The sequence below is a fragment of the Procambarus clarkii genome, chromosome 82 (assembly GCF_040958095.1).
Source record: "Procambarus clarkii isolate CNS0578487 chromosome 82, FALCON_Pclarkii_2.0, whole genome shotgun sequence".
NCBI classification, from domain to species: Eukaryota; Metazoa; Arthropoda; class Malacostraca; order Decapoda; family Cambaridae; genus Procambarus; species Procambarus clarkii.
This window is the reverse complement of record NC_091231.1, coordinates 4,409,297-4,481,385: the sequence shown is the minus strand read 5'-3', so window position 1 is coordinate 4,481,385 and position 72,089 is coordinate 4,409,297. Positions and strand designations below refer to the sequence as shown.

General features: G+C 46.5%; 3 protein-coding genes across 5 annotated transcripts in view; 1 reads left to right on the top strand and 2 right to left on the bottom strand.

The window, feature by feature from the left end:
* Positions 1-7,094, bottom strand: part of LOC138349590 (ciliary microtubule associated protein 1A-like) — a 56,345-nt gene extending 49,251 nt beyond the window's left edge. The window contains exon 1 of the mRNA XM_069315921.1: positions 6,954-7,094. Coding sequence (XP_069172022.1) covers positions 6,954-6,965 — 12 coding nt within the window. The 5' untranslated portion in view covers positions 6,966-7,094. The remainder of the gene's footprint in view (positions 1-6,953) is intronic.
* A 14,922-nt stretch (positions 7,095-22,016) lies between these two features.
* LOC123764396 (uncharacterized) lies at positions 22,017-30,603 on the top strand. Of its 3 annotated transcripts, none has more exons than XM_045752192.2 (4): positions 24,111-24,326; positions 24,808-24,905; positions 28,437-28,944; positions 29,040-30,603. In XM_045752192.2, exons 1-4 carry the CDS (start codon positions 24,317-24,319, stop codon positions 29,078-29,080), a joined length of 657 nt encoding a protein of 218 aa, XP_045608148.2. In that variant the 5' UTR covers positions 24,111-24,316; the 3' UTR covers positions 29,081-30,603. The 3 variants fall into 3 exon arrangements, with proteins under 3 accessions (XP_069172023.1, XP_045608148.2, XP_045608147.2); XM_045752191.2 differs by having other exon boundaries at positions 24,119-24,326; positions 29,060-30,603; XM_069315922.1 differs by lacking the exons at positions 24,111-24,326; positions 24,808-24,905 and adding an exon at positions 22,017-22,143 and having other exon boundaries at positions 29,060-30,603.
* Positions 30,604-36,945: 6,342 nt separating this feature from the next.
* Positions 36,946-68,497, bottom strand: LOC123764398 (uncharacterized). The gene is made up of 2 exons (XM_045752193.2): positions 68,025-68,497; positions 36,946-40,169 (listed from the first exon to the last, which is right to left on the bottom strand). Exons 1-2 carry the CDS (start codon positions 68,040-68,042, stop codon positions 38,040-38,042), a joined length of 2,148 nt encoding a protein of 715 aa, XP_045608149.2. The 5' UTR covers positions 68,043-68,497; the 3' UTR covers positions 36,946-38,039.
* Between the last annotated feature and the right edge of the window lie 3,592 nt (positions 68,498-72,089).

The window sequence follows — 72,089 nt, the reverse complement described above, 5'->3', positions numbered from 1 at the left end:
GAGGTCCTGGAGACCAAGTACTGAGCCTCCCCGGGAGGGAACCCACTCAACACTTGCCCAACACACCGGTACCTATTTACTCTTAGGTGAACAGAGGCATCAAGTGAAAGGAAAACTTTGTCCTGCCATGGGACTCAAACCAGTGATCTTACGCTTGTGAAAGGACTGCGGTGACCCCCCTTTGCACTACAGGGAGAACAAGCTCTAGCTCCTGGACTACGCCACACCGCCACAGTGTTGTTAGTGCCTGGTGTGCCAACAGGCGAGGGCGGTGCTGGATGGGGTGCCAGGGAGTGGGGGGGGGGGTAGTGATGAAGCACCAATCAACACCCAAATAGTGAACATGGAGTTACAGGAGACAAGCGCACATACTTGTCAGGCCCAGTAAGCTAGAGAGCGTGGCAAGTATACTGAAGAGAGTGTACAGGATATCAGAGCTGCCCGGCTCACTGATATTCCCAGAAGCATCAGAGTCGTATTACATGGTCAAACAGCCAGTGTTTACTGGCATGATGGTATCACAGACACACCAGAGTGTGGGGCACCACACGGGTCCCACCTCCTGACTTCAGTCACGTTGACATCTGCTCGACATTAGTCAGGACAAATACCAACAACAACTTGCACAATACATGACAAAGAGGTCTCTCTGCAGTGCTGTCATTGTAGGTATCTACACACACTTTCCACCCCTCCAAGAATCACGGATCTCGGCTTGTACTCACCTAATTGTGCTTGCGGGGGTTGAGCTTTGGCTCTTTGGTCCCGCCTCTCAACTGTCAATCAACTGGTGTACAGATTCCTGAGCCTACTGGGCTCTATCATATCTACATTTGAAACTGTGTATGGAGTCAGCCTTCAGCCTTGTGTGGGTGTGAACTATCCGATCTACGAAATGAGGAGCCATAGGTCAAAATGTGAATGGGAGGACCATTTGGCATGTTCAAAGACTTATCATAGAAGTCCGTTCTCACACTCTGAGCACCCCCGCCTGTCCGGCCTTGCTGAAATAATTGTGCAAGTGAATGAAATCCTTGTGCCTGGAGGAATGTCCCACATCCACACAAACTCTGCCTTCTTTTCTGGCATTGACTTACCATTTCTGGCCAAGTTGGAGTGGGAACTTTATTATAAAATATACTCAAGAAACGAGTGCTGAACCTAACAATGCAGCAGGTGTACGGGATACACTAGAGCTGAGCACAGAGAAACTCCCCATGTTGTTGTTGTTGTTAAAGATTCGTTACCTGGAACAAAAAGTTCCAAGTAGCACGGGCTATGGTGAGCCCGTAGAAAACTCCTCACGTAGATACTCATCATGTTCAAGAAATTACTCTTTTAACATTTAAGATTTTCGCACTTATTCAGTCCAGCCAGAATTTGAAGGATATGTAATTCATACGTCAGACTGAGGAGCTACATCCAACAACCTGGTTGACCAGACCACCAACCAGGACCAAGCGGGAATTCTGACCAAAAAAGTATATATACACAATTCTATCACAATTTACTCTAATATCAAAATGAACAGATAACGAACACTATAAAACACCCCTGAGTTAACTTGGCTAGCACACATGAGAAATAATAATCATACAAATATTTATACAAACTTTGGCTAACACAAAATAAGAGCTACACTAAAAGTGTTTACATAAAACCACTTAAAACCTGCACACGAGGAGGGAGGGAGGGAGGTGACGTGCGGGGGCTCCAGTGTTTATGACCACCTGACGAGAGGCTGCCGAGGTCACCTGTTTGTTGTTTCAGCTTCAGCCAATCAGAATAAAAAGTTCCAAGTAGCACGGGCTATGGTGAGCCCGTAACCGAGGTGACCGAGGTCACGGGTATTTATACCCATATGGTGTATGTAACATCCTCGGGAAACATCTCCAGTCACGCAGGGTGCAGTCGCACCTCCACAGATCTCCAGTATCAGCTCTTGATACTGGTAATGGCTCAAAAGGGCTACCACTTACGGGCTATTCATGCCCGTGCCACCTTTTGGGTGGCTTAATCTTCATCAATCATCAATCAATGTCACATCCTTTGTCACCGAGGCTTGGAAGGGCGAGCCGGCGGCATAACAGGTGGTTATCTAGACGTAACAAGGAACAGGCAGGTCCTGCAGCTGTCTGGGGACTCTGTAGCTGAGTGGCGGGTGTACTGGTGGTGGTGTCCAGACAGTTGTCTGGGTTCAACGCCATACTGGCCATAATACGGGGCGTGCAGAGTGATCAACAACGAAGGTGAGAAGGAAGAGGCAGTTTCCTCTACTATGTTGGGGAATTATGTGAGGAACTTGACAAGATATTTCAGGTGGGCTCTGGCGTGAAGCCAAGGTTGCGGAATGAAAGGTTAGAAGAAACAATGGATGACATTGTAGTAGTCACTGTAGAACAACCACCTGGAGGAACTAGACGTGACAAAATCAGTGTCACCTGACACACTCACTATGACAGCAGAAGTACCTTGTCATCCCATTTTCTAAAATATTTAATTAAACACTCGAGACCAGAACGCTCCCAGAATTGTGGAAAAAAAGGCGCAGCCTCAATATTAACACAAAAATGGCTAGACAGGAGGCACTAAATTAAAGACCAGTGTAATTACATACAAGAGTTTACATTGCTGTAAAGCCAGCAGCAGTTGAGAAACATTGTGTGTAAAGTGCTGGATAAAGTACTCAGCTTGAGCATGCTGGAGCACCTGGAAAGGTCCGACTATGTAACAAAAGGTCGGCATGAATTTAGAAAGTCATGCCGGACAAAATTAACCAAGTTCTATAACAGGGTTACTAAAATAAGACGGGGGAGGGGAATGAGGCGGGGTAGACCATTTTCCTAATATAGCCAAAAAGCACTTGACACTGTTCCTTACGAAAGGCAGTGTACAAGACGGAGAAAAAGAACTGGACAAAACACCGACCTGCACAGGAGTAGCACAGTCACAGTCGAGAGAGGTTGCTTCAAGCTGGCAACCCGTTCTCGCAAATTTAATAAGTCAATATTGACTTATTAAATATGTGCATAGGTGACATACTTAACATAATAGTTTCCCTTGAAAAGCTTCATAGAAAACACCGACCTTACCTAACCTACTTAGTATGTTAAGATAAGAATCTTATTGCTTCGTAATTACAATTATTACCTAACCTATACCTATATTAGGTTAAGTACCAATTGTAATTACGAAGCTATAAGATGCTTATTTTAACATACTAAGTAGGTTAGGTAAGGTCGGTGTTTTCTATGAAGCTTTTCAAGGGAAACTATTATGTTTAGTATGTCACCTATGCACGCAACTAATAAGTCAATATTGACTTATTAAATTTGCGAGAACGGGTTGAAGCTGGAGGACTGTAACAAGTAGGGGTCAGGTTATCTTGAGGTTATCTTGAGATAATTTCGGGGCTTTGTGTCCCCGCGGCCCGGTCCTCGACCAGGCCTCCACCCCCCAGGAAGCAGCCTGTGATAACTGACTAAATCCCAGGTATCTATTTACTGCTAGGTAACAGGAGCATCAGGCTGAAAGAAACGCTGCCCATTCTTTCTCTCCGGCGCCCGGGATCGAACCCGGGACCACAGGATCACGCGTCCAGTGTTCTGTCCCCTCAGCCGCCGGCTCCTCCCACAAGTCTCAGGAACAGCGGTGGTCACTGGCCCAATTTATGTGAGTGATCCATCTAAGAGAGCGGGCTCGTACTTATCAATGTTTGCAGATGACGCGAAGCTGACGAGGAATGTAAAAACACCAGGAGGATTGCAGGGAACTGCAGGAGGACCGTGGCGAACTGCAGGAGTGGACAAACAAATGGTTGCTGGAAGTCAACCCCAGCAAGTGTAAAGGAAATGATGGGAAAGGAGAACCAAGAGGCATCTATACCATAAGTGGGAAGGCAACGGTCTTCCCATTGAGATTCATTTCAAATTTTTAAAAATTCAATTTCAAATTCAAAGAATTTTAAAAATTCAATTTTGAAAATTCAAATTTCAAAGAATCTGAAAGAAGGACCTGAGTTATCTTGAGGTTATCTTGAGATGATTTCGGGGCTTTTCAGTGTCCCTTCGGCCCGGTCCTCAACCAGGCCTCCACCCCAGGAAGCAGCCCGTGACAGCTAACACCCAGGTACCTATTTTACTGCTAGGTAACAGGGGCATAGGGTGAAAGAAACTCTGCCCATTGTTTCTCGCCGGCGCCTAGCTGGGATCGAACCCAGGATCACAAGACCAGCGTGCTGTCCGCTCGGCCGACCGGCTCCCCACCGGTAGCCGGTCGTGGATACATTTCCAACCATCCCACCAAGGGCATACGAACTGGCTATCATAGAGGGCATATGGGATCCTGGCAAATATAAGAACGTTTTGATATTAAAATCAGAACTCATTCAAGGCAGTTTACACAACGTTTGTTAGACCAATACTGGAATGTGCAGCACCGGCATGGAATCCTCGCCTTATGTAGCACAAAACCAAAATTTAAAAAGTACAAAGATTGTCAAGAAGATTTGTGCCAAAGAGGGTTAGGCTATGATAACATAATGGAACTCAGTCTCAACCTTAGCATAGAGGAAATAGAGGGCATATGATCACAACATACAAGATACTGAGGGGAATAGACAAGGTAGACAATGAAATCTTCACACTGCGAAAGTAGAGAAAAACCAGGTGGCAGCTAGAAATAGTAGGCACCCATCAGTCTCAGGAGACTATGGAGTTGCGCTCTGATTGTCGGTCTGGAGTGGCCTCACCAGGGCGCAAAGCCAGGGTAGGTTGATTCGGGGAAGAAGCTGTTACCCAGGCAGCAGGTTCCCCCTCTCCACGGCGCTGAAAGTCAAAGGAAGATAAGGAAACACATGTACCATGTACGGCTGGTCAATCATAGTGGAATGCACTGGAAGAAGCAGCTTTAGAAGCTACGTCCATCCATAAATTTAAGTCCATATTCGACAACAAATGTGGATGTCAGTAGGTAAGATTGATTTATAAATATTAAGCCACTCAAGAGATGGCACGGGCATGAATAGCCCATAATCAGCAGGTAAACTGTAAGGCAACAGTTATAAGGGTAGCAGCAGGCGGGGGATGAGGAACTTGGCCTCACTTCTCCACACCGACTGAAAATGTTGGGAAGCAACAGCTATGGAGGTCTGGTCAGGAGCCGGGCCACGAGGACATTGATCCTCGGAACCACCTGAAGGTAATCTCAATACCATGAAACTAAAGCATGATAACGAGTTTAAACAAAGTAATCCCATTGTTTAGATTTACGATAATATAAACACTTAAGATTACCTCCCAGGCAAAGTACCAATACGACTGGTTAGCATCAAATCGTCCATAGACGACGGGAGCAGTTTAAGGGTTAAGCGCGTAGCTAAGAGTCCAGCCACATTCTCTCGCATTATCACTGTTAGAAAACAATTTTGCACAATCAGAACAATATGATTCAAGGCGACCCACCTCACCTATCAGGACAGAACACGCCAATATCATAGTGCTTTAATATTCAGCAACAAACAACAATTTTTTGTAAACGAATTGGTCGAATCCCTGGAAACACAAACCGAAACTGTCTCTATTTTCCGCTTGTTACAACTTGTAATAAAGTTGTTACATCTTGGCTTAACGTGTTTATGACGTATGAGAACGTTGTTACAACTTGCTATATTGGTTGTTATAACTAGTTAGGGGTTAAAACTCGTTCGAACGTTGTACCAACGTCGTAGTTTCGGTTTGTGTTTGGCGGGAATTAAGTTACGACGAGGAGAGAAGATTAGGAGAGGTCGCTGGGCAGCATCTCCTGGCTGACATACAATACCACGAGCCCGGTTAGCACCAAGCTTCCTCACCAACAGTCTGCTAAAACCAGCGTCCCTCATGAGGTGTACATGCGGCTGATCCATCATAATAAACTGTCAACATACCCGCTTACCGTCACTCCCCACCCGCCGGAGCCCTTCATGGCGCCCGCCCGTCTTGTTGGGTGCCATTCAGTTCCCGAGGGTACCCCACACCCAGAGCAGGCAGTACAGGCCAAGGTACGGGGCAGGTGGAGACAGGACGCGGAAGGGGAGACGGTACAGGGGCAGGGTACAGGGCCACGGGGAGACGGTACAGGGCCAGGGTACGGGGCAGAGGGAGACGGTACAGGGGCAGGGTACGGGGCAGTGGAGACGGTACAGGGCCAGGGTACGGGGCAAAGGGAGACGGTACAGGGGCAGGGTACGGGGCAGGGGGTGACAGGAGACCGTAGGGTCAGGGAGGCCCGGAGTGGAACTGTGTCAAGGTACCTTCACACCTGTACGGTAAACCTCCAATAATTAACAGGTTAGTCTCAGGTACTCAACATAAAGTACACCCTCGTACAGTACACCGTACAGAGTATACAATGGCCTATCTTCAATAATGTGTAATTATATATATATATTTTTTCTCGTTTTTATGTAACTTTCCTGCGTAGTGGAGGTCGTGGAAACCACCAGTCTGGGCCACACCTGGCGACTGAAGGACGAGAGCCGGGACCGAGGAGCTGAAGTTCAACCCCGCCAACGACTTACCACTACGTCAATAATGCAACTGTTTTACCTAACTCGGTACCGCTGGAAACTAAGCGACCCACATGCTGCCGGCGGCACGTACACAACGTCAGTATTGTGGCGCTTTAATACTTTAACTGATACGTTCCCCCCAAAAGGCGCAATTCCGTTAAAAATGCGACGTGTTAGAAATGAAATGTTGCGTCAAATGGCGACGTAATTAAATAAACAACTCGATTGCAGATTCCATGACACAGCAATTGCAAGGTAATCGGTGTTGGGTAGAGCGAACGATCACATGGTTCACTACGGAGTGTTATAGCCAGTGTTACGGAGACGGGAGAGGTAAGGCGGGTGAGGGGAAGCCCTTGCTGCTTCACCCGTCAGGCTGGAGGAGACGGGTGAGGGACAATACCTTTGTACGCATGGAGTGGCGGGGCGGCAGGGTGGAGCGTACGTCCTCTCGTCACGGCAGCAACTTACTGACTGACTCTCCTGCTGCCCGCTCCTGCCCTCCTCTGCCAGGGTGCCACCCCCACCCCCAGGGGGGCAGGGACCCCCCCCCAGACACACACACCATCACAACACACCTCCACCCACCACACACCTTACACACCGCCACAGCACACCACCACCCACCACACACACACACCACCACAGCACACCACCACCCACCACACACACACCACCACAGCACACCACCACCCACCACACACACACCACCACAGCACACCTAAATCCACCACACACACACCACCACAGCACACCACCACCCACCACACACACCAGCACAGCACACCTCCACCCACCCCACACACACACCACCACAGCACACCTCCACCCATCCCACACACACACCACCACAGCACACCTCCACCCACCACACACACACACCACCACAGCACACCTCCACCCACCACACACACACACACACCACCACAGCACACCTCCACCCACCCCACACACACCACCACAGCACACCTCCACCCACCACACACACCACCACAGCACACCTCCACCCACCACCACACACACCACCACAGCACACCTCCACCCACCACACACACACACCACCACAGCACACCTCCACCCACCACCACACACCACCACAGCACACCTCCACCCACCCCACACACACCACCACAGCACACCTCCACCCACCACAGCACACCTCCGCCCACCACCACACACACCACCACAGCACACCACCACCCACCACACACACCACCACAGCACACCTCCACCCACCACACACCCACCACCACAGCACACCTCCACCCACCACAGCACACCTCCACCCACCACACACACACACCACCACAGCACACCACCACCCACCACACACACCACCACAGCACACCTCCACCCACCCCACACACACCACCACAGCACACCTCCACCCACCACCACACACACCACCACAGCACACCTCCACCCACCACCACACACACCACCACAGCACACCTCCACCCACCACCACACACACCACCACAGCACACCTCCACCCACCCCACACACACCACCACAGCACACCTCCACCCACCACACACCCACCACCACAGCACACCTCCACCCACCACAGCACACCTCCGCCCACCACCACACACACCACCACAGCACACCTCCACCCACCACCACACACACCACCACAGCACACCTCCACCCACCACCACACACACCACCACAGCACACCTCCACCCACCACACACACACCACCACAGCACACCTCCACCCACCCCACACACACCACCACAGCACACCTCCACCCACCACACACACACCACCACAGCACACCTCCACCCACCACCACACACACCACCACAGCACACCTCCACCCACCACCACACACACCACCACAGCACACCTCCACCCACCACCACACACACACACCACCACAGCACACCACACACCACCACAGCACACCTCCACCCACCACACACACCACCACAGCACACCACACACCACCACACACACACCACCACAGCACACCACACACCACCACACACACCACCACACACACACCACCACAGCACACCACACACCACCACACACACCACCACACACATACCACCACACACACACCACCACAGCACACCACCCACCACACACACACCACCACACACACCACACACACCACACACACCACCACAGCACACCACCCACCACACACACACCACCACACACACCACATCACCACACACACACACCACCACACACACCACCCACCACACACACACCACCACACACACCACATCACCACACACACACCACCACACACACCACCCACCACACACACACCACACCACCACAGCACACCACCACAGCACACCACCCACCACACACACACCACCACACACACCACACCACCACAGCACACCACCACACACACCACCCACCACACACACACCACCACACACAGCACACCACCACACACACACCACCACAGCACACCACCCACCACACACACACCACCACACACACCACACCACCACAGCACACCACCCACCACACACACACCACCACACACACACACCACCACAGCACACCACCCACCACACACACACCACCACACACACCACACCACCACAGCACACCACCCACCACACACACACCACCCACCACACACCCACCACCACAACACACCACCCACCCCCACACACACCACCACACACACCACCCACCACACACACACCACCACACACACCACCCACCACAGCACACCACCACAGCACACCACCCACCACACACACACCACCACACACACACCACCATCTCAGGGAACCAATGTCCGCGTGTTCAGGTATGTTACCATTACATTATAAACGTCAATGGCGTTAATAATGGCTGGAGGACGAGGCATCGGGCATGGCGCTGTGGAGAGGGAGGGGGTCACACGCCCCCCATCTCGCCCACACCAACACGGCCCCCACACCATCCCCCTCCACCACCACCACACACACAACACCTCACAACCTATATATTAAAACACGAGTATCGTTAAGCACAGTAGTTTAGAGACCCCAATCACCGAGCTGGTTGAGAGGGGGGGGGTAGGCAAGGAGTGCCAGCGCCCCCCCCTCCATGGTCACCGCCCCCCTTCTCAACCCCCATCATGGCCGCCCGCCTCCTTCACAACTTCTGGAAAGTTCTGCTACGCTTATTAGGACAAGTACTGACGAGGAATACAGGTGGTATGGAATGTTTCCTTTTGTTGAGGGGTTCATGTGTCCAGGTGGCTCTCCCTCCCTCCCTTCTGGCCCAGGTGGGCTTAAACCACCTGCCCTCCACCACCTGCTACAACAGGTTGTTGTGGTCGTCCTCAAGCTACAGGTGTTGTAGCACAACCTTAAGGACGACCAAGGTTGAGGTGGTCCTTGAGACACTGGTGTGTCAGCTAGTCTACTATTTAATATCGTTAATCCTCGCTCGCCATCTCCTGCAGGTGGCAGAGGATAGGGAATAGTGAATAGACACCGACCTTTGTGGTGTTTGATATGTAGCCTCTCTCCTCTCTCATGTCTGCTCTCACTGTAACCCCTTTGTTTCCTTCCTGCACGGTACTCACTCACTCACTCACTAACTCACACACACACACACACACACACACTCTCTCTCTCTCTCTCTCTCTCTCTCTCTCTCTCTCTCTCTCTCTCTCTCTCTCTCTCTCTCTCTCTCTCTCTCTCTCTCTCTCTCTCTCTCTCTCTCTCTTCCAGACACACCAGCCTGCTCTTGGACCTTGAGAAGGGGTCTTTTATGCCAAACAGTATCGAACACTTTTTGACAGTCAAGGAATATGCAGGCTTCCTGTTGTTCTCTCTCTCTTGTTTGATATCTGTCAGAGTAAACTTCTAAAAGTCTGCCAAGTAGGTTTTCCTTTGCTAAATCAGTTCTAATGTTTTGAGACAAAATTGAGCTGTTCTAAGTGTTCTATTAGTAAGTTTTTAGTCTACTAGTCTGTTTTAGTGGAACTATTTGCTCTCATCATCAGCTCTCAGCTTATAAGAACTTTCTGGAAGCTTTTGTTAAGCTTATCACATATTTTCTAGTAATTTTCAGTATGGGTTACACCTCTTCCCCACACCCTCCTTCCCTTCTCTATGGTGCAGGTTGATCACCTCATCGTTCATAGTCACGTTCCTCCTCATATTGCTGTGTGATAGTTGTGTTTGACCTTAAGTCTTGGCTACTGCTATTCTCCTGCTGCTTCTCACCCACTCTCCTAATTTATGTCTTCTTGTTCCTCGTCTCTTTTTAATAGATTTTGTTTTGTTTTGGGCTTTATACTGTATACATCTTGTGTGTGTGTGTGTGTGTGTGTGTGTGTGTGTGTGTGTGTGTGTGTGTGTGTGTGTGTGTGTGTGTGTGCTCCGGTTGTGCTTGTTTTGTGTTCAGTGTTAGAAAGTTCGTGTGTGCAAGTCGAGAGGAAAATCTAACCTCTCATCAGCCATTTCTCTCCTGGACTAATATGGACAATAGGGAAATTAAACTTGCGTCGTTAAATAGACCTTTTATAGCTCACTTTTAGAGTTTCAAAATAGTGTCGAGGCTGCGCTGGCGAGGTGGTTTTGTACACAACCTTTTACGGAAGCCGCTGGTACAACCCGCGTTTTGTACCTTTAATTATTCGCGGGAAAAGTTCCACAATAGTCTGAGGTCTCGGCGTTCATCTGGAAACATCTGCTCAGTGAACGTGCTCTAAGAACGCGCCTTGACCTCAACACATGCTAACTGAAAGCTGTTTTGTTTTTTCCCTTTTATCCCTAAGGAGAACTTCTTCAGGTAATTTGTTTGTTAAAACTGCTTATATAGAGCAGGCAGAGAAGGTGAGCATCCGTGACTGAGGCGAGTGTCGAGTGATTCACTAGCAAGGTGACCTTCACCATCGAGAATTAGAGCAGATAGTGATCATGGAAAGTGGGCACGGAGACTACAGGTAAAGGAAGGCCATATGCTAAACAGTGGTGCCCGTGGCCGGGGGGTCGCAGATGAGCGACTATACCCCTGCATGGGTACTTCCTATACCTTGCCCTGCCCTGCCCATGACCCCCATGTGTGTGTGCCACGAGTGCCACGCCACCTGGTGCCTGACGACCTGCAGCGCCTCGTCAGACAACGTCGACAAATAAAGGAGCCCTGAGGGCAGTAGCGTGTGCCCACACACACACGACGGACACACATACTGCCAACACAAGAGTCCTGAGAGACGAACCAAACTCCCCGCCCACGTCACTGCCCCGCCCACGACGACCCCACGTCACAGCCCCGCCCACTCCCACACTGTCCTGTACTAGCAACTTGAGCCCCCCCCCACTTCCCCCTCCTCTCCCCCCCTCCCCCCACACACACACAACATTCTTAAGCCTTAGACCGAGAATAAAGTTACTCTCGCTGGGAAATGTGGTCCAGTAAGGGTGGTGGGGGAGGGAGTATGGGCATTGGTGCATCTTAGGGGCCAGGGAGGCCGGAAGTAGAGAGACGCTACAGTGAGGTGGTTGGTATTATACAGCTGGTCCTTCAAGTGAGTCACTTCTCCCCACCACCCCCCCTCTCTCTCTCTCCATTCTACCCTCTCCTAAAATCACACTCCTTACGTAACACTTTACACTTATTCCCCCGCCCCCCCCCCCACCTGCACACACACACACACACACACACACACACACACACACACACACACACACACACACACACACACACACACTGCCTAAGAACAAACTATACGTGAATGCGCTTGACACCTGCTGGGAGGGAATTAGTTGAGTCGATAATCAACAAATGCCATTCCAACACACCTTGCAAACACAGCTTTCATACTCACGCTCACGAACGCCATTTTAGCACATTTACTTTCATTATTTTTCAAGCAGACTTAAAACAATCGACGGCGGACAAAAATTAGAGTTGTGTACACCTTGACTTTAGCTCGAGCGGTTGTGCCTCAAGAAAGTGCTGAGTAGAGAGCTAGAGGACGGGATATCGTACAGTGACGGGATATCTTACACTGGCAAGATATGTTATCCCGAGCACGATTATCAGAAAGAAAACAGCGTCAATGTAACAAGTGCCAAGACCGGGCGGGATAAGTCACAAGCAGAGTGCCTCTGGGCCTCTCTTCTCAGATCATCAACATGACTGAAAATCGGCGGGATATAAATTCGGAAGACTTCAATTTCTTCAATTTCTTTCTTTATTATGCACCCCATACCCACCCCGTGGGCGGTGGTGTAAAGGGTTACAGAGGCACATCATCGGTAGAGGTCTTAAAATTGCTACTGGCAAATTTGGGTAGACTTCTAAAAGGAACAAACACATTTGGATATATGGTCTTGAATCTTAAGACATTATAATGACGCTAGTTGATATTAGCTGACCACTCATATGGCATCATATGCAAGCATAAACGATACCTTAGTCCCTAGGAGGGTACGATACCTTACAGTCCCTAGGAAGGTACGATACCTTACAGTCCCTAGGAAGGTGCGATACCTTACAGTCCCTAGGAAGGTACGATACCTTACAGTCCCTAGGAAGGTACGATACCTTACAGTCCCTAGGAAGGTACGATACCTTACAGTCCCTAGGAAGGTACGATACCTTACAGTCCCTAGGAAGGTACGATACCTTACAGTCCCTAGGAAGGTACGATACCTTACAGTCCCTAGGAAGGTACGATACCTTACAGTCCCTAGGAAGGTACGATACCTTACAGTCCCTAGGAAGGTACGATACCTTACAGTCCCTAGGAAGGTACGATACCTTACAGTCCCTAGGAAGGTACGATACCTTACAGTCCCTAGGAAGGTACGATACCTTACAGTCCCTAGGAAGGTACGATACCTTACAGTCCCTAGGAAGGTGCGATACCTTACAGTCCCTAGGAAGGTACGATACCTTAGTCCCTAGGAAGGTACGATACCTTAGTCCCTAGGAAGATACGATACCTTAGTCCCTAGGAAGATACGATACCTTAGTCCCTAGGAAGGTACGATACCTTAGTCCCTAGGAAGGTACGATACCTTAGTCCCTAGGAAGATACGATACCTTAGTCCCTAGGAAGGTACGATGCCTTAGTCCCTAGGAAGATACGATACCTTAGTCCCTAGGAAGGTACGATACCTTAGTCCCTAGGAAGATACGATACCTTAGTCCCTAGGAAGGTACGATGCCTTAGTCCCTAGGAAGATACGATACCTTAGTCCCTAGGAAGGTACGATACCTTAGTCCCTAGGAAGATACGATACCTTAGTCCCTAGGAAGGTACGATGCCTTAGTCCCTAGGAAGATACGATACCTTAGTCCCTAGGAAGGTACGATACCTTAGTCCCTAGGAAGATACGATACCTTAGTCCCTAGGAAGGTACGATGCCTTAGTCCCTAGGAAGATACGATACCTTAGTCCCTAGGAAGGTACGATACCTTAGTCCCTAGGAAGATACGATACCTTAGTCCCTAGGAAGGTACGATGCCTTAGTCCCTAGGAAGATATGATACCTTACAGTCCCTAGGAAGGTACGATACCTTAGTCCCTAGGAAGATATGATACCTTACAGTCCCTAGGAAGGTACGATACCTTAGTCCCTAGGAAGATATGATACCTTACAGTCCCTAGGAAGATACGATACCTTAGTCCCTAGGAAGATATGATACCTTACAGTCCCTAGGAAGGTACGATACCTTAGTCCCTAGGAAGATACGATACCTTACAGTCCCTAGAAAGACGCACAGTTGACATGACTGAAGGACAGATACACCCACACAAGAGGACACAGTGCAACTCTGGGGGGTGTTACTTCCCTACAAAATATATCCCCCAGAAAATACAGCTTCAAACAAGAGAGGCAGAGTGGATAAGATCAAGCTGAGACTCTGGCTGAGACAATACGGGTCTGGCTGTAGTGTTAAGGATTACTGAAGCAGGTTACCTGTGGTGACCAGACCACACAGCAGAAACTGGAGAAACAACGACATTATCCTCACTTTAATAAGGCTTTATCAAAATCGTCAGATTAGGCAAAATTGTAATTAATTTTGTTAATAAAGATGTTAATAAATAAGAAACGACGACGTTTCGGTCCGTTCTGGACCATTATCAAGTGGTCTAAAACGGCTCAGGGTGACTTGATAGTGGTGCAGAGGTCATGATTTATTTCGGGGTCACCCCGCCTTTTCCCCTCCAAGGTCAAACCAATGACCTTACCCAGGATGTAACACCCCCACAACAGTTGCCTAACTCCCGGGTACCTATTTACTGCTAGGTGAACAGACGCATTAGGTGATACTAAACTAATTCTGTCCTGCCCGGGATTCGAACACGGAATTACTGATTGTGAGTCGAGAACGAACCCAACTGTACTACTGGGACCTTAAGGCTTTTCGAAATAAATCCCAGCATACTATTTGCCTTATCCAGAACATTTATGCATGGATTTTTTTGTCTTTAATTTCATATTAATCACGAACTCCAAACACTTTGCTTTCAGACCATAATTTCAACACTAACCCAGATAAAAATAAACTCTTACCTAGTTTACCTAGGTAAGAGTAAAGACCTAGCCTACCTAGGTCAGAACCTAGGTAGGCTAGGTCTACCTAGCCTCACAACCTTACATTTGTTAACATTAAACTGCATCTGACAGTCTTTCGACTATTTCAAAAACCTATTTAGATCATTTTGAAGCAAGTTCGCATCTTCTGAATTTTACGTGCACAATTTTCGAATCGTCGGCAAATTTGCAAATATTGCTCCTCAATCCTGGATCTAAATTACTGATATATATGGTAAAGAACAGGGGTCCCAGGACAGAGCCTTGAGGCACTCCACTTTCAACGGTTTTTCCACTATTCCTTTCCCCCGTCCCATCCCAAAATCCTTATCCTGACCCCTTCCAAGTGCTATATAGTCGTAATGGCTTGGCGCTTTCCCGTGATAGCTCCGCTTCCCTCTTCTGACTTAACTCCATTCATACCAACTGTTTCCTCTGGAATAACCATGCCCTTACCCAACTTAAGATACCACCCTCTCCCAGTACCGTGAGCCTCTATCTGTATAATCAGTCTTTCGCGTGACACAGTATCAAAATATTTGCTGAAGTTTAGGTACACAACATCATAATTCTTTCCACTATTTTGTGGAAAGTCCCATGGCATATAGTTCTTTCCACTATTTTGTGGAAAGTCCCATGGCATATAGTTCTTTCCACTATTTTGTGGAAAGTCCCATGGCATATAGTTCTTTCCACTATTTTGTGGAAAGTCCCATGGCATATAGTTCTTTCCACTATTTTGTGGAAAGTCCCATGGCATATAGTTCTTTCCACTATTTTGTGGAAAGTCCCATGGCATATAGTTCTTTCCACTATTTTGTGGAAAGTCCCATGGCATGTAGTTCTTTCCACTATTTTGTGGAAAGTCCCATGGCATGTAGTTCTTTCCACTATTTTGTGGAAAGTCCCATGGCATATAGTTCTTTCCACTATTTTGTGGAAAGTCCCATGGCATATAGTTCTTTCCACTATTTTGTGGAAAGTCCCATGGCATATAGTTCTTTCCACTATTTTGTGGAAAGTCCCATGGCATATAGTTCTTTCCACTATTTTGTGGAAAGTCCCATGGCATATAGTTCTTTCCACTATTTTGTGATGTAGAGGAATGGCTTTTGCGATTATAGATTCAAATAATTTCCCCACGATAGACGTTAAGCTAATTGGCCGATAGTTTGAGGCTCAAGTGTTCCGTTTTCCTTGTCAAAATCGGGACCACATTAGCAACCTTCCAGGACTTCGGTACTCTACTCGACTCTAGTGATTAATTAAATGTGGAAGACAATGGTTCTTAAAGCTGTTCTTTGCATTCTTTAAGCATCCTGGCAAATATTTCGTCCTACTCTAAGGCCTTGTATGACGTTAATTGTTTTCCTTGTGTAATAACATCCTCCTCCTGGCGATCACAACTTGTCCACCTACACAGATAAGTTCAACCGTTAATTAACTTCTTCTCTAATAAATATAGACAAATTACGTCATTAAAATGCAACTTTTGTCTTTGTCATTAGCAGTCTCCGTGGTGTAGTGGTAAGACACTCGCCTGGCGTTCCGCGAGCGCTATGTCATGGGTTCGTATCCTGGCCGGGGAGGATTTACTGGGCGCAATTCCTTAACTGTAGCCTCTGTTTAACGCAACAGTAAAATGTGTACTTGGATGAAAAAACGATTCTTCGCGGCAGGGATCGTATTCCAGGGACCATAGGATTAAGGACTTGCCCGAAACGCTACGCGTACTAGTGGCTGTACAAGAATGTAACAACTCTTGTATATATCTCAAAAAAAAAAAAAAAAAAAAAAAAAAAAAGTTACTGGACCTGCCTCAGTTTTTAATGGGTCGAACTTTCCTGAATCGTTGTGGAATATCTGAAAGTAAACGTTGTGGATTTGTGTTTGTCAGTCCTGCTGTATGTACTTCACAACTTTTTGCTTTCCTTTTTTCTTCGTTTAACACTATATTGTTTTAGATTGACGTCCACATTTATAATTCTTTTGTACAAAACTTTCTTTTTATAAGATTGTTTAGTACCATGATTATTTGTGTGAGGTGATATGGACTCCGTGAACCTGGGCGTCAAGGGTTTTCATGTGCGTGAGTGAGGGAGTGAGAGTGAGGGGAGTGAGAGTGAGGGGAGTGAGAGTGAGGGGAGTGAGAGTGAGGGGAGTGAGAGTGAGGGGAGTGAGAGTGAGGGGAGTGAGAGTGAGGGGAGTGAGAGTGAGGGGAGTGAGAATGAGGGAGTGAGGAATGAGGGAGTGTGAGGGTGGTGATACTGGCCCGGGCAGGAAGGTGTATGGAGGCGGGGTGGTGGCGGACACTCTGGTCTGTGAAGGCTGGCCTGAGTCACTCTCACCCAAGGCTCACCTGGGACCACCTGTTCATATATCATACTGGTAATATTTGTGAGGGAAATAACGGTATAACTGAAGCAGAAGCGAACTGGAATATATATATATATATTTATGAAGCAAGGCAAGACAAGCACCTTTTTAACATTTTATATTTACTGAAGGTTGTCCTGCTGCTGCCAGTATATGGAAGCAATATCGCTTGCTAGCGCCCTCCCTCGCTCGGGAAAAGCAAATTAGCTAGTTAGGAAATATTTATATATTTTTTAACAATTTTTGTATAGATATTAGAGAGAGAGAGTAGCGAGAGGATAGAAGTTAGAGAGAGACGACGCCATATTAGGTGAGGGCTAAGGCTTAGCCGCCCCACTCATCTGTGTCAAGGGAGGCCCTGCCCACACCCACTGGCGCCCCCTACACTCTCCCCCCTGCCCACACCCACTGGCGCCCCCTACACTCTCCCCTCTGCCCACACCCACTGGCGCCCCCTACACTCTCCCCCCTGCCCACACCCACTGGCGCCCACTACACTCTCCCCTCTGCCGACACCCACTGGCGCCCCCTACACTCTCCCCCCTGCCCACACCCACTGGCGCCCCCTACACTCTCCCCCCTGCCCACACCCACTGGCGCCCCCTACACTCTCCCCCCTGCCCACACCCACTGGCGCCCCCTACACTCTCCCCCCTGCCCACACCCACCGGCGCCCCCTACACTCTCCCCCCTGCCCACACCCACCAGCGCCCCCTACACTCTCCCCCTGCCCACACCCACTGGCGCCCCCTACACTCTCCCCCCCTGCCCACACCCACTGGCGCCCCCTGCACTCTCCCCCCTGCCCAACTCTCCCCCCTGCCCACACCCACTGGCGCCCCCTACACTCTTCCCCCTGCCCAACTCTCCCCCCCCCCTGCAGAAGCTTTTATCTAAGAACCGAATGCGTATTGTATTTTGTTGTTTTTTCTAAATGACTAAAGCTGCCCTATAATGTAGTGACCATTTTTGAATAACAGTAGCTTCGAAATAATTTTAATTTGTTCGGTACATTTGTATTCGTGACATTAAAGGTTTATTAGCATTATGTTGTCTTCTGTAACTATCGGCAGTGTTACGGAGAGCTGTGGAGTGGACAAGAGTAGATCAACTGCAGGACTGACCAGAGTGAAATGATACAGTATGGACATGTTGAAAGAATAGACGAGTCGTAGACTGACGAAGAGAGAGCCTTCCAGTGAACATGAGGGTAGGGAAGGTGATGGGGCGTGAAGGTGAGAGTGTCAGAGAGCAAGGCAGGGCCACAGGACTAACAACACTACAACCCAGACATAACACTGATGATATAATCGACACCTTTAAAGTACTGAACAAACTAATCCAGACCACTTCTTTCAAAGGTCCAATGGCTCTCATACACGGGGGCAACCGTTTCAAGCTCAACAAGCCAGCCACCATGTATGACATAATGCTGCTTTAGGGTAATAAACCCATGGAATCCCGTACACGCCGGAGCCGAAAACCCCAAGACATTACTTAAACATTCAGCTGGAAGAACCCCAGCTGAGTTGACAAAGCCGGTGTCCTATTCGACTAAGGCCACTAGAGTTTATGGCCGTCAGGTAAATTTAGGTCATCACTAATGCACAACTCTTGCTCCATCTCTTCGTATTTATCAATATACTTCTATGCAACGCATGGACTTACGGCAGTACTACAGTTTGTAATAATATTAAAGGATGAAGATCAGCGGTGACTGAGTGAGAATACCTGGTAATACGCTTCCCATTCCAGAAACATGACGACACGATTATCTCATAGAAAACGAAGGAGCCTTGTGAATGGATAACTATGTTGGGATTAGCGATTGTCTGCTCCTCAGTGTGTGGGAGTGTGGCCATTTTGGGACGGACGGTGGTGTGTGTGTGTGTGTGTGTGTGTGTGTGTGTGTGTGTGTGTGTGTGTGTGTGTGTGTGTGTGTGTGTGGGCATATTAGACAATACGGTGGTGTGTGGGAGTGTGGCCATTTTAGGACAGACTGTGGTGTGAGTTTGAGTGTGGGCATAGACAATACTGTGTGTGTGTGTGTGTGTGGGGGGGGGGTGCAGCCATGTTAGAGCAGGTAGTGGTGTGTGGGAGAGTTGCTATACCAAACCACTGTTGTGTGTGTGTGTGTGTGTATTCACCTAATTGTATTCATCTAATTGTGCTTGCAGGGGCTGAGCTTTGGTTCTTTGGTCCTGCCTCTCAACTGTCAATCAACTAATGTACAGGTTCTTGAGCCTACTGGGCTCTATTCATATCTACACTTGAAGCTGTGTATGGATCCAGCCTCCACCATATCATTGCCTAATGCATTCCATTTGTCTACTACTTTGACACTGAAAAAATACTTTCTAACGTCTCTATGGCTCATTTGGGCACTCAATTTCCACCTGTGTCCCCTAATGCGTGTGCCCCTTGTGGTAAATAGTCTGTCTTTATCTACCCTATCAATTTCTGAGAAATTTTTTGTATGTGGTGATCATGTCCCCTCTAACTCTAACCCTCTAACGTGTGTGTGTGTGTGTGTGTGTGTGTGTGTGTGTGTGTGTGTGCGTGTGCGTGCGTGCGTGCGCATAAGAGAGTAGGTACTTCCACTCCCCTCCCACACTCCAGCAGGTCCCAAGGCAAGACCCGTCAGGTGAGGGCTGAGCCCACAGGGCGGGTCCCCTCCGAGGTGGCCGGCCCAACACCCACACGCTATAGAAGGCGCTCGTCCTGCCGGTCAGGAAGCACAGTAAACCACACGGTACCCAGTCACCTAGTAGGGTCCAAGACCTGACGAAGGTATACGCCCTTCTTCGTCATCGCTGCCGAATAAACTAGCCTAATCTAATCCAACTTGGCCTCTTCTAACCAAAAGAAAATGAGACAAATGTTGTTTTATATATATGGTGTGTGGACGAGGTGTGTGACGTCACTATGATGCCATAATGTTTTTGCCAGTACAGGTTTTGGACTCTACTCCATACATCTCTGTGACGCGTTCATGGCCACAGTCCTTGCTGTGTGGTGTGCTTTTTATTATCACAGTTATGTGTGTCCATAAGCGAGCGACCCTAGACTATGTGAAGGCTTGCGTAGTGTCAAAAGCTAGCTACGGGATGCTAAAAATCACCATTACGCGGGATGGTTAGTCATCAACCCGTCCTCTTGGAAATAACGTCACTTTTCGCTGGTATGCGCACTATGGCCAAATTTGGACGTATTTGAAATGAAATCGACTCACAAAAGTGACGTACTGTCCCGTTTTCTGTTTGAGTCGTCCGGCTTACTCGGCAAGCTTAGAAGAGGAACTTTTCATTAACGTTTTTCATAACGTTTTGAAACTTTTTGAGAATTTCCTGCCCACCTAACCTACCAGAGGACCCTTAACTTACTGTTGTTGAAAAAAAAAATCCCAAATTTTTTTTTTTTTTTTTTCATTTTCAAATTACTGTACGTCCATATTCGGCCATACTGGTAAACGGCCACAAGCGACGTTCTTTTTAAGAGGACAGGTTGCGTCATAAGTTTCGGATCTAAACATAGTAGTTCGATTCCCGGTTGACGAAGAAACAAGTGGGTGGAGATAAATTCATCTGATGGCCCTGTTCACCTAGCAGTAAATAGGTAACAGAGAGTTAGACAGCTGCTACGGACTGTATATATATATATATATATAGTATGCATAGCATTTCGGGCAGATCCATAATCCTAAGTTTCACCGGAATACAACCCGTCAAATTTTTTTTTTTGAGATATATACAAGAGTTGTTACATTCTTGTACAGCCACTAGTTCGCGTAGCGTTTCGGGCAAGTCCTTAATCCTATGGTCCCTGGAATACGATCCCCTGCCGCGAAGAATCGTTTTTTCATCCAAGTACACATTTTACTGTTGCGTTAAACAGAGGCTACAGTTAAGGAATTGCGCCCAGTAAATCCTCCCCGGCCAGGATACGAACCCATGACATAGCGCTCGCGGAACGCCAGGCGAGTGTCTTACCACTACACCACGGAGACTGCTAACAACCGTTTAACAACCGTTTAAATCGTTTAACAACCAGGTACCAATTCATTGCTGGGTGAACACCGGCTACAGCTAAGGACTGGTGCCTAGTTAATCCTTCCCGGCCAGGATACGAACCTATATGAATACACAATATCAACCCGTCCTCGGACTAAGTCCATTCTATCCCAGTCCGTCCTCCAAACAAAGACCTAAAGTCCATTCCATTCACCCTCCAAACCCCCTGTTTAGGAAGGAAAAACGGTTTACACACAACCCGTCCTCGATTTGTATTCGAGGATACGAATATTAGAGTATTCGAACTCGTATTCGAATACGATACGAGTATTCGAACCAGGATACGAATACGATCTCATCGAAATGTTCAAAATACCGAACAATTTGAAGAATGTTGATCCGGACAACTTCTTCAAAAGGTCAGATGCAACACAGACAAGGAGTAAGAGTTTCAAGCTCAACAAGCCACAATGTAGGACTGAATAAAAAATATACTTTTTCACCCACAGAGTTATAAACCCATGGAACCGCCTACCCGTCGACTTCGTAAATGCCAAAACTCTGCTGAACTTTAAAACAAAGCTTGAAAAAATAATCAGCACAAATGGGGGGAGGACCTCTGACAAGCCACCGGCTTCCTGTCCTCATCGCAGCCACTAATGTTAGTGGCCCTCAGGTAAAAAATAATTATTACTTATATATAGTTACTCCTTAGGACTTTAAGAAAACGAAATTCCTTATCGTTTAACAGAATATGTTAAAGAAAACCCCAGTTATTTATAGGGCAGACTATAACAAAATGCCTCAATTTTAAACGAACAACAATAATACTACTACTAGTTACTACTAGCTTCTACTATTGCTACTACTACTACTAATAATAATAATAATATTAAATTGTCGTAGGTCCAATGTAAATTATATTGAGCCGCTAGTACACTGAGCGTTTCAGACAACTATGTAGACGAGCTCATCGGTACTGAAACTTGCAGTGTTAATAAAAATTTTAGGATTCATTTCATGAGCTTATTATAGCTTTTCCACTACCATCCACAGGATGAGTGTGGTGTTCATATTAAAGAATTGTCCTACTAACTCATCGCTTATTTGGTCATACATAAATACGCAAGAAATGATATATTTGACTTGGGATGTGTCGATTTTTCGGCCCCGTTATTGAGACCTATATGGGATGACACACTGCGGTTTTGTAAAGAAATTTCGTGCTTTTATACAATACATTGATATTAATACAGTACGTAAGTACAATTTAATATTCGTAGTGTATAATACATTAGGCAAGTGTCCTACATTTTCATAGAACCGTCATAATTGCCGTTGTCGCCGTCAGCAAGCCTCATCCCATCCTCCTGTTTGGGTAGTACTTGTAGGAAGGATGAGGACCATAATACACATACCGATATACAACGCAATTAGAAAGTAGAAATCGCTACTATTGAATTTTTGGGAAACCGGAAACGATTGTCTACTTATGTTGCAAAGATAAATTAACCTAGCCTAACCTTCCTAGGCCTAATACACGTTATCTGAGAACAAATGGAGTACATGTGTGCTAGGCTAGGCCTAGGAATATTTAAGTATGTTTTGTAGCTTCATTTTCTTCGAACTATAAAGTGAATAGTACAAAATTGTACTATCTAATTGCTTAGTAGGTCAATATTTGTACAATGGTGCATATTGTTACCAAAACTACTATCTAAACAGGAGGATGGGTTGGTTACTTTGGCTTATTGAAGTCCCACTAACAAGGCATGTTACTGGCCTTCCTCAAGAAGCAGCCCACAACAGTTGTCTAACTCCCGGTTACCTGTGTTACTGCCAGGTGAACAGCGGCATCGGGTGAAAGGAAATGTTCTCAAACAGCTTCTGTTTTGATCGGGGACTGAAGCCGGGTCCAGCGGTTGAAGAGCATATACTGATAGACTGAAGAACAGATACTGGCGGACTGAAGAACATATACTAGTAGATTCCATGCATACTGGAAGTTCTGTCTGAATCTCATTGGTTACCGTGTCCAAAAATGTGGACTGAAGAACACATATTACTGGACTGAAGAACATATATTAGGGGATTGAAGATCTTATACTAGTGAGCAGAAGAGCATACGGCAGTGAACTGAAGAACACGAATTAAATTTAGCCACACTGACCTTACCATACTGCCAGACATTGTCTGGAAACTATATAAAACACCTCACTCACTATATATGCACCATTTGGTCACCACTTGGTCCGGGAGACATCTCCCGTCACGCAGGGTGCAGTTGCGCCTCCACAGATCTCCAGTATCATCTTTTGATACTGGTAATGGCTCGAAAGGGCCACCACTTACGGGCTATTCATGCCCGTGCCACCTCTTGGGTGGCTTAATCTTCATCAATCAATCAATCTATATATGCCCATCGTCTCTCGGGCCAACTTACGTACAGGACGTGGACAACGTATGTATACTTATGTATAGGACGTGGTCCTATACAAAACCCAGCCCAGCTAGTTGTTTCGTCCTAGACGTTATCAATATGCTAAGTAAAAAAACAGAATGCCACCATAACAACATGGTGTATACAAATATTATTATCTCGTCACCGACATCCGGGAGGATAGGGCGAGTTCTAGGGAAGGGCGGGGGGATACAAGAATGGTTTTTAACATTATGTAGCTCCCACGTGAGTGTGTGTGGCTGAAATACTTACACACAGCTGACGAGTGTGTGTGTGTGCAGGACCCTGCTGGTGGTGTAGCAGGGGCGCTGAAGCCTCCTGCCAGGCTTGGGAGCGTTGTATTGTGGTGGTGTAGCTGGTATCAGCTCCTGCCCTGCCCGTCCTCACCATGTGTAACGGTAAGTACGTTTCTGGCCCTCCAAAAGGGGTTCATCTCTTTCCACACACACACTGATCGAACGCACAAAAAATGGATTGTTGCAGCCCAAAAAAGTGTACGGTTTGCGCAACACACGCACATGCGTTAGTACATTTAGCAACCGACGTTTAGAAAGGCGGGGCCCCAAGAGCTAACAGCTCGATCCTGCAGACACAAATAGTAAAATACACGTATTTTGTATTTATCAGCACTTGAAATTGTAGATCAATATGTGAAGTGCTTCATGTTTGCAAGCTGCATTTTATACTCGGTTAAAACTACATTGGAATGTTGTTTCATAGTAAGTCCGCCCATAGTGTTTTATTCTTAAATATAATAATGGAAATGATAACAGTTGTTTGATATAGAGGCGGTAATACTCACTTTGTTATACTGGTGTGTGTGGGAGACGGTATATGTGTGTGTGTGATGACAATGGGGAATATGGCGTGTGTCACCAGAGACGGACTTCACCCTGGTGGCGGCGACGCTGGCTGTTGTCTCCTGCGTGGCCGTCGTCTTCCTCCTCCTCTACTGCCAGGCTGCCCGCGACGTCAAGGTAACTCTCCACATGAACCCACCCACTCACTGCCTGTCAACACAGCACACTGCCTGTCAACACAGCACACTGCCTGTCAACACAGCACACTGCCTGTCAACACAGCACACTGTCAAAACACCACCACCAACCAACACAACACTACCAGTCAACGCAAGCTTTATCAGCTAATACAACAAAAGTCTCCATTCTTTTCCAGTTAGTTTACATAGTATACATCTTGCATAAATTTCCCCGTATTCTTTTTTATGGAAAAGTGCCTCGTCTGACCCAGGGAGTGCCTGATCCTGGCCTGAATTTAGGGGTAGGGTCTAAAATTTGAGAAAAGTATGTACATTTTTACGTCATCGCTTCGCTATAAACAAACACCTAAATCTAACATAACCCAACCTAACTTTACCTATCACAACCTAACCCAACCCAACCTAACATACTACAACCTAACCATACAAAAATTAGAGATAAAATGCTGTATTTTATATTTGAGTCAGGATGTAACGTCACTATGACGTCATTGATGTTCATGCCAGTACAAGTTTTAGACCCTCACGGAATTTAGCGTCATCAAATAAGGGCTTCATGGCTGATGTCATTTAATGCCATATTGAAATTGCAGCCACATGAGTGTCAAGTATTATTTGTATGCAAAATAGGCCTCTTCGGGATGACTTAATGGGCATGAATATTATATATATATATATATATATATATATATATATATATATATATATATATATATATATATATATATATATATAATATTGTCTAACAAGCCTAATATTTAGATTGTTATTTTAAGCACACGTTAAAGTCCTTTTCGCAGTGATAATTTTTCAGTCATAATATTATGAATATGACAAATTACAGAACAAAAACGAATGTATAAATAGAAGATGGAGATACAATAATGTAAGTTGTATATGGTTCGAATAATTGCCCAAATTCTCAGGCAAAGCGACAAACTGCCACATGTAAGTGCACAAATACATATTTGACATTTGTTTGACCGATTATATATCTGTATTGTGTCCCAACCCGTCAAGTCACATAGTACGTCACGGAATCAAGGAATCGACATATCCGGTAGAAAAGCGACGTATTAGTACACTTTAAATCACCATAATATTGACTTTTTCTCTACATCGGCCTCGATATGTTAGGTGGGTTGCCTGGGTTCGCACGTTTCTGGTTAGCTAAAACATTTTTCTTTTTGTTTACGAAGTGGCAAATGGAGTGAACGGGTAAGTTGGATCGAACTTGGGTCCCTGGACTCTCCAGCAACACCCGCTCCCCATTCCCATAATAATTTCCCTTAGATTCACCAAGCTATAGTAAGTACATTGTGTATATTTGTTGTCATAAGTTGATTTAAAACACTGACCATTCCACTATAGAGCCACGAAGAGGCTTCAGCATCAATGTTAGTTCCTGGAGGAAGTGCAGCTGTCCGGAGTATGTACGACTATATACATATATAGACCAGTGTGCCTATATAGCACTTAAAGGTATATCAGGACAAGGTGGAGAAAGTGGCAGGTAACTAAAGCGAAGTGTCCCGAGCACTTTAGTTAGTTAGGACATGTTGGTTGATATATTTGCAACTTTTTCCGGAGAGTAATTGAAGTGTCGTCTGCTTGTGACTCGTTGTAAATAACTACCTCCCACATATCGAATGAAAACGACGATGTTTGTCCCTCCTGGACCCTTACCAAGGCCAGGATGGACAGCACCGTCCTCACTGTCAATTCCTTTTATTTACCTAAATTTATCCGTAGGCCACCGTCTCTCTAGTGTGGGTTGGGTATAATTTTCTTTTACATTGCTGCAATTTTATTATCTGAATATGTATTCATGGCAAACCTACGGATTAGAGGTTGCTTTATGCAGCTTTACGCTTAATGTAGGCTCTTGAGGTACAGTATAACAAGAATTAATGAAAAACAATTATTTCGTACTCGGTACGAAAAGCTCTGTTTGTACAATGTTTGTGATTTTTACCGTAATCTGTGATCCACATATCACAAAGCTAGAATATTCTGTATCCAGAATATATGGTCTCTTAGGGATGTAGTTAACATAGCAATAATCTTATCCTAGGCTATGAAACGGGTTCATTATCCAGAAAGTTCTCAAGTTACTCCTAAAAAAGCACTACATTTACCATTTAGTATATAATAACGGGCTAAATGATTTAGTGTGTGTGTGTTCCTGTCTTTACCCACATATTTACACATCATGTCGTCTAAGACTCTACATAGATCCCCATACAAGCCGGACTGCAAGAGATGCTTGTAGTCAAGTCGTATTCGCCACATAATTTGGCAATTTACTGATTTTGCTAACTGACCCATACAAGTGTTTTGTTTGATACATTTCATTTGCCATAAGCAACGACTATGAGTTTATCTTAGTTCCGGACTATATAAAATAAACTGGCTGGATGGTCAGAATAAATACTACCACCCACTGTTGTTGTTGTTGTTTAAGATTCAGCTACTCGGGACAAAAAGTTCCAAGTAGCACGGGCTATGGTGAGCCCGTAGTGGACTTACCTGGCACAGGAGCGGGCTACAACTTGTCACCCACTGTAGATTGATTGATTGATAAAGATTAAGCCACCCAAAAAGTGGCACGGGCATGAATAGCCCGTAAATGGAGGCATATTGGAGCCATTACCAGTATCAATAGCTGATACTGGAGATCTGTGGATGGTACCCACTGTAGGTTCGGGCAATTTAGTACATCAGTTTAGTGAGGTGAACGCTCGAGAGGACGCCTGTGAGAGGTGGTCTTAATAACCCTCCAGAGGTTGTGTGGCCTGAAGCCTATTATTATTAACCAAAAAATCGTTTCATCTTGTGTTTAATTTTGGCTTTATTTACATAATTATATGTAACTTCGTGTTGGTTTGCTTTGTTTTGAGGGTGGTTTGGGTAATTCCTTAACTTCAACATTGGCCTAATGAGTTAGAGACAAGTGGCTGGCCGGGAAGACCAACAAGAGGACACTATTGCCAGTCATGCTTACGTCGTGTACTCATACTTTTACATATATCAGTTATTTATTATTTTAAAAATATATAGCAATAAATGCATCATTTAAATGAGCGAAAAACATAATGATTTAACTTCTGGGATTAAAATAAGTATTTAAATAGTTTCTTTAAAGTGTTCTAAACGTTAGTTTACGCACCACTGGCGCTATAAGATAGAAATTAAATTATTAATATTAAGAGCTAAAATTTAAATTTAATAACCGGCAAATAACGTCAGCTAATTAGTCAGTGTTGACAAGTGGGTGCGATTCGTCTGTTTAAGGGTTCTATAGTAATATAATGCAGCATAACTGGCTGTTAAGAACATAACATGGGAATAACGGAAACTACAAAAGGTCTGTTGGCCCATACGAGGCATCTCCTGTTTCGAACCCCAAAAATGTTTAAATTTATGCGTAATTTATGCTCTGAACAATCCAGGTATCCTACGTGTATCATGTTACCCGGTAATTTGTTCCATATGCTTCTTTCTGCAGCAATTGCTAGCGGATCGGAACCTGCCTGTCCCCAAGGCCCTAAAGTCAACTGTTGCACCGACCAATACCATCCAAGTCCACCAAACTCTGTCCTCCGCACACGACCCAGGCGCCCAACTGCCGCCCACTGCAGACTCCCAAATGAAGTCCAACCTACACATCGGCGATGCCAACAAGTTCTTTACCTCCCACACCTTCGGCAGCCACCTGTTGCCCAAGACTCACGTTCATGATCACCGCTCGCTAGTTACCATCCCAAACGATGATATATTCATGCTGCCCACCAGCCAAGTCCCTGAGGGCCACCTGCAGCCCTCCAGTAGGTGGCTGCCACCCTACCAGATAGTGGACGGCAGGGAACCCGTGGCCTGCAGTCCGCCTTCCCGTCGTCGCCACTTGGCCTCCACAAAGCTTCTAATGTACCAAACATTCCCGATGCGAAGGGTACCAGAGAACACCTATGATGAGATGTATCTGAACGATCTGCCTCCACCACCCAAGTCCTTCAGTGAGTTACATGTCTTCCAAGAAGTGAATACTGATCATAATAATTGCTAGTTAGTGTAATATTTACAATGATGCATGTTAGTATTAATGAATTAGGTTTATTGTTTCACCCTCAGAAGTGTGGGAAGATGCTGTGAAGAGAGTGAGTGGGGGTGAAGCAGCAGCCAGGGTGGGGTGTGTCACGCTTGCGTCCCAAACCTGCCCACCACCACACCTCCGCACCAATAACCCACATCTACATGGGCACTCGTCCAACTCCTGTCTCACCCTCATGCCTCAGGTGCTTCCCGACCCCACTACAGGACCCACATCACTGGACACCATCAACGACATGTACAAGAGCGCTGGGCCTTAACGTCCTGTATCTATATTCACTAAACGCCATCTATTTCTTCCTTAATGGTTATGTCACAAAAGTTCTTAAGGAACCCTGTAGGTATTCTCCTTCACATGATTCAGGAGAGAATTCGCACAAACATTTTAAGAATTTTGTACTAGTTCATTTGCCACTAGTACTTTTGCGTTTGACCAATCACCATGAAGTCAAACGCAACACGTTTGACTTCACTTCTCATCCAGGCTTGACTAATCACATTTCCGGCTCGGCTGAAGAACTGACTAATAATAAGTTTTATGCCAGCTAATTTTCATCAATCAAATTAATTCCACGTTTTCACGGAGAGGTTCACTTCGCTTTATATATATATATATATATATATATATATATATATATATATATATATATATATATATATATATATATATATATATTAGTCTATTTTACCTATACTCTATAAATATTTGATTTTACAATTTGTTTTAATCAATATTTAATCAATATTAATCAATACTAATCAATATCCCCTGAATTAATCCAAAAACTTTATTCATAGAATGTTGTACAATTATAAGTAACTGTTTTTTACAAAATTAAGTCAATTTCGTATTATAAAGAAGAAAAAATAAAGTAATACATAATATTGCCTATTATAATTATGCATTATATAAAGTATTCCAATTTAACAATGACATGATAAAAATAAATGAAAAAGACAATATAAAGAACAACTTCTGTTAAAATTCTAATGCCAATAGCAGATATATTAGAAAATATACTCAACAATTTATAGTCCTCTACCTTTAACCTGAAACTTTTTTAGGAAGCCTAAATTTATTATCAGTGCTTGAAATAGGATATATGTTTTGACAAATGTACGTATCATTAAGATACATAAGATTTAAAAGATGAGGCTTCTATACTACTAAAATAATAACAATAATTCCTTAATAATGTCAAATACCCAACTAAGAGCATTTATGTAGTTTTTTGTTATATGAAACATTGACAGAATTGAACCTAATCTATCATATTTATAAATATACACACTGAATGATTATGCTTTAGAGGATTTATACGTTAAGATGCGATGTACTATTTGCGAGGACGGGTTGGGGTATGGACCTCCCTCCTTGTCAGTTACTACTTTAAAATGATGTCTGGTGACTCCAGTACCTGAGCCACCCCCATCTAACAGTCTCTGGCATACAGGACCGCATATTAACTTGCTTCTTGGATATCTTATGAAGCAAAATGTGTTAGCCTATGGTACAATTTTTATAAACCAATAACAATACTTATCACCACTCATAATTACTATGGTATCGGAGTTTCAATCTTTACCTGCTAGTTTAATTCCACGATGAGGCTTTGTGTCAATTTTTGTAAGCCTCGAACGCCAATTATATTCGGATTTTGATCGACAATAACAAGCTTAAATACTTTGTAGCAAGTATATTATGTCAATAATATACATGCTGCAAATTATCATTAGCTTATATGCAGATAATGAGATGGGTCTTGTGAGAGTAGGTCTCTCAAGATTCTCCCACAGCTGACTTGAATGGTTCATTGCAGTGCACAGTGCACCGATCTTCGTGCACCAGCCCTGTCTCTGTTAACCCTGGATAGTGAACTGGCATGTTGGGTATCTACAGAATGCCCACTTAACCAGGAACATGTTTATAATACAGAGGCCACCGTATGTCCAGGCAGGAAGTAGATACAGGGAAGTTAAGCATACTTGCCACAAAGGGTCAGTGAGTACATAGGAGGTGCGAAGCGTGAGAGAGGAGAGGGAACGCCTGCGAGGCAACAGTCTGACCCTGAGGTCAGCCTCAACGGTGCGTTGGAGAATAACAACTGTGACGTGTTTGTGACGTCACCTCTGCTACTGATCAGGGAACGATCAATATGATTGGTTCCCGCTCATTTGCTGCAATGCTATTGGTCAAATTGTAACCCCTTGTGTTGTGCCCCACGAGATGCCCTGAGCTCCAGGCAAAAGCATTCATGTGAGGGAGCCCTTACACAGAGGACGTGTCCTGTTCTGTCTACCCCCGGCCTCACTCGGCTCTCTGCCATGCTCCAGGTTTCGTCTCGACTCCTTCGACACTTCACTACACTGCCAACAAGCTGACTGCTGTAACCAAGACTACTAAGCAAATATGAAAAAACACTAAACTCTGTGTATCTAATGAACCAAATACGTACATGTAATAGTACGTTACAACTTTGACTTTACTACCCGTTGTTTTGAATGGATCGGCAACATTATTGTTAGTTGTTATCTTCTTCCTGAGAATCGAAACAGCAGTCTCATTCTTGTCAAGCCCATATGGCTTTCGAGACGGTGTCCTTCAAGACTTTGTGGATTTCAAGACTTTGAGGTTTTCAAGACCTTGACTGTCAAGCCTTTATGGGTTTCAAGACCGTGCCTGTAAAGACCATATCCCAAAACCATCTTGTTCATGATGACACTTGGGTTAGGGTTTGTGTATGTATATTACCCACTGGATGGGTCTACAGATAATTATAGTGTATGGTGATTAATGTTAAGAACACATTTATACTACTAGTGAGTATGGTGCTCTGCATCTTCAGCATTATGAATGTATGTATGTCTGTAACTGAATTTTTGCAGGAATTCCATTAGACGTTGTAAGGGTTGATGAAATGTAGTTCTTCGACATGTAGCCCAGATAACTGGACACCAGGCTTTGGAAGGATCCGATCTGTGGTATGTATGGTGTGGTTTTTGCAGTTCAATTACAATTATTATGAAATGAAATCAGTAATCAATTAGAATTGCTTAATTAGGTTTAATTCAATTAGTTTATGACAATTTATAGTTTTATGACTATTACCTGATTAGTCACTGTTTATATATAAGCTAAAGTTATTCTGTAATTTAGCAACACAGCACCACTCCTGTGCCAGTTAAGTCAACTACGGGCTCACCATAGCCCGTGCTACTTGCTCCGCTCCTGTGCCAGGTAAGTTACGGGCTCACCATAGCCCGTGCTACTTGGAACTTGTTCCGAGTAGCTGAATCTATAACAACAACAACAACAACTGTAATTTAGGCTACGGGCTCACCATAGCCCGTGCTACATGAACACTTCATTCTGAGTAGCTAAATCTAAAACAACTACTGTAATTTAGGCTTATTCATAAAGGAGTTAATAAGTATTTGTGGCTGGCTGATAATTTTTATGTGTCAGAAGTGTTGTCTAGTTTCTTAAATTAAATAACTGGCTTAAGTATCATTAACTCATTAATTTGATGTCAAAATAATTTTATATGTGCTGATAATGGATTATATGTTAAATTAAAATTAAAAATGTAATATACAAATTTTAATCATTTGTATTCTGATTATAGGTAATGTTTAACCTCTATATTAAACTGATCTGCTGCATGTAATTATTATTTAAAGGCGAAACATTTTGTCCAGGATTATCCGGTTCGAAGGACCAAATGTGGCAAATATTATTTCAACATGCTTTTCAAAAACGCTGTCGAAGTTCTTATGTATTGATCTTCTTATGGTCTGAACACTTTTAGCATCTTCAAGGAGCTTTAATAGTTCTTAGGAAAACATACATTTAACCAAATAATGCATTGATTACTGTGAAAGGTAATATCAGAAGGTATAATATTTGAAAAAAACATAGTATGTCCATGTTTATATGTTGTGTATATATATATATATATATATATATATATATATATATATATATATATATATATATATATATATATATATATATATATGCGAACAAGCCTGAATGGTCCCCAGGACTATATGCGAATGAAAACTCACACCCCAGAAGTGACTCGAACCCATACTCCCAGAAGCAACGCAACTGGTAACTACAGGGCGCCTTAATCCGCTTGACCATCACGGCCGTCAAAAGGAAGTGATAGCCGAGGCTATTTGAGCCACTTCCCCGACGGCAACTCGGATGGTAATCTTGGGCATAGCATTTCACCAAATCACCTCATTCTTTGGGGCACACGTGAGGAACACAAATGCGAACAAGCCTGAATGGTCCCCAGGACTATATGCGAATGAAAACTCACACCCCAGAAGTGACTCGAACCCATACTCCCAGAAGCAACGCAACTGGTAACTACAGGGCGCCTTAATCCGCTTGACCATCACGGCCGTCAAAAGGAAGTGATAGCCGAGGCTATTTGAGCCACTTAATCCGCTTGATGGTCAAGCGGATTAAGGCGCCCTGTAGTTACCAGTTGCGTTGCTTCTGGGAGTATGGGTTCGAGTCACTTCTGGGGTGTGAGTTTTCATTCGCATATAGTCCTGGGGACCATTCAGGCTTGTTCGCATTTGTGTTCCTCACGTGTGCCCCAAAGAATGAGGTGATTTGGTGAAATGCTATGCCCAAGATTACCATCCGAGTTGCCGTCGGGGAAGTGGCTCAAATAGCCTCGGCTATCACTTCCTTTTGACGGCCGTGATGGTCAAGCGGATTAAGGCGCCCTGTAGTTACCAGTTGCGTTGCTTCTGGGAGTATGGGTTCGAGTCACTTCTGGGGTGTGAGTTTTCATTCGCATATAGTCCTGGGGACCATTCAGGCTTGTTCGCATTTGTGTTCCTCACGTGTGCCCCAAAGAATGAGGTGATTTGGTGAAATGCTATGCCCAAGATTACCATCCGAGTTGCCGTCGGGGAAGTGGCTCAAATAGCCTCGGCTATCACTTCCTTTTGACGGCCGTGATGGTCAAGCGGATTAAGGCGCCCTGTAGTTACCAGTTGCGTTGCTTCTGGGAGTATGGGTTCGAGTCACTTCTGGGGTGTGAGTTTTCATTCATATATATATATATATATATATATATATATATATATATATATATATATATATATATATATATATTATTAAATATGACCGAAAAAGTAAGATTAATAATTCTAACACGAATTTTCTCAATCTTTCGTACATTACGCTTCACTGTTGGAGGTAAATCAAAAATCACTTCTCCAAAATTCATTTTTATTTCTAGTCTGACGCGACACGGGCGCGTTTCGTAAAACTTATTACATTTTCAAAGACTTCACAAATACACAACTGATTAGAACTTACGTATCTCTGCTATTATATCTACATTTGAGTGAGGTGGGAGGGGTGATGTGGCATTAACACAAGACAGAACATGAGGGGATATTAATAGGGTATTAAAAGTATCAACACAAGACAGAACAGAAACAATGGGTATTGAATAGAAGTGTTTGTAGAAAGCCTATTGGTCCATATTTCTTGATGCTTCTATATTCGAGCGGAGTCTTGAGGTGGGTAGAATATAGTTGTGCAATAATTGGCTGTTGATTGCTGGTGTTGACTTCTTGATGTGTAGTGCCTCGCAAACGTCAAGCCGCCTGCTATCGCTGTATCTATCGATGATTTCTGTGTTGTTTACTAGGATTTCTCTGGCGATGGTTTGGTTATGGGAAGAGATTATATGTTCCTTAATGGAGCCCTGTTGCTTATGCATCGTTAAACGCCTAGAAAGAGATGTTGTTGTCTTGCCTATATACTGGGTTTTTTGGAGCTTACAGTCCCCAAGTGGGCATTTGAAGGCATAGACGACGTTAGTCTCTTTTAAAGCGTTCTGTTTTGTGTCTGGAGAGTTTCTCATGAGTAGGCTGGCCGTTTTTCTGGTTTTATAGTAAATCGTCAGTTGTATCCTCTGATTTTTGTCTGTAGGGATAACGTTTCTATTAACAATATCTTTCAGGACCCTTTCCTCCGTTTTATGAGCTGTGGAAAAGAAGTTCCTGTAAAATAGTCTAATAGGGGGTATAGGTGTTGTGTTAGTTGTCTCTTCAGAGGTTGCATGGCTTTTCACTTTCCTTCTTATGATGTCTTCGATGAAACCATATTCATAGAATTATTATTCTTAGAATTATATATTAGAATTATTAATCTTACTTTTTCGGTCATATTTAATAATATATGTCTACAGGAAAGACTGCTACCAAAATATACTAATATATATATATATATATATATATATATATATATATATATATATATATATATATATATATATATATATACTAAATTCCTGTTACCTGATGTTGGTCAGTTTTGCAATGGATTAACAAAACCTGTAGTACCAACATGTATGTTTTGAGGGCTCTGGGGACACACAACACAATCACCTATTGCGTCTTGTTGGTAATGGATGTTGTGGTTGCTGAAGATGCCTGTTTTGCCAATATAATAAATTTAATGGCCTCTGGTACTTTTATAGTTCTTCTAATATTGTTAAGTCCAGTCAGTAGTTTGTAGGACTTCACTATCATGTAAAATAAAAATATAATATGAGCATAATAGATCGTATGATGTGATGGTCAGTGAGCCAGCTGTTTCTGCTTGTAGCGAAACAGGAGAGATGTGTGGCCTAGATGCTATTTAGAGAAAGTGCTGGTTATCTAATTATTATCCACATTACTTCATTATTAATAAGCATGACCTATGACTATATTATCATTGTATCGTTAATTCTGTAAGAATGAATTGATGGAAAGTGCTGGGCTAAATTATATATGGATTTATTAAATCCACCATAGCTTGAGGGTATCTTGAGATGATTTTGGGGCTTACAGTCCCCGCGGCCCGGTCCATGACCAGGCCTCCTTTTTGTTACACACCCCCAGGAAGCATCTCGTAGCAGCTGTCTAACTACCAGGTATCTATTTACTGCTAGGTGAACAGATGCATCAGGGCGAAAGAAACTCTGCTCATTTGTTTCCGCCTCCACCGGGGATCAAACCCGGAACCACAGGACTACGAATCCCGAGCGCTGTCCATTCAGCTCTCTTGGACCGTGTATGGAAATTTATCATAGTCACTCTGCTCATAATCGCACATCTCCTGTGCCAGGTAAGTACCACGGGTTCACCATAGCCCGTGCTGCTTGCAACTTTTTGTTCCGAGTAGCTGAATCTAAAACAACAACAACAACATGCTCATATTTCTGTTACCAGTCAACAAGAATGCTGGAGTAATCACGTTGCCAGCTGCAGAGCAGTGCTTTTGTTAAGTTGTTTAATGTGCCTCTTCATATTCCTGTCATATTAAACAAATATGTAAGGCCACCTTGTATATATAATCTATAATTATAAACTCTCCAGTGCAGATTTATACATCATTTTTGTGCATATATGGTTATGTTTGAAGGGTGGCCGCTGTAGCTGGCAACTGGATGATCCTCCGCCATGATGAGGTGCCAGGTCGTCCTCCACAATTGGGCGCCAGATCGTCCGCCATGATGGGACGCCAGTCCACTGACTCTCCCGTACATATATATAATGTATTTATTATTGTGATCCAAAGTACATTAGATGGAATAATTAATATTATTTTTTTTCTGTAAAATTTCTTCACATACTCCAAGAAACACCAATACCATACACAGCACATTTACAATACTCACACATACACCCACACACACACAATACCAACAATACTCACACATACACGATAATACCTACACACACACACCACAATACCCCCCCCCCCACACACACACACCATAAACCCCCCCCCCACCATACTCACCACAACACCCCCCCCCACACACCACAACATCTTCCTCTCCACACACACACAAGAGACCACAGGATAAACATAGCACAAATATTTGTATATTTTTTATTATTAATTAAATTACTGTACAGTATAATGTTTGCACACAAGAAACATTGCAAGAAAAGAGGCTGGTGATGTTTTTTCTGCCTGCAGAAAGTTGTAGTGAGTTGAGCAACATTTACACGGGTAGAGAGGGGAAACTGGGAGGGTGAAGTCGTAGAGAGGGGCAACAGAGAGAGTAAACTGTGAGAGAGGGGCAACAGAGAGAGAGAGTAAACTGGTAAAGAGGAGCAAGTGAGAAATTAGATGAATCGAGATGGGTAAGAAAGAGGGTAAACTTCTAGAGAAGGGGTAACTACGAGAGAAATACAGGCTAGAGAAGGCCTAACTATGAGAGAAGTACATAAATAGTCTAAGCCTACCAAGAGAGACGACACATCCGACGAGACAACACCTGTCTTAATATGAGTAGCTGATAAGACACTCAAGGTTTCTAAGACATTCAAGGTTTCTAAGACAATCAAGGTTTCTAAGACACTCAAGGTTTCTAACACAAACAAGGATTCTAAGACAGTCAAGGTTTCTAAGACAATCAAAGTTTCTATTATCTTACGCATACTTTTATAACTGCTAAATATCAACAAGGGGGAACTGGTTGATAAGTTCAAGAGGCAGTACCGTTCACTCCGCTAGTGTGATCCTGAGACGTGGGAAGACTTCTTTCCTCTTCTTAACCATGGACAACTAATTATAATTTTACCCTGACTAAAAATAAGCTTAAACCTATTTAAAATATGTTCATTAAACTTACAAAGGGCAATATATATATACAGCATGAATCAGAAAGAATGAAGAGTAAAGCTAGCAGCACTAGACAACTCGAAAGACATGTAATTCACAATATTATTTGTTTTTCTTTGGTGAGGGCAATGCCCTCGTTTCGAAATGTGGGAATTGGCGACAGTTGAGTCGCGCTATGCCGGACCAAAATTTGGTATTTGGGTATAAGTCTTAGACTGCATTGTTTTAACCTAAAGTTTCCCTGTCCTGAGAAGCTCTTTCTCAAATGGAAACCAGACCATCGAGGAGCGATGGGGAGGAAGTCACAAATCAAGTACGGAAGGCTTGACTGTGGACGGCGAGTCAGTCCCAGACGGGGCGCCAGCCGTTGGGGTCACCATTCCATTGTCGATCCACCCGCTCGTTAATCTGGTCGATCTTGGTCACTACTTCTTCTGAATTCGACGCCGACTCGACCAGATTGTGTACTGGGGTGCTGGTATTGGCCGGAGGCTCCGACGTTTTATTTTTATTTCCGGGTGCCAACACAAGAACCCCAGCCACCTCCCGCCCATCTAGTCCAGGGTGGTTTGGCAAGGGAAGCTTATCACCATCGACTATTACAGGAATGAATTTTTTCTTATCTTCATCATTTGCCTCGACAACTCCAGCAAAGCGACCCTCGCGGTACTTTCCGAGACCAGACAGCAGCTCAGCGACTCCCTTTGGGGTCCCGTCCTCGTTCATCAGGCGGTGAACTTTGATGTTAACGCCTTCTTTGGACGGCGCGTCAACTTTCTTCTCATCACGACGACTCTCTGAAGCATACACGGCCTCTAGCGCTTCTCTGGTGTCCCTGTCTAGATAACCCTGAGTTAACGCATCGTCCAAGTTAATGACCTGGATCTCGGCGTTATCAAGCACTCCAGAATCCAACAGATGGGAACGGACGTCAATGGGCAATTCTTCCGGTAGGTCATGCAGGATACCCGGTTTGGCGCCTTCCAGGTTAAGAGCGGCAATGTCATCAATATTATCTCCTGGTGAGTACTCGATGAAGTACACTTCAACGGGCTCTTCTGGCAACGCAAACACTTCCGGGTCGATGACTGGAGGAGGAAGTGGAGGCGCCGGCTCCCCGTCCTCGAACACGATCTCAATGATGGGATCGTCGTATCCCAGCTCGGCCCCGAACGTCAGTGGGGCCGTAGGAGCGGAATATTGATCTTTTACACCTGCAGATGCTCCAAATCCTCCATCTATACTTCGTTTGCTACCACCCACGTCAAATATACCATTACCTGGAGGTAAGATGTCGACAGGTGCTGGTGACAGAGCACCACCGTCTCCAGGAAGTTCGTAGAGAGCTGCTAGCGGTGCTGGAGGTCCCTTTGGTACCAAAGGAACTTCAGGAACAATAGGCTCTATCGGGAGGGGCTGTGAAGGCTCGAAATCCACGTAAGATGAAATGGCACCAAGACCTGCCCCGGCTCCGGCTCCGGACAAGGAATGTGGGGTACGGAAGTCGCTCACCAAATCATTCACAGACGGGCCGACGGGTGCTACTGGAGGGATGTAGCTGTCTCCCAACCCTGAGGAGACAACGGGGGCTTTAGGTATGGCCAGCGTGCTGTAGGAGTCAACAATCTTAGGAGGACCGTAGATATCATCGAGATTTGGAGCGGCGTAAGTATCAAGAGGGAGAGGCGGAGGAACTCCATAATCACCTGCTGGGAGCGCCGGCGGGTGGTAGGATCCTCCTCCTCCGTGAACAACATCAGAATCTTTAACCGGACCGAAGCCATATGGGACTCCTTTTCCATGTCCTCCTCCTCCCTTGATGTGGCCGCCACCGCCTCCAAAGCCTCCCTTGATGTGGCCGCCACCTCCGTGGCCACCGCCTCCAAAGCCTCCCTTGATGTGGCCGCCACCTCCGTGGCCACCGCCTCCGAAGCCTCCCTTGATGTGGCCGCCACCTCCGTGGCCACCGCCTCCAAACCCGCCCTTGATGTGGCCACCACCTCCGTGTCCACCACCTCCATAACCTCCCTTAATGGGGCCACCGCCGCCAAAGCCTCCCTTAATGGGGCCACCACCTCCAAAACCTCCCTTAATGGGGCCACCACCTCCAAAACCTCCCTTAATGGGGCCACCGCCTCCAAAACCTCCCGGAATGGGGCCACCACCTCCAAAACCTCCTTTAAATTGTCCACCGCCTCCAAAGCCCCTTCCGTATGATGTGGGAGGAATGGATGGAGGGCCGTAGGAGGGCGGAGGGTAGTACGGCTTCTGGTGGTGGACGACGGGCGGGTGGTAGATGGGACGGGGCTGGTACACAGGGATAGTGATGATCTGCTGTCCGCCGTAATCGTCTTCCGAATCCTCCTTCTTCCACTTCTTGAAGAAGTCGGATATCCAGGAGCCAATACTTCTCCTGGTGCGCGTCGTCTGGTCCTCGCCGGCCGCCGTCGCCGCCAGCGTCGCCACCAACACCTGTAACACAACGACTGGTCAGTTTCTCTCGATACAACACATTATATCAGGGGAAGCTCTTATAGGTAATTTTATAAACAAATATTGTCGCTTATCGTCAAGGTCCTTCACCTTAATAAGGGGTAAAATGATAAGCTGCTGTCTGTAAGAAACACGCAAGCATCCAATGAATTAATTTCCTGAGCTTATGTACACAATGGACAATTTATAAACTTATTTTTATATGAAATCTGTTATATATATATAATATATATCTATAATATATATATATAACTGAAAACTCGGTTTCAGTTGCATATGTGCCTGGAGACCGTTCAGGCTTGTTCGCATATATATAATATATTACCGAGTACTACTCTGATTAATCTTTTCATTGCATCAAAATCTTATGCATGTTCCACGTCCACACAGCGTCAAGTGTCAAGTTCCAAACCATAATGACCACAGCGCTATATAACAATCCCTCACCTCAACGGCCAAAGCGTCAGTAACCTCGAGCTTAAAGCGCTGCGCACTTACTACCCCCCAAATTGTCTCTAAATCATCAAGTTTTATTGGCCACAAACTTCAGCAGCCTAGGTCTAGAAATCTGAGGTTGTTGGAAGACAACGAGCTAAGATGATTTCCTTGAGATAATGTTCTTGATAGGATCCCAAGAGCTGAACCTTGTAAAGATTCTATGAGATGAGGTCCTTGCAAGGACTCCCAAGAGCTAAGGTCCTTGCAAGGACTCCCGAGAACTGAAGAGTATACAGGACGCTGACACACGTCTGGCACCGATGCTGTGACAAATAAATGATCTCTCGCTCTTGAACATCTCACCTTTTTCCTTATACTGCGCATATACCAATTATAAATCAATCCAATTATATCGTATACAGTATTAAAAATTAAAATCAGCTTTACATTTCTACGAAACACCATCAAAACCCAGAATTATTCACTCGGTTCATATGTATTTCTCCGACACACACACACACACACACACACACACACACACACACACACACACACACACACACACACACACACACACACACACACACACACACACACACACACACACACACACACACGCACGCACACGCACACGCACGCACACGCACACGCACACTCACAGCTACCAATAAAAAGAGAGAGGTAGGAACCAAAACAAACAAAAAACACACAAAAATGGCGGCGGGCCAGGAGGAACTGGTCGCGGGGCAGAGAAAGCGTCTCACCGCTCCCGCCAGTTTTTTGCTCAACGGACAAGATACAATTTTCTGCATTTCATTCTGGCTACCATGGAAAGTTTGGCGGTATGCCGGGCACAAGCGAGCAGGGCGTGGTGAAAGGTGCTCGCCCGAGCTGCCTTTGGGGGGGTCGAGCCTTCAGACAACCCCCTCTCTACCCCCTCGCCCCACAAACCCATGTACAAGTTGGCAAGGTAGATGGAACGTGTACACTCTGGCAAGGTAGATGGAACGTGTACACTCTGGCAAAGTAGATGGAACGTGTACAATCAACCACCATAATGGCCGGTAGTTGAAAACCTGTTAAATCTTTAATGCAAAGTATTGTAAGCCACGTAGATCCTTGGAAATATTGGTGACTTGATAAAGCCTTGTAAACTTCTTGTAAATAGAGACCACTGTCACCAGAGACCATTTGTTACGGTATCGACACCATCGTCGGAGTGTGGATTGGCGATTTCGGCGCCATCTATGGGTCTGCACTCTAACTTCCCTGATATTGTGGGCTACGTAGACAACGCCATCTGTTGGTGGTGGCCTGGTATCAGCGAATGGCTCTGGTTTCCTGCCTCAGTTAGAATGTGAGGTCGATGACGGTGACCCCTGGTGGGTGGCTTATCAAGATCGGCGCCATCTAGGTTGTGGCTACAAAGCACAATATCAATTCTCCGATGGACGAGTAAGTGTTATCCGAGGGTTACCCAGTGTACTGTTCATCCGGCTTATGACGTTTTTATGTCCACAGAGGTGACATATGGAGGCGATTGAGCTGAGCGGGGGGGGGGGGGGGGGGGGCGGGGTAGTTCACCTTGGGCAATCCACGAACTCTTAGCTTGGTCCTACGAGAGGACTAAGAAGCCGCAGTCGATCCGAGCAGTGTCTTATCTGCTGATATATGCAGTGTTTTCGAAAGATCGACGTACCTGGGATTGGCTTGTAAGAGTTACGGAAGACAGTGATGTGTCTATTGTGAAGTGCTGTTAGCAATGAGCCAGTGGTAACTCAGACGTCTTCAGACGACACCTGTACCTCAGTTGTACACCAGTTGAGAGGCGGGACCAAAGAGCCAGAGCTCAACCCCCCCCCCCGCAACCACAACTAGGTGAGTACGCACAGGGGGGCCTCGCAACTGGGTGGACAGCGCTCTGGGGTCGTAGTCTTAAGGGTCCGGGTTCAATCCCCGGCAGAGACAGAAATAAATGGGCAGTTTCTTTCACCCTGATGTACCTGTTCACCCAGCAGTAAATAGGTACCTGGGAGTTAGACAGCTGCTACGGCCTGCTTCCTGGGGATGTGTGCGCGAGCGTGTGTAAGAAATATATGTAGTAGACACAAGAGGAAAAATAAATGAGAAAGGCGGGGTCCAAGAGCTAATTCTGCAGATACAAATGGTAAATACACACACAGACCTAACAGAGCCACAACAGCTCACATGAAAAATGAACATATCGATAATATTTTTCCTTCTATAGCGAAGTTGTTTATGTGTAGCGAGGCTTAGCTATCGGTCCTCCGGGATGGCAACATCCGCCACGCTGTCTATCCTGACGTCACCTACCCTGTTGTTGTTGTTATAGATTCCGCTACTCGGAACAAAAAGTTCAAAGTAGCTCGGCCTATGGTGAGCCCGTGTCCAGGTATGTCAAAGAGCGGGGCAGTAACTGATCAACCTTGACTTCACACACATTACGTTGTGTCCTACCTTGTGTAGCTTCCGGGGATCAATGGCCCCTTACGTCAAAAAGGTGACGTCACCCAGCCTTCCTCTTCTATTTATCGCTTAATAACATCAGCGACATCTCTACACAAAAGATCTAAACAGGACACCAGTAACACCCGCGAGAGATAAGCAGGACACCAGTAACACCACAAATTTTCAAAGCAAATATTACGTTGAGTGTACGTAAGAGGAGAGACAAGGAGCGGTGAACAACAAGGGGCCCCTGCAGAGAACGATATAGACTGGTCAGTATGAGCCTCCACAGATCACTTTGAAAAGTTCAGTTACGCCTAGATACATCAACATTGTCTCAGCGTAAGGTACTCTAGCATCACTAACTTATTACAGCTTTACCACACTCAAACAGCAGCAGGAGAAGAAGGAATGCCTTCTGGCCGTTGAGACACACATCCGGTGTTTTCCGGATAAAGCGAACATGGAACGTAAACACAACCTTGCGTACGCTGTGTGTTCGCTTTACCCGGCAAACGCAGCGTAAACGCAGCATTGTTTACGTGTTGTGTTTGCTGGCTTGTTCAGCAATCCAGTTGCTTAATATTAACAAAGGATATTAACTTTAGAGATATTTGTGATCATTGGTTGCTCCTGGCGTCCACTAGTGACGACTCTACTGCCTAGCCAATGATTTCCTCTCAGACATCATACCATAACATATGAGGAAAGAAAACTGCAAAAAGCCTATTGGCTCATACAAGGCAGCTTCTGTTTATATCCACCAAAACTTAGTCATATGTCCAACTTACACACGAAACAATGCAGTGATCCCACGCCCATTATCTTTCAATGTAATTTATTCCGTAAATCAACAACCGTATTTCCAAATCTAGAATTTTCCTAAATATAAGTTTGTATTTATATCTACCATGTTTAAATATTAGCGTCCAAGCCTAGTTCATCGCTCGGAGTATTATCTTGATAGTTTCAATAACTTGTGTATGTCTCCCATTGTTGACACAACTCACTCGTGTGCCTTCTCCAACCACACTTCACCTTGTTCTCACCCTTCCATATACTGACGCTAAAATGTTCTCAATATCTTAGTAAGGGAGTATCCTAATGCAAGGAGTTAATTTCGTTATTTTTCTTTATTTATTTTCAAGATCATTTATATCCACACTGTAGAAGGTGAGGCCTCACTAGAGTATACAGTTTAGTATGCTGGTAGCTTTACTGCATACATTCATAGGCTGCTATTTTGGTTAGGACTCAACTAATCATCACTCGGAGATCCCTTTCATGAATAAATTCGCCAAATAGCCATGTTACATTGTGTTGAAAGCGTTCCATTTTTCCCTAAACTTTAAAATCAATTGTTTACATTAAGGTATCTAAATTTTCACTCTATTTGAAGTTTGTGGCTTACACTGACATGCCCTTACACTGAATTTACAATGTGTCCTATTTGTTATCGTGTGAAGATTGACTTAAAACTCTTTCAACTGTCATGTATTCAAATCGTGTCAAGTCACACATTCAAATCATGTGATTGATAGGTCCCAGGACAGAGCCCCAAGGCACTCCACGCGTGTGCTTATTCTTTGTCTTCTCTCTTGTATCACCCACATCTCCTGTGCCGGGTAAGTCCACTACGGGCTCACCATAGCCCGTGCTATTTGGAACATTTTGTTCCGTGTGGCTGAATCTAAAACAACAACATTCTCTCTTGTATGTATTATTTGATCCAGTCTGATGTGTGGCGTTCAGTGTCCGCTGTTCAACGCACAAAAGCCATCAGTGTATATAGTGTCATGCTAAATAATATCGGAATCTTTACCTCTGTCCATTTTTTGTTTTAAGCTGGAAGGTACGGGAACAGAAGACTTCTGATTCATGTTAACAGGCTGAGAGCTTTCTTTTCACATAGCTCATGGTACAGCCCGTCCTCCTAAGGTTTCCCAACGTCAAGAAACTATGATACTAAAGTGCCTCATCCTAACCTTCCAGAGAACACAAAACAGAAATTGGGACACTCAATTTCGCGAGCCACTATTATTTTTTAGTACGACAATTTTTTTTGCCTTGGGTAGAGTGTACGTCAAAGTGCGACATTCTATTAAGAGGACGGGTTGCTACGTAAGCGTTGTCCACTACTTTTCCCTGGAATATGACGCGCCAATCTCTTTTTGCATGAAATTTTACTACGTACGAAGGAAGCGGTAGTTGTAATATTTTCAGATTTTCAGAAAGGATTTGATTAAGTTCTTCATAAACGGTTTCGTCCTGAAGTGAAAGTTCCTGTAATATGTCGATGCTAATTCCCAGCGTGTAATTCTAATTATAAATGAGTAAGAATGGCGAGGCATACCTAGGAAGCATATGTATGTAGCGTACCTCCCCCGCCCCTCCCTGGAGCGATAGATGATGCAAAGAAGGCACCTGGGAATGATAGTTCCTAGTGATTTAACACCAGGTAAACATACAATCATGCTGTAAAAATAAACATTGGGCTTTGCAAGAAATCTTTCGCCTCTTACGTGGCGAATATCACTTTCATTCTGGAAGACCTGCAGGTGCGATTCTTGGTGGAATATTGTATATATACTTTTCGTAATTATATCTGTTACCAAGAGAAACCCTTCGTGTGGAGGTGCGCAGGACCTCCGCAGGAGAGATCCTTCGCGCATCTGGCCAACGTAAGCACAGCAGATGACAGCCGAACTCGTGGAAAGGAATTACCCCCTTCCCCCTCCCCGTCCCCCTCCCCCACGGGGACCACACCCAGATGTCACCATACTCAAGAGAGGCGTTGGATCAACACCGAATTAACTTTAACGTTGAATTGGCGTTGTTCTTGGCCATCGTACCCACTGGGATCTGGTTTAACGACGATGATCAAACACTGGAACAACATCAATCCTCTATTGATTCAGTCCAGCCTCCTGAGATGACAGTATTTACAGTAACTGTGGTCCAAAATATCAACTTGTACTGATTCATTGCCAGTAAACCAATTTTGTACTATTAATTTTAGAGTCCGGAAAAATATAAAGCTAAAAACTAAACTTAATTGCTAGACTTAGTAGGAATATATATGAACTATATTATATATATGGAATATGTATGCACTATATTAGGCCTAAGATAGCGTGTATGAGACCTAGGATGGTTAGGCTAGGTCTTATATTTATGCTACCGTTTAAGGACGGCTGACTGTTAGAAACGTTTCTAGTTTGTACAAATTGAATAAAGCAAAAGTCAACTTTCTGGTGGAGCATCACGACATGTTGGTACCGTCCTCTTAAATAGTTACTATAAGTACTACATTTTAGGAGGCTGGGCTGATTACTTAAACGTGGCTCGGTCATGTGTTGATAAGGAGCTGCCTGAGGCTCAGTTTCTCAGTGCACTTGCTGGTGGTCGGTTTGGGAGGGTGGTCTGTAAGTACGGTAAAATACTTTTACATCCCCCGGGGCGCTGCGTTAATGCTCGCTGACCGGTTTTTGTCATCTGTGTTGAGTCCTTGTGATGAAAGTCGGGAGTGATGACTTGGCGGTTTGCGTCCAGTACTCGAAGCTCTCGCTTCGCACACGCACACACGCACGCACTTGCACACGCACACACGTGTGACCAAAGAGCCAGAGCTCGACCCCCGCAAGCACAACTAGGTGAGTACACGCACTTGCACACAAGCACACGTGCTTAAAGACAATGAGACATGACCGGATATCAGCGTGGGGGAATAAGTTCAATCAGCCACCGGAGGCCGCGGGGAACACTGATCTCCAGAACCACCTCATCCTACGCTGCAGGGGTACTGTGTACACCACTAACTATATCACCTTCAACTGAACACCAGACACCGACGCATTTAAAGACTAAGTGTTATACATATCTTCAAGGAAGAGGACAGGTGGAGAGGAGTCCTGACGGATCTCGCTAGCAGGCCTGCCCGGCGAGGTGCTGCAGGAAACAATAAACTCCTGTAGGGTATAAAAGTACCACAGTAGATACATAAATACTGTCAGAGTAGTGACAGTGTAAATACTGTCTGACAAACTTGAGAGGGTTCTAGGGCAGGTCATCATGATACACCGGAAGGGAAGGAAATGGTTAGGTTGCATTTTCTTAGACAATGCTGAAGAGCATTTGATATGGTTTATTACACATAACAAGCGCAGAAGATGCACCCGCACGGTAAACTTGAGGGTTTATAAGATGTTAATCCCTTGTTTGTCAGTCTGTTTACTTGAGATAGTTAAGTCCCAGCTGCGTCTGGGTACAAGTGACAGGATGAACAACACAGCTGCGTTTGGGTACAGATCACAGCGGCTCCCAAAATTAACGTGATGTCCCATTTTCTATTCGTGGCTCCTCGGTTAGGTTAGGTTCGGGCAAGTTAGTACATCAGTTTAGTGACGCTGTGAACGAACGAGATGAGCTGGTTGAAAAGCCTAAAAAAAGGACTGTCAAGATAATTTAACCTACGTCAGACGAATCCTAGAACACACAGCGCAGGCATGGCATACGAATATAGTGGGAACCTCACAAAGAAGATTTAAAATATCCGAAGGACTGCAACAAGGTAATACTCGAGGAAATGGTTGTTAGATACGAAGATAGTGTTAAGGAAATTCTATCAAGGAACTTTAGAGGACATAAAGGCCAGTAGGGACATGATCACTACATACCAGATATGGAGGATAATAGGCAAGATGGGCAAGGACAGCCCTTTCAAATTTATGGCAAATATGACAGGGCATGAATGGTAGTTGGAAGGTGTGCTGTGTAGAGGTCGTTAGTGCCACAAAAATAAACGGGACCCTTCGTAACGCGACCCCCAGTTGGTGCCCAGCATCACCAAGCACAAGCAGGAGGCTGTAGCAGCAGCAGCAGCAGCAGCAACAGCAGCAGCAGCAGCAGGAAGGAGAAGTTAGAGCAAGGGGAACAGGTTCTGTCCAGTCGGGGCAGTCTGGCTGTTACTCAGATCTCCACTCTCCAGAGACTTTCACAACGCTACCCTGACAACGAGGGCACTCTCCCTTCACCACACCATAGCACAACTATCAGACCACACCACCAAAAAAACACCACGGGCTCACTATAGCCCGTGCTACGTGGACATTTCCTTCGGAGTAGCTGAATCTAAAACACCAAAACATCACGAAACTCTAACATATTAACCAGTAACTGGAGAGAGAGAGAGAGAGGCAGATCAACACCTGATTAAAGAATCTCCCGGAGAATGTGCAATGACAATTGCAATCCTTGTGAGACGCGTTGAAATTGATTTGAAACTGTGTGCCCTAAGGCGAGGGAACTATCGGGAGAAAGCACTTGGAAGGGAAATGGGGACAAGGATCTGGGATATGAAGACAAAGAGCTGGAATATGAGGACAAGGATCTAGGATATGAGAACAAAGAGCTGGAATATGATCTGGGATATGAGGACAAGGATCTGGGATAGAACAGAAAGCAAGAATGGTGTCTAATCACTTGGACCAACGGGGATCGAACGGCCAGCCTCCAAGAAGCGAGATCGTAAGCTTGCTCTAAATGACTGCTTGTTTACGGAGCTTTCTCTGGAGTAGTAACTGCTGCTGCTGAATACAGATCGCCAGGTTTCTTGAAGTTGTCTGCCCGGGCTGGTACGACACCGGTCCGGTACTGTGTGCCAGTCTTGCTGGTTAGTACACTCTACTAACCCACTTTCTAGATTGGATGCTCTGTTGCATGTGTTACTGGCATGTTGCCACAAAGACACTGACTGGTGTACTCTGACACTTGTTGTGCTACTCCCCAGTAGTGCCAGAGTACAGCTGGTGTACTCTGACTCTTGTACTACTTCACCTTAGTAGCTCCCTTGCTCTAATGTATTTCATTCACCCTATCTGAACAAGCAGGCTGTGATTCATACGTCAGGCTGCGAGCAGCCACGTCCAACATCCTGGCTGACCAGACCATCATTCAGGAGACCTGGTCAGAGACCGGGCCGAAGTGACCTTAACCCCCGGAATCAACGCAAGGTAACCGCAAGGTAAGGTAACTCTCTCTCTAAACTATTTCATTCACCGTTCCCATTTTGCTACAACCCATCCTCCTGTTTAGATAGTACCTATTGTGACGGTCGTCAATAGTTACGACGCGAGCGATGACGCCCCACTAGTTCATGGTATTGGGGTAACCACTGGCTAGTGGTACTGGGGATGCCAGAGACGTGGGGACATCTCTGGCTCCTGGGAAGACGGGGATATGTGGGGACGGGGCTTCAGGTGTCCCGCGGGTCGACGCAGCGCAGGGGAGAGCTGGACTCCCTGTGAAGAGGACGTTCTGATTAAGGATTTTGTCTGCGGTATCACGCTTCCGGTGTTGTCGGCTTCCGTTTCGTGTAAGATTCCTCCTCTTGGCTATAAAGTAACGCATGGTTACTTGAGGCAGAACTGGCAACACTGTGAGCACTGGTACTCCTCACGCCTCATGGAGGTGTGTATGGTAGAGGAAAGGGGGGTGGAGAAGGTAGTGTGGAAGGAGGGAAAAGGATATGGACTTGGAAGAGACGAGGGATAGGCTGTAGGAGGAAATGTAAGTGAGGGTTAGGGGAGAGGGAGGACTGGTGGCTGACTAGGAGCGCGGGAAGCGAAGCTCGTTATAACAAGTTGCAGTGAGCCTCTTGTTAGGTCCGGCTCGTGTACACGGCCTGCTTCACGAGTAGCGGTGACTGGTTGTGTGGTTGAGGGCAGGGATCGTCTACCCGCTGAAGGTCCTAGCGACGAGGGCGCCCCTGACTGACGGGTGTATATTACCATGAAAACTGGTCTCAAGTGTCGGGGAAACTCACCTACTTTCCCCTGGGTCATGCCTGTACGTGCTTATCTATATGTACTCACCAAGATGTGCTTACAATGTAATTGTTAGCTTCTAGAGTCCCGCCTTTCGATTGCACATCACCCGATGTAATAGCTCTCAACGCTCTTGCTTCAAATTATTATTTATTTAAGGATTTACATGCAAGTACAAAGAGCTTTACATGAAACAAAAACTGTACTTTGTTAGTACGAGTATATTGTTTGCGACGAGGGCAATTATACGCTCATTCGAGTAGAAAATTATTTTCGCTAAGTTCCCGCTCACTTGTGAGAGTTGGTCTACCGTTCTCTACAGAGCGCTGCGGAGTCGACCATCCTCGCTCTGGACGGGAAGTGAACCGCTGACCACTTGTTCCGGCCCTCGAGTCCCCCGGCGACCCCTGGATAGTGTGACCACCAGCAGCACAGGTGAGCCTGGATAGTGTGACCACCACCAGCACAGGTGAGCCTGGATAGTGTGACCACCACCAGCACAGGTGAGCCTGGATAGTGTGACCACCACCAGCACAGGTGAGCCTGGATAGTGTGACCACCACCAGCACAGGTGAGCCTGGATAGTGTGACCACCACCAGCACAGGTGAGCCTGGATAGTGTGACCACCACCAGCACAGGTGAGCCTGGATAGTGTGACCACCACCAGCACAGGTGAGCCTGGATAGTGTGACCGCCAGTGTGGGAAAATATCCAGCATTCAATCATATAATAAGTCCAACTATCCTCGTGTTTAGATAGTACTTTTAGTAACATATGAACAAATCCACAAGGGCCGTGACGAGGGTTCGAACCTACGTCCGAGAGGACCCCAGACGAGTCTTAATCGACTGAGCTACGACATGGTATAAGAATTGCAACCGGGAAATCAACTTGACCTACCACGGATCCTTGTGGATTTGTTCATTTGATGCATCACGTTATTGTATTGTCTGTGTGGAATTTAGTAACATATATTGACGTAATGGACACTTATAATGTGGTACTGTTTACTTTATAAAAATCCGGATAAAATAAAACAAAAACCCAAATTTAATTATTCTTTGGCCTGGTATAGCATATATATGTACTATATTAAGCCTGAGATAACATGTATTAGGCCTTGGATGGATAGATTAGGCTAGGTTTTATTGGCAACATAAGTGCAAAACCTTGTCCGATTTGTCCAAATTCTACTCTGTAATTGTCCATTACATCAATATATGTAGGGGATGGTGCACATCGTTACTTGAAGTACTATCTAAACAGGAGGATGGCCTGAATAAATTACGTATGGTTTATGGGTCGTGAATTCCCCCAGAACAACCTCTAGCTAGGCTTGCCCACCGTGACGGCTTGCACCGTCACCACACTAAACTGTATGCAGACGAGGAGTCATATTAACGTGGCTGAAATATGTTGATCAGACCACACACTAGAAAGTGAAGGGACGACAGCGTTTCGGTCCGTCCGCGGGCTGCCTCCAGGACCATTCTCAAATCGATTACACTAAACTGTAATTTTAAATACTGAATTTTTCCTCTTTGGAGTATAAATCATTATCATAAGATATATCTTAATGATAATATTAACTGTTAAGGTTTTAGCCGAATTAGACTGATATATTTGTCTAGAAGCTAGTAATTGGATATCCTGCACCCCGTGGGGGGGGGGGGGGTAGAGGCCACAAGTCTCCATGTTGTGTTAGTGGTCGCCTTGGGCCATCAAGTCTCCGCTGTGCGTTAGTAACTTAATAATCTAGCTGCACACTTCTCTCATGGATCAGAGGAGCGTTTAGTGACTAAAGACTGATGCAAACTGTGAATGGGAAGACAATATAAGCTAACATTGTGAAAATTAAGAGTTACAGCAAACAGCGGACACGGCGTCACGTTGCCTTGTTAGTTAATGAAAAAAATATCCGCGCTAGGTTCCCTGGAGAATCAAATAAGCATATTTGAGTAGCGACAGACTCGTCGTTTATTTAATAATCGATTTTGAATCCATGTTGATAAGAAAAACATGCCATTACTTACATCCCCTAGCATAAAACGGCCTTGACCCCAAGTACAAGTTCGTAAACATACTTTAAACTGATATTAATCAGTGTAATAATATTGTATGAAATAATATGTGAAGATAAAAATTGACTTCATATTCATATCTTAGTTAATCAAATTCATTATTGTGATTAGATTAGGCTACATCATGAAGATTACTGCTATTCCTTAACTATATTAAATATATCGACGAATCGGTGGTATGATGCATTGGATATAAATTTATTATAAACTTTTTCCAATATGAGATTCTCCTCAGATTGGTGGATGCAGCAGTCAGTCATCAATAGTGAACACCAACGCCGCCTGTTTCTTCAAAAAGTCTCCAACAGAGGACATCAGTTTCTAACTCAGCTAAGCCCTCGACGCTCACGTCATTTGTTGATTTTATAAATACTGAATTGATCATAAATCTGCCATTTGCATACTATTCAGTGTCTGTACTTTGTAGCTAGGCTAAATTCCCTCGTGATGTAGTCCATGATGCAGGCCCTTTTGTATTGGACAAGTGTGCTGCAGAATCCTCCTTAATCAGCACAGGTAAGCCTGGATAGTATGACCACCAGCCTAACCAGCTTTATTTATTATAAGGTTGACGTCATTAGAGGTGATTACCTTAGTCATAAAATTATGTCATTCGTTCTTTTTAATGATACAACTAATCTATGAGAGAATGCCTGTTTGTATGGGGTTGGAGGCCAAAAGCTTGGGGCTTGCCTCACCTAACTGTGCAGGGTGGATGGTCTAAGGTACTGGACGGACGTAGGAAGGGGGTCGGGCATAATTGTGACCCCTCCCCCTCTCCCCTCACACCTACATAATTGGTGAAAGGTGGCTGGCCGAATCTCTAGATTTCTTGGTATATAATTCTAAATGTCTGCTGGAGGTTGTAGGCCAGACGTGAAAGAGAATCATCAGGAATCACTGGGAGAACTATCTTGTCCTGGTGTAAGGTGGTCGAGCAGTTTACTGGTAGGCTGCCCCGTCTTGTTACGCCAGTTCTGAGACACGATTACCTGTCTCTGCACTCGTGCTGTATAGTGGGCTGAATGAACACCGATCGGTATCAAAGGTGTTCACTATTTCAGTGTTTTCTCTGAAGGGAGTGTGTTACGTGAGCCATTTCCACAGCCGGCTTTGTGTTGCGGGAGCCGCTTCCACAGCCGGCTTTGTGTTGCGGGAACCGCTTCCTCAGCCGGCTTCAATATAAAAAAATGTCGAGTCATGGAAATATTTGAGAAGACAAAGAGGAAGCGGGAAAACGCGAGAGGGATGACTCGCCGCTGTGTACTGATCACCTTGTGTGTGTGTGTGTGTGTGTGTGTGTGTGTGTGTGTGTGTGTGTGTGTGTGTATGTGTGCGGGGGAGAAGGATGTGAGAGGCGTGGAGAGTAAATCTACCCGCTTCCCCGCCCCCTCCACACACACGACCTTCCTTTGAACCTTCCCTCAAGTGTTGAAGATGGTACCGGGCCACCTCCTGGGTGAGGTACCGGGCCACCTCCTGGGTGAGGTACCGGGCCACCTCCTGGGTGAGGTACCGGGCCACCTCCTGGGTGAGGTACCTGGCCACCTCCTGGGTGAGGTACCTGGCCACCTCCTGGGTGTGGTACCGGGCCACCTCTTGGGTGAGGTACCGGGCCATCTCCTGGGTGAGGTACCGGGCCACCTCCTGGGTGAGGTACCGGGCCATCTCCTGGGTGAGGTACCGGGCCACCTCCTGGGTGAGGTACCTGGCCACCTCCTGGGTGAGGTACCGGGCCACCTCCTGGGTGAGGTACCGGGCCACCTCCTGGGTGAGGTACCGGGCCACCTCCTGGGTGAGGTACCGGGCCACCTCCTGGGTGAGGTACCGGGCCATCTCCTGGGTGAGGTACCGGGCCACCTCCTGGGTGAGGTACCGGGCCACCTCCTGGGTGAGGTACCTGGCCACCTCCTGGGTGAGGTACCGGGCCACCTCCTGGGTGAGGTACCGGGCCATCTCCTGGGTGAGGTACCGGGCCACCTCCTGGGTGAGGTACCGGGCCTCCTGGAGTTACTGGAAAATGTTTTATATATGTGTATCATGCGTCCGCAGCCGCTACAGGTGTCCGCGTGTCCGTTACCGTAAGATGAACCTCTTGACACACTTTTCCGACAGACAAATGACTATCATTTTGTCAGCCCACGAGAGAGAGGCTTTGGGGCGGCCCTTCACAACACGAGGCCGAGCTGTCGTCTGGCACTTGGTCGTGGTCACCATCCACTTGGACTGGTCCCATTTCTCGCTGGTCCGATGTTCGATCCCCCGATAGTCAAAGTGCCTGGGCACTATTCCTTCACTCCGACCTCCTGCTCCCAGACCTCGTAGCCCCAATAAACGCTCCTGAACATCAACAACAACGCTTAAATAATTTAACCTACGGGTGGATATGATCGCGGACTGGTCCCCTGGTGGTGGCTAGATTGGCTAGGTGAGCTGATTCGTAGTCAAAGAACACTTCAAAATAAAATGCTTGTCAGATCGCGAGAACTGGCTGTTGGTATTGGCTGGGTAAAACTGTTAGGTGTTGTCTATTTTAGCGTGTGGAAAGCGGACAGAGCTGCCTGTTAGCGTGGAGAAGCAAACAGTTGTTACCGTTGAGGAGCAAAACAGGGTTGTGGTAATGAGAAACTCAGTAGGAGCTGTGATGACGATTCGAACCTATGCTCTGGGTACTCCCAAGCACACGCCCTTAGACAACGAGGCCACGACAATGGTCAAAAAGGATTCCAACCTGGGATTCTACTGAATCCACGAGGGTTTCTGGGGCTTCCACTGAAGCGTGAACCCAGAGTTTCCCACAATCCCCCAATGCTCTCTGGCTCTGGTTGTGATTTTTCTGTGCTTGGTTGTGTTAGTGTGAGGTGGTGGTGGTTCTCCCGGGGGAGGCGGGTTGCCACACTTGTGACAGGATGCGTGCACCCTGCAGCTCTCTTCCTGTCATCCCTCTTGTGAAGAAACAATGACGACTATAATTAAGAAAATGAGTTTTGTGGAGCAGCACTGCTTGTGTGTGTAGGTTCAGACACAGCGCGTGAGGGCGTGGGTGTAGATGTCCTTCCTCCTGCTGCTGCTGATTGATAAAGATTAAGCTACCCAAGAGGTGACATAGGCATGAATAACCCGTAATGCTGCTGTGGTTCATTTGTACTTGTCCTGTCCGCTGACGCACATACACGTACAGCCGCACCTCGTACCATCGTTGTGCGACACATGTTGAACGCAGCTGCTATCTTCATTTGCTTTTCCTTTCATCTCTCCTTTTCCCTCTACGTCACTATCGCAGACCTGACGCTTGCTGGGACCAGGTGGCGGCTATTATCCGCTTTGCTCAGAGTAAACAAGGTGTTAATCAACACACAACGTGTTGTAACCGCAGTGTAACTGTGATGCCAGACTCTCCCGCTTGGTTCCTTTCTCTGTGACATTGAGTTTTGTGTTTCTTACGAGGTTTCGGGCCTGGGTCTGAGATGAGGTGCGTCTAGTGTATCAGGTAACGGGTATAATGTATCTACACTTTCTGAAGGAACTATACGTACTTTATGCGATAATCAGTGAAAATAACGCGGATGAAAATAAACAAGCCAACGCACACCACATGGTAATGAAAGTGAAGATATTGCTGTCCATCTCAGTCCGTAAAGTCGAAATCTGGAGAGAAAACTGTTTGTTATAAGTCAAGAGAGGCGGGGAGGTGTGGTGAGGTGTGAGGAGGTGGTGAGGAGTTGTGATGTGAGAGAAAGTGAGGTTTAAGTGGGTAAAGGAAAGCATGACACCAAAGCTAAATAATGAGTAGTTGATTTAACCCGATCAAAATAACACCCTTGAGGTGTCTACCGGTAGACGAGAGTGTAGCAGCCAGGATAATTGTCAACTGACGACGTGTTTTAGCTCTCTAGCTGCACCCCTGCTCCTCAACCACAAACTGACGCTGACACGCTGACAGTGAGGGTAGGGCTGGGACCGGATAGTGTGATGAGACTGACAGCCGCTCGGATACACTCCAATAACCATCCTTCTGTATGACTGAGCGTAAAGCAGTCCTCGTCCGCCTGTCGTTCTAACCATCCCCCCTTCCCCTCCCGAACTCTTACTCGCAATTCGTGCACATCAGTAATGATTATTTGGAAAGTCAAGGGCCGAGTAGCGAGGGTAGGCAAATGAGCAAGACTTGTGTGTGTGTGTGTTTGTGTCTTAAGGTGGAGGCAGAGGTCGGGTTCAGAGGTGAGGCGCCGCGGCACCCACAGCCAAGGTCGCCTCACAGCAACGGAAGTGCTTCGCTCGCGTAATGGTCCCCAGCGTGAGGAAACCCGGATCAAGGAGTTCCGGACCGAGTTCTCAGCGTCTTCCTGTTAGTCAGCGTTCTTGGAATTATCGAGTTTGATTGTTGTTGTCGGTCGAGAGCCTCCTGGGTACTCCGGGTCACTGGCAGCCAGCCCCAGCAACCCAGTTTCAACGCTGGAAAGCGAGCCTGGAGTGCCGCCTTGCAAACCTTTCTCGCTCCTCTCAACATTGCTATTGTAGCGTGATTAGCACCCATTTCCTTCGTTATTTATTCAGCCAACATGCCTACGACTACAGTGTGTGTGTATGACGTACAGGAACCGATCCCGGAGGATGTGGTGAGTCGTGCCAGGACTCGGGGAGATCAAAGCCGACGGAGGAGACATGTTTTCCCAACATTCAGCTGGGAGGTATATTCAAATGATAACTTTTAATGGCAGTGTTTCCACTGGCTGATAGACGGTTTCAGTGCTTGGAGTACCTTCACCGGTGTTGAGCGCAGCACTCAGACGGAGTGCTCAGAGTGCAGTTGTGGGCGAGACTTGTCACAGACGAGTCAGTCTTGTTGGCAGTGTTCACGCTCACTTTCTCCACTTGCTGAGGGCCGCCAAGTGGTGTGGGGAAGTGTGCACCGCAAGTGCTACTCTTTCCTCACTGCTGCACCTCAAGTTCTCTAAGTGTGCCTCGCCTGCCAGCGCCCCACCATTTGAACCAAAGCTTAACACTAAGTCATTGTGTTGTATCAAGCTGCCAGGTCAGCCCACCACACTTCAAAAACAACAGACTGAAATCCCAAGGACCCCCATAGCCTCAGTGGACCCATCTAGACGATGGGCATCCTGTGTTTGATATCTGGCCCACCACCCACGTGTCTGGCCCACTACCCTCGTGTCTGGCCCACCACCCTCGTGTCTGGCCCACCACCCTCGTGTCTGGCCCACCACCCACGTGTCTGGCCCACCACCCTCGTGTGTGGCCCACCACCCACGTGTCTGGCCCACCACCCACGTGTCTGGCCCACCACCCACGTGTCTGGCCCACCACCCACGTGTCTGGCCCAGTAACCCCCATCTTCACCTCTCCTTACACAGACTTTCTCTGTAACGGAATCAACGCGTTTTCATTTAAATATTTTAGTGGGATCTTGCTGAACAGTTAAGACTTTCTCCTGTCCTGTCATATTACCCCCCCCCCACACACACGCCACCCCTCCCACACCCCCCACACGCACCCACATCCCCATTTACACCCCCTACGACCCCTCCCCCACGCCACTCCACCTGAACAACATCAATTGACGGACTGTCTTCAGCATCAGGGATGGTCCTAAAGACCTTGGCATCAATACTGAGACTAGTGATAAAGGCTTTGCCATGGAGGGAAATTAGTTCGTTACCAGAGGTAAAGTAAGGGGGGGGGGTACCTGATGGAGTTAAACACGACGAAGGCTGCGAGAATAGTGTCCCACCATGGAGACGAAGAGAAGCTGAAGCCCTATGGACTGCTTGCTATAATGCTGGGTGTCAGTTGCAATACCTCGGCTGTCTTCCAGCTCTCTGGCACTTCTCTTCTTCCCTATGACTTGCTACATATTACCCAATGTAACACAATATTTGTCCCTACAAGGACAGACTACAGGAATAAAATTCCAAGTCACTGGAAGATAGAAACGTTAGGGGGCTATGATTACTACATTCCAGATCCTCACCGGTATTGGTGGGAGACGAACAAGCGGACACAGGTGGAGACGAAGCGCCCAACTGATCCACACAGACATTAGGAAAAATATAGCCAGTTTCGGTGTAGTGAAAAGATGCAATGGAACTAGAGGTGAAGTAGAGGCAGACGCTGTTAATTTTTTTAAATAGATTTGATAGATCTAAATAGTGTCGGTAACCTATACACCAGTTGATTGACGGTTAGGAGGCGGGACCAGAGCCGGAGCTCAGCCCCCGCGGGCATTATTAGGTGAGCATACACGTGGCTGGCCAGAGGCGGGGGTGTGGGCTGGCCAGAGGCGGGGGTGTGGGCTGGCCAGAGGCGGGGGTGTGGGCTGGCCAGAGGCGAGGGTGTGGGCTGGCCCGAGGCGGGGGTGTGGGCTGGCCAGAGGCGAGGGTGTGGGCTGGCCAGAGGCGGGGGTGTGGGCTGGCCAGAGGCGGGGGTGTGGGCTGGCCAGAGGCGGGGGTGTGGGCTGGCCAGAGGCGAGGGTGTGGGCTGGCCAGAGGCGAGGGTGTGGGCTGGCCAGAGGCGAGGGTGTGGGCTGGCCAGAGGCGGGGGTGTGGGCTGGCCAGAGGCGAGGGTGTGGGCTGGCCAGAGGCGGGGGTGTGGGCTGGCCAGAGGCGGGGGTGTGGGCTGGCCAGAGGCGAGGGTGTGGGCTGGCCAGAGGCGGGGGTGTGGGCTGGCCAGAGGCGGGGGTGTGGGCTGGCCAGAGGCGAGGGTGTGGGCTGGCCAGAGGCGGGGGTGTGGGCTGGCCAGAGGCGGGGGTGTGGGCTGGCCAGAGGCGGGGGTGTGGGCTGGCCCGAGGCACTCACTATAACCGCACAAGGGAAAGTGCCCAGCAAAAATGTATGAGGAAGCTGGACAGAGGAGTGAGGGGCACCAGCCACGGACTGAGGGGAAAGTGTCCGGGCGGCTCTGACAATGAAGAGAAAGTACACAGGAAAAAAATAAATTTAAGCGAAGGACCAGTGAAGGAAATTGTTGGAACTTGAACATAAGTGTGTGTTCTACTTGGTGGGGGGGGGGGGGGGGGGGTGATGAAGGGGTAGAGTGGGGTTTGTGGGGGGATTTGGGGGAATTTAGTGGGGTTTGGTGCGGGGGGGGGGGTTGCTGCTACTGGAGGCTGGAGAATGTATAAAAGGGATATTGATAAGAACCGGATATGGTGTGGGAGATAAAAGAAAGCTGTGCATGTCATTAGTGTTTTTGTCTCTGGTATCATCAGGAGATTACGCTTAAAGTGTGGGAGTCAGTGGCAGCATCGGTGTGTGTGTGTGTGTGTGTGTGTGTGTGTGTGTGTGTGTGTGTGTGTGTGTGTGTGTGTGTGTGTGTGTGTGTGTGTGTGTGTGTGTGTGTGTACTCACCTGCATGCTCCACCTCTAGCTCTTGGACCCCGTCTTTCTGTACTGACCGACTCCTGGCCTATTTCCTTATCATATCTACTTTTACCCTTAAGAATAGAGATATCTTCTACAACTTGCGCCTGTAGTTCACGCCATCTTCCCACTAATCTTACGCTAAACTGTCTACCATCTCTGTCTCAAGCTTCCAGTCATGGTCCCTTGTTCTACTGGTATTCATTGCGACAGCCCATCTTCCTGGTTAGTTAGTACTTATGGTAACACAGACGACCATAGTACATATAAGACGTAATGGTCAATTAGAAAGTAGCAATCGTTACTATTGAATTTGGACAAACCGAAACCGGTTTTGTATTTGTTGCAAAGACAACCTAAACTAACCCTAACTTAACCTTCCTAGGCCACGCTATCTAAGGTCTAATATAGTACATATGTGCTATACTAAACCTAGGAATATTTAGGTTTGTTTTTACCTATTTTTTGGGCCTATAAAGTGAAGAGTACCAAATTCTACTATCTAATTGCTTAGTACGTCAATGTTTGTACTATGGTGCACATAGTTACTAAAAAGTACTATCTAAACAGGTTGATTGTGAACAGTTCATCTTTCTCCACTCTGTCAATCCCCTTAAGTATTTTACACATCTCTATCATGTCTCCCCTCAATCTCTTTTTCTAGCATCCTCGGGTTTAGTTCCTTCAGTCTCTCTTCATATTCCATCCCTCACAAGTGTACTCACCTAGTTGTGCTTGCGGGGGTTGAGCTCTGGCTCTTTGGTCCCGCCTCTCAACCGTCAATCAACAGGTGTACAGGTTCCTAAACCTAAAAGTGTGTGTGGGTGGGTGGAGGGGGGGGGGTTAGTGTTATTACCTAGTTGTACTTGCAGGATCGAGCTTTAGCACGTATTCTTGTTGTCGTTTAACAGTTAACAGTCGCAGTTGAACTCATTGACTCGGTTTTCTCGTTTTTCCTTACGTTTACAGTTTCATTCAGCCAGCCCTCTAACCTATTCTTTGTATTTACAGCTTTGTTTCTTTGTCCTCTTATGTGTCGTTATCATTCTTCTCTTATTCTTCTTTCCGTTCACTGAGGTCCAGGTGTGTCAGTGTTTCCTTGTACGTCAGGCAGCGCAGCTCACAAGCCAGGGGCCAGATTCACGAAAGCACTTACGCAAGCACTTACGAACGTGTCCATCTTTCCTCAATCTTTGACGGCTTTGGTTACATTTATTAAACAGTTAACAAGCATGAAAACTTCCCATTCAACTGTTGTTATTGTTATAAACAGCCTCCTGGTGCTTCGGAGCTCATTAACTGTTTAATAATTGTAAACAAAGTCGCCAAAGATTGAGAAAAGATGTACAGGTTCGTAAGTGCAGGCGTAACTTCTTCGTGAATCTGGCCCCAGGATCGTTGAATGTCTCTGAACTTTTTTCTTGTTTGTTCAACTACGGAAATGTTTACGTTCCCTGTTTAGCGCTCTGTGTCCAGTCTCCTGTTCCTCAGGCTCGGTTTCCCATTATTTGCACTTGCAAGAGTTAAACTCTTGTAGCCATTGTTTAGACATATCTGTCCAAGACTATTGTAGTTCTTTCAGTCCTCATTGTTGTCGTAGTATTTGCATCTTCAGCAAAGCATTCTTTGGAAGTTTATATATATACCCGCTGGGAGACCATTCCCATAGGTAATGTGAGCACTGTGATGGTGTTTAACACTATGTTTAACACTGTTTTACTATTAGTGTTTAACTAAATACTAACGTTTGTGACACACACACAAACACACACACACACACACACCCTAATACTAAAATGTTTTACTAAATAGTGTTTTAACACTATTAACACTCATAGTGTTTAACACTATGACTGTGTTTAACAGTCTTGTGATGGGGACATTCTCTGCTGTTGACGGGAGAGCCGTCCCTTCTGCCACAAGTTGTGTGTTAGTCTCGTGTGTGTGTGTGTGAGAGAGCCTCTGGCAACCTTCGTCTTGTCCGGTTTCTGTCTGACATTGAATTCATGAATTATTTGCCGCCCCTGAAATCGTGCTGGTGTCGAGTTGCAAATATCATCTTCCCAGTCTCTTTGCTTTCATCTTCCTGTCTACCTTTAAGTATCTTAGGCACAACGTTGGCTTTCTTCCAGCTTTCTGGCAGTTCTCCATAATGAGATTTTGTCCTTTGTGATGTCCAATTTCACAAGTACATATTGACTTTATCCATGATAATTTTGAAGCCCTCAAGTGCGACTTGGCTTGACAGTCAATCTTTGCTCTATTATAATGCTACTTAGGCACGCCTTGTTGAGTTCCTCACACACGTCCTTGTCATTCTCTGGGAATGTGTTATTTTCCTGCTGGTGTGGCAGCATAGATTGGGTCCTCACATTGTCCAATATGTGCTTACCTAATAGTAATTACAGCCAACTGCTCAGGACCGTCAGTAATGGAACACTAGTGTCAGCAGTGGTCCATCTTGCGTCAGCAGTCGTCTAGTAGCACCAACGACCCCCCCCCTCCCCTAGTCTTCTATCTATAGTTAGGTGTAGGTTAGGTTAGGTGTAGGTTAGGTTAGGTGAGGTTAGGTGAGGTTAGGTTAGGTTAGGTTAGGTTAGGTTAGGTTAGGTTAGGTTAGGTTAGGTTAGGTTAGGTGTAGGTTAGGTGAGGTTAGGTGAGGTTAGGTTAGGAAAGGTTAGGTTACGTTTTAAGGTGCTGATTGCGGCTATTTGTATTTAAAGCACGTGGGTGAAGCATTTCTTGAGTCGTCACTCGAACAAGAGGTCGTCAGCGAAGCACTGCTCGAGAAATATTCGGACGTTATCAGTTAAGAGTCGTGTGTAAAGTGTTTTTTATTCATAAACAGGCGGTTTGGCGGCTGGCTTAACAAACATTCGGCCTTCGTTAATGAGGGCAGCCTGATTAGCGCCACCAGCGACTCATTAGCGCCAGGAGAGCGACTTAATTATGTCAGCAGCGGTCTCCAAACCACTTCAGCTGTCTATTACCGTCTGCAGCTGTCTATTATCGACAGCAGCGGTGCACTAGCTACAAGAACGGTCCACTAGTGTCAGAAATGGTCCCCGAGCCCAATCAGCGGACCACGAGCTCCGTCTGCTAGACAGGTTCTCTCAAGTTAGAATGTGGGCCACCGTGAGCGCGCGCGTGCTCGCCCAGGATCCGGATAAGAATGGCCAATCCCCCCCCCCCCAAGGCCGCGGGCGGCAAGAAAGTAGTCGTTGGGTTTCCTAGGGCGGCGGCGGCGGCTGTGGGCGTGCTGGTGGTGGAGAGAGTGGCGACCTGGTCCTGTCTGGCTACACCTGGCTTGACCCGCCTAGCTGTCTTCCCCCCCCTCTCTCCCTCCCTCACCCCCAAGCCCACCTACCTCCCCCACCCCCCGCCCCTCCCTCCCTCCCTGCCTGCCCATTCCTTCCCCCCTCCCTCATTCCTAATCACCCTCGGTTCGCGTCAGGAAGAGGGGAGGGGGTTGGGGGTGGAAGGGGGGCGGGGGTCTCACGCCCAACTAGGTAAGCCGGTTTGGGTAACTTAAAATGAGATAGGGGGTGGTAGGTGAGAGTGAGGGAGGGAGGGGAGGCAAGTGAGGGTGAGGGAGAAGAACAAGTGAGAGTGAGGGAGGGAGGGGAGGCAAGTGAGGGTGAGGGAGAAGAACAAGTGAGAGTGAGGGAGGGAACAAATAAGAGAGGAGGGAGAAGAACAAATTTAGAGTGAGAGAGAGGCACAAGCAAGATTGAGGGAGAAGACCAAGTAAGAGTGAGGGAATAAGAGTAGGGAGAGACCACCGTGGGTGGACAGGTGGTACAGACCAGAGGCACCAGCTGGGAGGAACCACCACCACCACCCTCAGATCAACAACAACCACTATCACCTCTGTATTGCTGTCGGACCTCGTAAAATAAGCGCACACAACGAGCCTCGCTGTATCCACCAAACTGCGCTTAAACACTATAGTATAACCTCTTGGAACTCTTGCTTTTAATAATACAGTCTATAGAGCTCGCTTAACGCCTCTTGGTATCTTCGCTACAGCTGGTTTTGTATCCGCTGTAATGGGCTTCAGGTCTCGGCTTCCTATCCTCGTTGTATCTAGCCGCTACAGTTACTACCAGTAATTAACCCCGTGGATAGGACGAGGCACCAACTAATCGTTCACATGCAAAGATAACACATCAGTACAAGATATCATCAGTACAAGACATTAATATAACACATCAACTTCCATCAAAGTGTGCTTGCACAGTTGGCTCAACCAGTAGAAAGTTGACTCCTTTCACCCGGCCAAATAAACACTCAAGAATTTTTCCACACTTTCACGGAGCGACGCGCTTGGCATAGTCAAGTATTTTCCTGAAGAAAACACACACACAAACATACACACACGCACGCAAGTGTACACACAAACACGCACAAGTATGTACACAAACAATGGACTGCGGTACGGGGATAAACAGACAGACAGACACACACACACACAGAGAGAGAGAGAGAGAGAGAGAGAGAGAGAGAGAGAGAAATATTAATCTAGTAACACTAGGGGCCAGGAAACATACTAGAGATATAGTTCTAGAAGCGATGGCAACAGGACAACATCTAAAACTTTATATATTTAGCTTTATAAAACTTTAGCTTTATAAAACTTTAGCTTTATATATTTTGATTGACTTGGACACCACCGGGGATTCGAACCCGGTGTCACAAAAGTACCAGATTATTGTCCTCCTCACGAAGTCCAGAATTTGGCTGTGCGACGTTCCAAGTAAGTTTAGTGGTATTTCCCCAGGCTGTTGTGGTTGGCATCTGAGCTTCATGTGGCTTCGTCTAGAGTGCGTAGTTTAGTTCAGGTTTCCGCACTATTCAATACGTGTGATATGTAAGCGAATGATATGTTCTCAAGAACATATCATTCGCTTAAACGCTTACAGAGGAGGAGGAGGAGGAGGAGGACAGTTAATGCCAGGAACTAGAAAGGTTCCTTACGAAGAGAGATTAAAAACCTAAATTTAGATTCTCTAGAAAGACGACACGATTCAAATACATAGAGTAATGGAGTGTGGCAAGGAGAGGGGAGGGGATGTTTATAACGTTTTAAATAACATAAAACAGAACATGATACAATGGACATAAAACATGGATAAGTTTAGATTCAGGGAAAGATCTTGGGGAAAACACTGGTTTGGAAAGGGATTGTTGATTTAAAGAAGAAAATTACAGGGGGGGGGGGGGTAACAATAGGCGAGGGATTGCTGGATTGTTTCAAGCGGAGGACACACGTTTATATGATTGAGTTTGGGTGGATAAAAATAGGAGCGACCTATAGGCCAATTGGCTTTCTGCAATGTTCTATATTGTGTGCTTATGATCCAGACATACAAAATACTCAAGAGTATCGAAAAAATAGAAACAATATTGAGTGTAATCAGTTAACACGAGGAAATGAACTGAGGCCAGACACACACAGGGGAGCCACAGGGATGTGAGGCTACACACACACACACACACACACACAGGGGAGCCACAGGGATGTGAGGCTAGACACACAAGGTAGCCACAGGGATGTGAGGCTAGAGACACACACAGGGGAGCCACAGGGATGTGAGGCTAGACACACACAGGGGAGCCACAGGGATGTGAGGCTACACACACACAAGGGAGCCACAGGGATGTGAGGCTAGAGACACACACAGGGGAGCCACAGGGATGTGAGGCTACACACACACAGGGGAGCCACAGGGATGTGAGGCTACACACACACAGGGGAGCCACAGGGATGTGAGGCTAGACACACACACGGGAGCCACAGGGATGTGAGGCCAGACACACACACAGGGGAGCCACAGGGATGTAAGGCTCGACACACACACAGGGGAGCCACAGGGATGTGAGGCTAGACACACACACGGGAGCCACAGGGATGTGAGGCCAGACACACACACAGGGGAGTCACAGGGATGTGAGGCTAGACACACACAGGGGAGCCACAGGGATGTGAGGCCAGACACACACACAGGGGAGCCACAGGGATGTGAGGCCAGACACACACACAGGGGAGCCACAGGGATGTGAGGCCAGACACACACACAGGGGAGCCACAGGGATGTGAGGCCAGACACACACACAGGGGAGCCACAGGGATGTGAGGCCAGACACACACAGGGGAGCCACAGGGATGTGAGGCCAGACACACACACAGGGGAGCCACAGGGATGTGAGGCTAGACACACACAGGGGAGCCACAGGGATGTGAGGCTAGACACACACACACAGGGGAGCCACAGGGATGTGAGGCTAGACACACATAGGGGAGCCACAGGGATGTGAGGCCAGACACACACAGGGGAGCCACAGGGATGTGAGGCTAGACACACACAGGGGAGCCACAGGGATGTGAGGCCAGACACACACAGGGGAGCCACAGGGATGTGAGGCTAGACACACACAGGGGAGCCACAGGGATGTGAGGCCAGACACACACAGGGGAGCCACAGGGATGTGAGGCTAGACACACACAGGGGAACCACAGGGATGTGAGGAAACACCTCGTCACTCTAAGAGCAATAAGCAAGTGGGACGAACACGTAGAGAAGATAGTTGGGTCAACCTCTATATTTCTCACAAAATATGGCACTAAGCAAAGTGGTCTTGCAACATTGTATTAGACGACCAACGTTTAATAAGGTGGGGAGGGGGCTCAAGAGCTGGAGCTCAGCCCTCTACACGGTGTTATTTAAGAACACTCCATCAAAGGTGTTATGGTAATTACCAAGTCACAGAGCTGACACAATTAGGTGAGTACACACATTCAACAGGTACAGCTGACGAAATCCAACCTAACGGAGGTGGTGGTGGCAAGGGACTGATATAATCCAACCTAACGGAGGTGGTGGTGGCAAGGGACTGATATAATCCAACCTAACGGAGGTGGTGGTGGCAAGGGACTGGTGTAATCCAACCTAACGGAGGTGGTGGTGGCAAGGGACTGGTGTAATCCAACCTAACGGAGGTGGTGGTGGCAAGGGACTGGTGTAATCCAACCTAACGGAGGTGGTGGTGGCAAGGGACTGGTGTAATCCAACCTAACGGAAGAGGTGGCAGGATACGGGAGAGCTCAGTGATAAACATAATACCCCATCCCAACACGGTCATCCCTCCCCGCTCCTTCCCTCCCTGCCTGAGCTATCATGAGCGCATCTCTGTTTACCTTGACGAGAGAGAGAGAGTGAGAGAGAGAGAGAGAGAGAGAGAGAGAGAGAGAGAGAGAGAGAGAGAGAGAGAGAGAGAGAGAGAGAGAGAGAGAGAGAGAGAGAGAGAGAGAGAGAGAGTGAGAGAGAGAGTGAGAGAGAGTGAGAGAGAGTGAGAGAGAGTGAGAGTGAGAGAGTGAGAGTGAGTGAGTGAGTGAGTGAGTGAGTGAGTGAGTGAGTGAGTGAGTGAGTGTGTGTGTGTGAGTGTGTGAGTAAATGATTGATTTTGCAGATGGTAGACTGTGGCATACAAGGTGAAGGAGGCCAGTCATCATGAACATGTCTGGCACTGACGGTGCCCCAGCAACAAGTACGAGGGACGGTGGAGGCACTACCCCCCCCCCCCCCCCGGTGTGAGCGGTCAAAGCAGATAAGGTCACCAGAACACACTTATCATCCGACGCTTTCTCGGCAGCACCATCAATTCCCCCCGCTAAAAACTGGCAATTGGCATCTCATCCTGCCAAGACTGGCTGCAGTTAGCTTTCTCCTTTAACATTAAAGAAGCCGTTATGAGCCTCTTGTGGATTTTGATTGTTCGTTTCGTCCACTCTTGCGCGAGTTAGAAGGTTTGCCGGTAAAACTGTTAGTAATATATTATGTAATGTTTGGCCTCTCGTATCCCAGATTCGTACACTGTAAACTGTTGATGTATTTGAATAAACGTTTGACTGGCCCGTACAAACAATATGGTTATGGCCGGAGGTTCTTGTGGGTGTGCAAAACACGGTCCTCAATTATCCCCTTCATCAGCCGCCTGCAAATGCCGCGCCGCGGAGTTTGAGATAGTAATTTAGGTTTGTATCGTTGTTCTTGAAGTGAGGCGGTAACCAGGAGCTTGGCGAGAGTATAGAGGTCGTCCAGGTGAAACGCTCTTGGACACAGAGAGCCGGAGTGCCTGAGGGGGATGTGCTCACACTCACTGTAGTTAAGTGCACCGCGTGGACCCGCACATCTCCGCGCCTCCAGGATGGAAAACACACACTTCGCCCACAACACCTCCCGCCTCTCTCAGCCAGACGTATCGCGTGTCTTATCTTCCCGCTCTCATCACATTCCTTCTCACAGAATATGCTAATTACCTCATTAGTGACAACTAGTTAAGAGTCAGTGTGACAGGAGAAGCCGGCAGTGATCCGAACATTGACATAGATTAAGCTGGGTCACACTCGAGGCTTAAGTTGAAGTCACAGCTTGTGTTGAGCGGGAACACGCACTAACACGTCGCGACGTCTGTTGGGCCCCACCAAGAACGGAGACTTCAACGCGACAGTACATACCCAGACGTGTGGTGTCCACAACCCAAGGAGCACACCGCCTCTCCAGGTGTCTCGTTGGCTACTTACGTGTTCGTCACATAAAAAAATCTCACTAGGCATGCTGCTATACACAAACACGCAGACTCACCAGCGCGGCTAGTCTCATGGCTGGTAGGTTAATCACTCGAGCGTATCAGCGAGTGCGTCCTGGGTACCAGCGGGAGCCCGACTGAGGCCAGGTTGGGCGTCTGGTACGGGCAGGGCGTCAAGCTCCCCGTGCTCTGTACTTCCCTAGCGCCAAAGTGAAAGTTGGCCCGTCCACTACCGCCGTCACACAACCACTGAGTTTCTCGCCTTCTCTAACCCGCCTTATATTACCTCCGGTAGCAGTTCGCCCAGTAATTACCTCCGAAAGCTGGTTCTCGCTCTCTGTCGAAATGTTGAAATATTAATGGCTCCAGAATAGCTACGTCTATGTAAATTTTGACAGGAGAGTGATGAATGGCCCCAAGTGAAATGAAGCATGAAATATAGACGTCAGGAAGCAATTTCGACGAATTGCTTCCTAGAACTACCCAGCTAGAAATACTCAGTTTGGTGTCGTCAGCTCTCTTGTCCATAGCGAAAGCTTCTCAGGTCAGATCTTTCTTGTATACTATTAAGCTTTGGTGTTATCTTCGGCAGAGACAGCCAGTAAGGCAATGTTATGTGTGCGCTGTGTTATGTGTTATGTGTGTGTTATGTCGCGTCTGTGGGTGTGTTAGGCCTACCACCGCGGCCACACGTGTGGCCATCAAGGGAAGTAATGACTTAAACTAATTCTTTGTCAACATCTAATAGGTGTTAGATGTTGTTAATACATCAGTGTAGTTGGCTCGACTCGGTGCAGTGTGAGTACCACCTGGGCCAACCCAAGGTGGCGCGAGTGCCACCTATGGCACCTTGGTCATTATTTTAGTCCCTGTGAAGATAAGAGAGAGCCTGGAGTGGCCATCCTTGACGTGGAGTGCGGTGTCCTGTCACTCAGTCGGGTCATAACCGCTCCTGGTGGGCGTGGTGGGTCCTCATACACGCCTCTGTCACCCACCGGGCCCGGCTCGGCACCCACATGTACCACGCCCATCCACCCAACCGGGCTGGTCGGTACAGCGACGGCCTTGCTTCTTGCAGGTCTGCGTTCAATCCTCGATGGTTGTTCCTTTTGTCTTATTCTAGCTCCTTGACCCCTGTGTCCATTCCCTGTGCCATTTAGTCCCACGCTTGGCAACAGACCCCACACAGACCGCACACAGACAGCACACAGACCGTACACAGACCGCACACAGACCGTACACAGACGGCACACAGACGGTACACAGACCGCACACAGACCGTACACAGACCGTACACAGACCACACACAGACCGCACACAGACCCCACACAGACCCCATTGGACGACTAAATATAACTTCAAGTTTCTTGTTATAATTGTCATTATTGACATACATGACTCGTCACTGAAACTACTAGACTAAATTGCTGGTAAATTGGATCTATCCATTTATCTTGTAATTCTTAACATATATTATAAAAATGTAAATCATGCTATAAAAAGATGGATGGTTATAAAAACACTATATCCACCTTCGTCACTGTGGGCAAAGAGCCACACGTAAATTCTGTTTTTTTTCAGAAGTAATAGATAAATAGGAAGCCATTCCTACTGGTGAGACGGGTCAGGTTTGGCACTCTGCCACTTTCTCTGAAGGGACGGATCAGGTTTGGCACTGTGCCACCCCCAAACGATGTTTCTAACCTGGGCCCAACAAAGGCCCCATTACTCAACATGAATTGCCATCATGGCAGGTTCTCCCGTCCACCACAACATTACCGTCACCTTGTGTGATCGCGTGATTGATTGATGAAGATTAAGCCACCCGAAAGGTGGCACGGGCATGAATAGCCCGTAATGTGGTCGAGTGCTCCATATCTCATTATATACCAAAATATAATATATTTATATATGTTATATTCCATCATATATACCCGGATTACCCCGCATTTCGCCCTGATGGCATCACCATATACTGCTGGAAAAGGGTGTGGGCCTACACATGTGTATCCACCCTGGCCGACACCTATGTACACTTGGGTGGTGATCCAGCAGGTGTGGGCGGTAGTGGGTTAAGGAGTACCTCTCAGGAAGGAAACAAACTGTAACAGTGACAGATATATTCATATATATTAACAGAGGACCATCTTAATAGAATGACATGGGAGAATATGACCAAATAGCCATTAGAAACATTTACGAAGGGGCCTTCTGAGTTTTATACACAACCTACATGAGAACAGATCTTGAATGTGCAGCATTGGCATGAAATACCCTAAAGAACACAAAATAAAACTTTACAAAGTTCAGTGATATGCAATGAGGATCGTTCCAAACTTGACAAGGTTCAGTGATGTGCAATGAGGATCGTTCCAGAGGTGAGAGATCTGCCCACCATCTCACCGAAGAGGGAACTGATCATTAGGGGACATGATAACGACATCACAGATTCTAAGGGATATAGACAAAGTAGCCCCCGCAAGAAGCTACTGTCCAAAGCGAGGAGACCAGAGACCGGTGAGTCAGCGGCGGCTGTCTTGTGAATAAGTCGACTGAGTAAGATGAACACGTGGTGCAAACAAACGCAATAATACAGTATTGTCAATGTAAAGATGATAGGAAAACCAAATCCAAGAATAGTTACTGCGTCAAGTACACAGCAGTGTGTACGTACACACACACACACACACACACACACACACACACACACACACACACAACTTTTTTAGTGTCAGAGTGGTTGACAAATGGAATGCATTAGGAAGTGATGTGGTGGAGGCTGACTCCATACACAGTTTCAAGTGTAGATATGACAGAACCCGATAGGCTCATGAATTTGTACACCTGTTGATTGACGGTTGAGAGGCGGGACCAAAGAGCCAGAGCTCAACCCCCGCAAACACAACTAGGTGAGTAGTACACACACACACACACACACACACACACACACACACACACACAAAGTAATGAAAAGTAATGCAAAGTAATGAAACTAGGCAGTGGAAACAGGAGGCCAGGCACAGGATACAGAATAGGAGATGAAGTACTTAATGAAACAGACAGAGAGAAAGATCTAGGAGTTGATATCACACCAAACCTGTCTCCTGAAGCCCACATAAAGAGAATAACGTCTGCGGCATATGCGAGGCTGGCTAACATCAGAACGGCGTTCAGGAACCTGTGTAAGGAATCATTCAGAATCTTGTACACCACATATGTAAGACCAATCCTGGAGTATGCGGCCCCAGCATGGAGCCCGTACCTTGTCAAGCACAAGACGAAGCTGGAAAAAGTCCAAAGGTATGCTACTAGACTAGTCCCAGAACTAAGAGGCATGAGTTATGAGGAAAGGCTGCGGGAAATGCACCTCACGACACTGGAAGACAGAAGAGTAAGGGGAGACATGATCACAACCTACAAAATCCTCAGGGGAATCGACCGGGTAAACAAGGACGAACTTTTCAACACTGGTGGGACGCGAACAAGGGGACACAGGTGGAAGCTGAGTACCCAAATGAGCCACAGAGACGTTAGAAAGAACTTTTTCAGTGTCAGAGTAGTTAGCAAATGGAATGCATTAGGAAGTGATGTGGTGGAGGCTGACTCCATTCACAGTTTCAAATGTAGATATGATAGAGCCCAATAGGCTCAGGAATCTGTACACCAGTTGATTGACGGTTGAGAGGCGGGACCAAAGAGCCAGAGCTCAACCCCCGCAAGCACAATTAGGTGAGTACAATTAGGTGAGTACACACACACACACACACACACACACACACACACACACACACACACACACACACACACAGGATGGCATGAAATACAGACTGCAGACAGACTACATACAGACAGACTAATACAGACAGACTGCATGAAATAGAGACTACAGGATGACCTGGATAAACTGGAGGAATGGTCTAGAATATGGCTGCTAAAGTTCAACTCGGGAAAGTGTAAGGTGATGAAATTAGGCGAAGGGAGCAGGAGGCTGAACACAAGGTATCATCTGGGAGGGGAAATCCTGCAAGAGTCAAATAGAGAGAAGGATCTGGGGGTTGATATCACACCGAACCTGTCCCCAGAGGCCCACATCGAAAGAATATTATCAGCGGCATATGCTA

Bases quoted from the DNA above. Each gene is read 5' to 3' on its own strand.
- LOC123764396 (XM_045752191.2), top strand. The intron at 24,906-28,436 runs GTAACTCTCCAC...TTCTTTCTGCAG, and splicing joins AGGCTGCCCGCGACGTCAAG to CAATTGCTAGCGGATCGGAA. The intron at 28,945-29,059 runs GTGAGTTACATG...TTTCACCCTCAG, and splicing joins TCCACCACCCAAGTCCTTCA to AAGTGTGGGAAGATGCTGTG.